At 35.6% G+C, this 72,089-nt stretch overlaps 2 protein-coding genes and 1 non-coding gene across 3 annotated transcripts; 2 read left to right on the top strand and 1 right to left on the bottom strand.

Annotated features, from left to right (window-relative positions):
- Positions 1–24,603: 24,603 nt before the first annotated feature.
- Positions 24,604–24,710, top strand: LOC121212021 (small nucleolar RNA R71). Its single transcript, XR_005907233.1, has one exon. It is a non-coding gene; the product is annotated as a small nucleolar RNA R71 (small nucleolar RNA).
- Positions 24,711–28,131: 3,421 nt separating this feature from the next.
- LOC107921644 (uncharacterized) lies at positions 28,132–29,229 on the top strand. Its single transcript, XM_016851475.1, has 2 exons — positions 28,132–28,479; positions 29,107–29,229. The coding sequence occupies exons 1-2, from the start codon at positions 28,132–28,134 to the stop codon at positions 29,227–29,229; spliced, it is 471 nt and encodes a 156-aa protein (XP_016706964.1).
- Positions 29,230–68,026: 38,797 nt separating this feature from the next.
- Positions 68,027–69,751, bottom strand: LOC107933328 (cyclin-dependent kinase inhibitor 7). Its single transcript, XM_016865517.2, has 4 exons — positions 69,125–69,751; positions 68,948–68,997; positions 68,549–68,725; positions 68,027–68,420 (listed from the first exon to the last, which is right to left on the bottom strand). The coding sequence occupies exons 1-4, from the start codon at positions 69,626–69,628 to the stop codon at positions 68,351–68,353; spliced, it is 801 nt and encodes a 266-aa protein (XP_016721006.1). The 5' UTR covers positions 69,629–69,751; the 3' UTR covers positions 68,027–68,350.
- Positions 69,752–72,089: the final 2,338 nt, after the last annotated feature.

Below are 72,089 nucleotides of genomic sequence, written 5' to 3'. Positions count from 1 at the left end.
CACCGATCGTGTTTATGGATCTAATGAATAGGATCTTTCAGCCATATTTGGATAAGTTTGTCGTTGTGTTCATTGACGACATCTTGATTTACGCCAAAGATGAGACAGAGCATGCAAAGCACCTGAGAATTGTGTTGCAGACTTTGCAGGAAAAAACAACTTTATGCTAATTTTAGCAAGAGTGAGTTCTGGCTTTAGGAAGTTAGATTTTTGGGTCATATTGTTTCGGGTGAAGGCATCCGAGTCGATCCAAGTAAGATCTCCACCATTGTCGAATGGAAACCACCTAAAAATGTAACCGAGGTTAGGAGTTTTTGGGCTTAGCAGGTTACTATCGAAGGTTTGTGAAAGGATTCTCTATGATAGCGACTCTGATGACGAAGTTACTACAGAAAGACGTTAAGTTTGTAAGGATGGAGAAGTGTCAGTAAAGTTTTGAGAAGTTGAAGAAATTGCTGACCGAAGGCCTTGTTTTAGTATTGCCTGAGTCGGGAAAAGAATTTGTGGTCTACAGTGAATTGGGTTGTGTACTTATGCAAGATGGCAAGGTGATAGCCTATGTTTCACGAAAGTTGAAATCACACGAGAAGAACTATTCGACACATGATCTAAAGCTTGCCGCCATTATTTTTGCCTTGAAAATTTAGAGGCACTATTTATATGGTGAGACTTGCTGTATATTCACAGACCACAAGAGTTTGAAGTATTTGATGATTCAAAAAGAATTAAATCTTAGACAGCGGAGAAGGTTAGAATTAATTAAGGATTATGATATGATCATTTACTACCACCCGGGAAAGGCGAATGTGGTCGCCGACGCGTTAAGCAGAAAGTCTTTGTTTGCACTGAAAGCCATTGATGCACGATTAGCATTACTTGATGATGGTTCAGTCTTGACAGAGCTTGAAGCTAGGCCAACATTTCTGCACAAAACCTATGATGCTCAATCTAAAGACAGTAACCTTCAAGCTAAAAGAACTCAATGTGAGTCAGGTATTGAATCAGATTTTCGGATTGGTTCTGATGGATGTTTGATGTTCAGAGATAGGGTTTGTGTACCCAAAAACAATGAACTCATTCGGATAATTTTGCAAGAAGCACATCACAGCCGTTTGCCAATTCACCCTGGAAGTACCAAGATGTACAATGATTTGAAGAAAATGTACTGGTGAAACAGCATGAAAAGAGATATTTCTGAATTTGTGTTGAAATTTCTAGTATGTTAGCAAGTTAAAGTTGAACATCAAGTGCCTTCAGGTTTGTTACAGCCTGTAATGGTCCCCGAATGGAAGTGGGACAGAGTTACTATGGATTTCGTGACAGGATTGCCATTGATCCTGAAAAAGAAAGATGTTATAAGGGTTGTAGTGGATAAGTTGATGAAGTCAGCTCATATCGTTCCTGTAAGAATAGATTGCTCTCTTGATAAGTTGGTCAACTTGTGCATGACAGAGATTGCGAGATTACATAGGGTACTACTGTTAATTATTTCAGATAGAGACCCGAGGTTCACTTCAAGATTCTGGAAGAAATTATAAGAAGCCTTGGGTACTAAATTGAGCTTTAGTACAATTTTTCACCCTTAGATAGATGGTCAGTCTGAGCGGATGATTCAGATTCTTGAGGATATGTTGCGATGTTGCATCCTCAAATTTCAGGGTAGCTGGGAAAAGTACTTGCCTTTGGTAGAATTTGCTTACAACAACAGTTTTCAAACCAGTTTGAAGATGGCACCTTATGAGGCCTTATATGGCAGGAAATGTTGAACCCCATTATACTAGACAGAGCTTAAGGAGAGTCAAATTCACGGGGTTGATCTGATTAAGGAAACTGAAGAAAAAGTAAAAGTGATACGAGATTGTTTAAAAATGGCATCGGATAGGCAAAAATCATATACTAATCTGAAAAGAAAAGAAATTGAGTTCCAAGTCAGGGATAGAGTATTCTTGAAAGTATCTCCATGGAAAAAAGTGTTAAGATTTGGCCGGAAAGGCAAACTGAATCCGCAATTTATCAAACCGTACGAGATCATTGAAAGAGTTGGACCGTTAGTCTATCGCTTGGCATTGCCACCTGAACTGGAAAAGATTCACGATGTGTTCCACGTATCTATGTTAAGGCGATACCGATCAGACCCCTCTCATGTGATTTCGCCGACTGAGATTGAAATTCGACCGGAAATGACCCATGGAGAGGAACCAATTAAGATATTGGCTCATGAGTTTAAACAGGTGAAGAATAAAGATGTGGCCTTAGTAAAAGTTTTATGGCATCGATATGGTGTAGAAGAGGCTACATGAGAACTAGAAGAAACCATGAGAAGCCAATATCCAAATTTGTTCATTGGTAAGACTTTTGAGGATGAAAGTCCCTGAGGGGGAGAAATGTAACACCCCAAAATAGGGCCTAGTCGGAATAGTGGTTTCGGACCACAAATTTGACATCAAAATATTTATTTTATGATTATTACGAGGCTTAGAATATGAGAATATGCATGTGTTAAAGTTTCATGAAGGAATTCTTTGAGTAAGTGCCTAATTGGAAAATTAGGGACTAAATTGAATAAATTGCAAAACTTGGATTCTAGAAGCAATTTGCTTGAAATTGCTTTAGATTATAAAATAGAATGTCTTGAGAAGTAATTTTCCCAATCTCTAAGTTTTTGGACAAAAATGGACTTGCATGGATGAAATTTCAAAAAAAGGGCTTAAGGGCATTTTGGTCATTTGGCATTTAAATGAAATAAAATGGGAAAAATGAACCAAAATCAGCCATTCTTCTTCTCCATGCTACCAAAATTTCTAGGGTTTCTAAGCTTTCTAAGCTCAATGTAAGTGCTCCCAAGCTCTGTTTTTAATACTCTTCGTATTTTTGAAATCCCGGTAGCTTACTCTCTTTATTTCTACCCATATTTCATGCTAGGGTTCATGCTTAAAAATTTACCCATGCATGATTTATTTATATTTTGATGGATTATGAAGGAATATGAAAGTTGAATGTGTGTTAAACATCTTTTCCTAGATGATTTTCATGAAAAACCCCTAAAGAGACCTTTGTGCAAAATTTGTTAAATGTGTGGTAGAAATGTGAAAATAATGGAAACTGTGGGCTACCATAAGAGAGAAAAGTGTTCGACTAGGCTTGGGTAAGATAGAAATTGTATGTGTTTCGTTATACGAGCCTAAGGACTAAATCATAAAAATATGTAAGGTTGGGACAAAACGATCAGTTGAACCAGGGTTGGAATTTAGACTTGAAATGAATAATTTGAAGTGTTAATGATCTATTTTTATTGTTATAGATCCCGAGGAACAAATTCAGGAGGTCAGCCAAGGAAATCAAAAGGTTTCAGAATAATTGAAACCCGACACCGAAACGAATACCAGGTAAGTTCGGATAACTTAAAGTAAACTTGTAATGTGTCTAATTATATGCATTTATGAATGCATGATGAGTGCATTTATTGATAACATGAAATTTCATGAATTGCATGCTTGATAATGATTTGTTGAAAAATGTCTCGGTTGAGGTTAAAAGGGAATTGATGGATAAACCATGATTCACATGTGTAATGAGATCCTACATGTGTTGCTGAAAGGATTTAGCCCGGACGGGTAATTCGTTGATCTCAATTATGAAAAAGATCTAGCTCAGACGGGTGTTCCTTTGGATGATTGAGCCTCTTGAAGAATACATGTCCATTATGGACTTAGCCCGGACGGGTAATCCGATTAGGGTCTGAATTTAGCCTGGACTGGTAATTCAGATTCGAGCTCCAGCAAGGTGTTTGTCATTATAAGGGATTTAGTCTAAACTGGTAATCCTGACATCTTTATGAGTTCATGAAATGGGGGATTTAGCGTAGACTGGTAATCTCGCCATAAGATGTGAGGTTCGCGGGAGTGCATATCTGAAATGATCATTGTACGAATTGACGGTAAATGGATATTCCATCGAGATTTCCTAGAAACTCAACGAGATTAATGTGACATATATATACAAATGAGATGTTGAATGATGAGCTCATCTAAGATAACTTTCATAGTGTATTGTTATGTGACAAACTCATTGATTGGGTGTAAGTGATAGGGAAGCCATCCTATGCTCATTGAATTTATTGCCCAATTTGATTGTATGCTAATTACTTGGTAAGTTTACTTTCCTATTGTAATGGGCCAATTTAGCCCGGGCCCAAGACAAAGCAAAATAAACAGAAAATAACTAAACAAAAAACCAAACCAAATTAAAACAGTCCATTAACAGTTCAGTCCATTTACATCAGCCCATTAATTAAACCCAAACCCAATACAAGCCCAAATAAAATAAACCTAGACCCAAAATTGCATCGGCCCAAACGGCCCAAAATATTTTAGAAACAGAAACCCTAGGGTTTCTGCCTCTTGCGCCGTAGCCAAGCCCCAACCCTCAGCACTGTACGACTGCAATGAGCGACCTCCGTACGCCCTACGCCGAGCGCCGCGTACCACCACCCCAACTGGCCTCCATACCTGCAAATAAACAAGAGGATAATAGTAAATACGAAAAAAAGAAGAAAAATTGTATTTTTATTTTTAGATTTCAGCTATAAAGCCATAAACAATGTATTGTTTCTTTTTTTACGCATACAGAATAGAAGAAAAGCAATCAAAAAATAGCAAAGGTGACTTCAAGCTTTTTTCCTTCTCTTTCAATTTGTTTTCTTTTCGGTTGGCTCAATTTTTTAGTATGTGAATCGACGCCGATGAGAGCCGAAATACCTCGGAGATGTGGAGGTAAGGGCGAGGGGTCGAACAGTGATGAAAGCTTCTTTGTTCTATGAATCTCTCTTCGTTTTTTTAAAAAAATAACATGAGATTTGAAGATTTTTCAAATAAAAAAAAAGGAGAAAGAATACACTTACTAAATCCCTTTAGCCGTGGTCGAGCACCTTCAATAGTAGGATCGGGGTACTGTTTACGTGCTGTTGGTCACCAAATGTGATGATGGTTCGGCGGCTACGGCAAAATGAACCCTAGCAAAGTGGTGCCCTTGTTTTTAAATCAAAGGACTGGTTATGTTTTAAAAGAAAATGAGTAAAAATAAGGGTTTAAGGGTTGAATTAAAAACGGTGCCATTCAAACAGGGTAAAGATCCGCGCGTTGACCCGATTAGCGGACAGGATCCGAGGTTTCTTTGCTTAAATTGGGCAATTTGCGCGTATGACCCTTCTCCTTCACGCTGATTTTGGATTAGGCCCTATTTACACTTTATTTGTTTTTTAAATTTCACCTGGAATTAGGGTATCATATCAATTCAGCCCACGCCTAAACCCTGCGTTTTGAGACCAGGATTATTTACAGCTTCAGTCCCTGAGCATTTGTGCGCATTGCATATTGGTCTTTTTTTTTGGTTATTTTTTTGTAAATTATCCCTTTTGTTTTAATTTAATTTTAATTAAGTTTTTTTTCTTTTATAGTCATTTTTTAATCTTGATTACTTATTTGTATATTTTGAACTACCTTGGTAATTGTTTCTTTATTATTGTAAATTTATTTTTGTCATATCATCATCACATTTTGTATATTTTTTTATATAAATGTTTTTTCACATTGTTGTGTATATAATATTCATAATAAAGATAATTTTAGTCTATTTATACTATAAATGTTATGTTATTTCATACATATAATAGTTCTTGACTCAATCCATATATTTTAACATATATTTTTGTTATTCTAATATGTTTTGTATACATGTTTTATATATTATTTAAATTATTCTTATACATATATATATAAATATTCGATCTATAGACATCACCAAATCCATGTATTTTATACATATAGTTTTCTTCGTATACATAATTATGTTTTAAAATCTGTTACATCTATAATTTATGATAGAATTAATTTAATCTTATAATTCATATTTTAATTTCATGTTATTTTTGCATACAATTGCTTCTAACATTTATTCGCATGTACATATATTTAGTTTCATATTTCATACCCATGTTATCTTTTCACATTTCATGTTTTTTAAAAATTATCTTTATTGTATAGATATTGTCAATTTTAAATAAATGTTTTATTTCTAAATATTTGGCACCTTATTTGATTCAAATGTTTTTGCAACGTCTTTTTTTTTTAAAATTATATATTTAAATTCTTAGTTTTTCCTTTATAAATTATTTCAAGTTCTAGCATATGTTATTTGCTCGTTAGTCCATCATTTTTAGAAATTATTTTAGTATCATATTGGTTTTATATTGTTTAGTATTTCATGTGTTAATTGTCCTCACGTTATTTCATGTATATTTGCTACATCGCGTTTACTAGTTTTTATGTACTATTAAATCAATTGTTGTTCACCCATGCTTGTGAATTTTGTTATATTTTGAGTTAATTGTTTGTTTGATTTGATTGGTTAAATAAGGTTATGTTATCTGCACTTATCAAGTATTGTACGTTATGCATGCATATTATCCCATGTTTTCATTTTTTCCTTTGGTTTATAAATGTTGCTTTATAATTTCCAACTCTTTAAAATCAACTATTCCATTGTATTTCAAATAAAATTAATATGTTTTGAGTTTACAAATTTTTTAAAAAAATCCTAAAATGAGGTAATGTTCAGTATTTAGAAATTCAAGAAATCGTGCCCTACCGTGCTGGGTTTCGATTTTTCATTGGACTAAATATTTGGACACCCTTTTGTAATTTTTGACCTAAGAGCTTTTAGAAGTCAAAACTCAATCGTGTTCTCAAAAAGTATAAAGTATCATGTCCTATCGTGCTGGATGTGATGTTTTATACCTTTGAAACAAGAAAGTTTTGACGACCAGCTTAAACCACTCAAATGTTTTAAAAGGAACCATATTTCAATTTTTTTTGAAAAAATCCTAGACATAGGGAAAGCATGTAATCAATATGGTACCAATCTTTAGGCATAGTGAGGGTGCTAACCCTTCTTCATACGTAACCGGCTGCCGAACCCATTTTTTAATTTACGTAGACCAAAATGGATTTAAATGAAATAAAATGTTTTCTTAGGTGATCCAGTGGCACCGAAACAAAAAAAGGGTTGGTGGAGACTCCACACTTTGTTTTAAAAGTCGATTCCTGTTTTTTTCCTCAAAATAAAAATGGTTTCGACAGCTTGGCTACTCCAGTGGGGATTGAACAAGAGAGTCAAGCCATAAAATTGATTATTTGTTTTCCTTCTGTCAAAGAATTGAAAATTTATTTTGAAAATCATGATTCTTTTGATTGCATTTGTTTGTATGATTGTTATGGTTCGTGCCTTGTAGAATAATATTGCATTGCATTGCATGATTGTTGTGGTTGTACCTTTAAGTGGGAGTAAGAAACTATGCTTTCGTGAGGTTTTCACCTCCGTATGGGCTAGTGGATTGCTTCCGGGATACATCTGTACCTATGATTTCATGAGATTTTCATCTCCGTATGGTCATAGGGAAATGTATTCCCCTGAACCGAACTCGATCCATATGAGCCTATAATGGGTGAGGATTGAGGAATCTGCTGGTTCAAGTACCTTCTCTTTAGAACCAGCCACAGATAGTGAACCTTAAGAGCTATCCTTAGGTAGAGCTGTGTTAAGCCTTAGCAGTTGCCCATATCTGTGTTCTGATTATTTTTGGTTTTTGCTTGTATTTTATTATTAATATTTGATACTGACTTGTTGTGTTTTGTTTTGATTGTGTTTTGCATAACATTGCATACTAAAGGAGGTGTTGATTCGTATTCGATTACTAAGTTAGAAGATTTAACGTGGAGAATGATTTTCTTGATAAAGTTGAGGATAATATGGCCGTCCGTGCATGGTCAGAGAAGTTACAATCAGAGAAAGGGGATAGCCTGGCAGAAGGATATACATCAGAGTAGCAGAAATTCACTAGCGTCAATGTAATGCAGAATGAGTTGCAAGAGTTGGGAGATATATGGGCTCGTTGGGATGAGGGAACCAAACAGTTGTTCTATCAAAGCTATGGTGATATAACCTACTTGCTCGATATGAAGGTAGACAAGCATCTGTTCCGAGTTATGGCTCAGTTTTGGAATTCTGCTTACAATTGTTTCACTTTTAGGGAAGTGGATTTGGTGCCTATCGTGGTGGAATATACTTCCCTCCTGAGGTGTCCAAAAGTTCAAGTCAGAAAAGCTTATGCTAAGGTTTTTAATGGTCCAACTTTTTCGAAGAAATTGATAAATATTTCAGGGATGAGTAAGCCTTGGGTCACTGCTCGAATTCAACAAAAGGGAGATAGTAAATGTATTCCTTGGGAGAATTTGAGAGATTTGGTCTTAACTCATCCGGATGAAAGGAAGAGGGTCGATATCTTCGCCTTAAGCATCTATGGATTGGTGATTTTTCCTAAGGCTTTAAGGCATGAGGATAAGGCAGTCACTGAATTATTCGATCGTCTTGAGAAGGGGATCACACTTGTACCTACAATACTGGCTGAGACGTTCAGATCCTTGAGCAGGTGTCAGAAGGCAGGCGAAGGGAGATTTATTGAATGTGTACAGTTGTTGTTGGTGTGGTTTCATGGTCACTTTTGGAAGGTGAACAAGGTTTCTTATTGGGTCTTCTCTGAAAGTTACTCCCCATTAAAGGAGGAGGCAGCTATGTAAAGGAGAGATGATATCTCAAAGGAGAAGTGGATGAAAATTCTTCCAAACATCAAGGAGGGGCATATAGAGTGGAGAACTTTTTGGATGGTTCCTGATGAGATACTGTATCGATGTGGTAATTTTGATTAGATACCATTGTCAGGAATTTGGGGAGCCACTGGATATACTTTTCTGCTACCATTAAGACAGTATAAATCAAGGTAGTTTGTACCCATGACTTACGGGCTTGCTTAGTATGAATTCTTATATAAAGGTTACCACTATAAGAAGAAGGTTCAGGAACTGTCTGATGCTTGGAAGCGAACTCACTGGATGAAGAGGATGGCTGTCAGTTCCATGGTGACACCTGAATACAATGGATGGTTTAGGAAGAGGGACAATGATAATATTCTTAGGCCAAGTTTAGAAGATACTCAACCTGCGGAGGAACAATTACAAGTTGCCCCGTCAGAGTTGGAAATTATAAAACAAGATTTTGAGAAAAAGAGTTTTGAGCTTGGAAAAAAGATCGAGCAATTGGAGGAAGAAAAAATGCACCTAAAATTAGATGTGGAGGTTCAGAAGTCAGAGGCCGAAAAGGTACGAAAAAGGAATAATGAAGTTGAGGAAAATTTGGAAAGTTTGAAGACAGATTATAAGAAGTTACGCCTGTCTATGAGGACTGTTGGGTTAGGTAAAACTTTAGAACAATGGCGTTAGGAAATTTGAGAGGAAAAGAACAAAGCCGACTTTTGGGAAAGGAAATTCCGAGAGGCTCAGGCACGCAATGAGGACCTAGAGAAGAGTCTGTCAGAAAGAAGAAATGAACGAGGTGAATTAAGGGCTAGAGTGGCGGAACTTGAGAAATCTCTTCATCAGTACCGAAGCTGTAATACCGCAATGGAGTTGAGAGCAAGCTTGAGTAAGGTAGAAGAAATAAAAGGAAAAATAGAAGAATTAAAAGCGCCATTATAAAGCTGTGAGATGCGGATTGAGTTTTGCGAAGCAAGTGAGGAGCGTTGGAAGGAACAGTTTTACCTTTCGCAAGACCAAGTCAGAAACAAGGATTACATACTGAGCGTAAAGTACGAATTGGAGTTAGATCGAGGGCAGGAGCTAGCCTGATTGCTTGGGAAAATTAAGGCTCTGAACATTAGGGCGAAGTCTTATTTGTAACTCAGTTTTATGTAAAGAAATTGATTTTCTAGTAAGGTTTTCTAAATGGAATTGAATCAAAATTGATGCCTCCTTTGCATTCATGCATTTGCATTACATTAAATCATATACATTAAAGGCCATAAAAATATTCTAATTAATTAAAAAATTATTTCAGTAATCTGGAAACCAACAAAAACCAACCAAATACACACCCCTATGGCATAAGGAAAAAAACCAAGTCAATGGAAAAAAGACTAGGAAAATTGGAGCAAATGTAAACGTATATGCAGGAGCAAATGCAGACGCAGATACAAGAGCAGCTAGCTAAGATCCAGCAAGAGATGATGGATCAAATGATGGAGTCCCAAAGAAACATTATTTCTCAATTGTCCCAACTGCTAGTGGGGAAGATGGACAAAGGGAAAGGCCCCATGGAAAATGTTAGGGAAAATAACAAAGACCTTCAATATCCTCCTGGTTTTTCTCCAACATATGCACAGACACAACCTGAGATAGACCCACAGAGACCATTTGTTACGATTAGGCCTCAACAAATTTAGGTCGGAGCTTCGATACAAATGAATTTCCAAGTTGGCTCAGGCTCTAACCCTACTAATAACTCAAATTATCCACTTGTTCCTAATTTGGATGAAGTTGCGGAAAAGGAAAAGGCAAGGATAGAATCAAAAAAGCAATTAGAAGAATGGTGTAAATGGCTGGAGGAAAAGTTTAGAGTAATGAAAAGCGCTGATAGTCATCATGGAATTGACACTAAGGATCTGAGTTTGGTCCCAAACTTAGTCTTTCCCCCTAAGTTCAAAATGCCAGAATTTGAGAAGTACAATGGACGAGCTACCCTGAAGCTCATATTACCATGTTTTGCAGAAGAATGACTGGGTATGTTAACAACGATCAACTACTGATCCATTGCTTCCAAGACAATTTAGTGGGGGCAGCATCTAAGTGGTATAATCAGCTGAGTCGTACCAGGATTAGTTCATGGAAAGATTTGGAGCAAGCGTTCATGAAGCAGTATAGCCATGCGACGGATATGACTCCTGACAGAATTACTCTACTGAATATGGAGAAGAAACCAAATGAAAATTTCAGACAATATGCACAAATATGGAGAACAGTTTCCATACAAGTTCAGCAGCCGCTTTTAGAAAAAGAAACCATGATGTTCTTTATCAACACTTTAAAGGCCCCGTTCATTACACACATGCTGGGAAGCGCCACAAAAAGCTTCTTAGACGTGGTAATAACTGGAGAAATGATGGAGAATGCAATAAGAAGTGGAAGGATAGAGGTAGGGGAAAATATCAAAAGGTCAGCCCCGTGGAAAAAAGAAAACGAGGTGAACAATACGAACACGGCGTACTCAAAATAATTTACCGTTAATCAACTGAGAGCAGTGACTACTGGGAGTCAAGGTTCGTTAAGACAAGAGTCCGGCACAAATAAAAATACTGAGAAGCTTCAATTTACGCCTATCCCAATGTCATATAGGGAGTTGTATCAAAGTTTATTCGATGCACATGTGGTGGCCCCTTTTTACTTAAAGCCATTACAACCCTCACACCCCAAATGGTATGACGCAAACGCTCAATGTGACTACCATGCAGGAATTCCGGGGCATTCAATAGAAAACTGCACTGCCTTTAAGAAAGTAGTTGAAAGACTTATTAAAGTGGGCATTGTGAAGTTTGATGATGCACCCAGTGCAGAAAATCCATTACCTAATCACACTGATGGTGGGGTAAATGCGATAAGTGAAAATATTGTGACAGCCTTAATTTGACCCTAGTCGGGAAGTGGTTTCGGGACCACAAAATCGAGTCACGAAAATAATTAAATGTTATATTCTGTGTTTATTATATGTGGAAGTGCATGTGTGAAAGTATCGTGTCTTAATTTTGTCATTTGAATGTGGAATTAGCTAAAAAGGACTTGTTTGAGAAACTTTGAATATGTGGTAGGCGAATGTGCAAGTGATTAATTTTGTAAATTACTAAAGTAGAGGATTTGCATGTTTATTTTACCACTTTATTTAAGTGTACAGTAGTGGGGTTGGTTTAATGCATCACGTGCTTAATAATAATAATAAATTATAAACTTAAATTATGGTATAAAATAATATATGTTATTTTATAACATAAAATAAGGTGATAAAAACAAAGTTAAGCTTTATTTTTTTTTCATCGCTTGGCCGAAACTAAAGAAAACAAAAAGAAGAAGAGAAGCTCTTGAATATTCGGTCATTTGGGGGAGATAAATTCAAGGTAAGTTCATGGTAGTTTGGTTGAAATTTTATGTTTTTGAGTTACTTTCTTGGTTCTACTTTAAACACATGAATTAATTTGTTAAATGTTGGTCAATTGTGCATTCGGTCATGATAGGAAATTGCAAAAATTTTGTATTTGATGATAGAAATTGATGAATGAAAGTTTGATGGACTATAATGTTAAAATCCATGTGATTGTAAGTTTATAAGTTTAAATTTTGAAATTTGAATTATGTTTGGCTAAATTGTTTGGAATGGGCTTTCGGCTATAGTATGAAATGCAAAGAAAATTTGGTGTTGGATGTTTTAAATGATTTAGACAGTTATAAATTAAGTTTGAGGCTTGGTTCTTATGTATAGATGGTCCATTTAGATAACTTGGTTTGTAAGTTTAATGGTGAAATTTATGCTTTGTGAGGATAAATGGTTTAAAAAGGATCATTCAGCCATGATGTAAAATTTTGATGAAGTGATGTTAAATGCTTTGAATATTGAGTATATATTGTTATAAGTTGAATTTAAGGTTTGTTAATTTGTCTTTGTCATTGCCGAATGTGTGTTTAGTTAAAGAAAATTTGTTAAAGTGCTTAGTTAATTGATATTAGGTTAATGGTATGTGTATAAATTATTTAAAATATAAACTTTGTATGAGCATTAAAGGTTATATATGAATTCGGCCTTGGGAGGAATTTTAGTATAAAATGCTTGAACGTTAAATAGGTTATTACTTTAATGACAGAATGTGCCAAAGGCTAATGCATGGTCTAGTTGATCAATATGTGATATGGGAACGAGAATAAATATCTATTTGATGAACTATATATTCGGCTATATGGTTGAGATATGTATATGAAAATATGATAAGCCATATGAGTTTTGTGTTTGTGTATGTGAACTAGGTATACAATGAATATTCGACTATGAAGGTTAAAGGTTAAGTCATAGGAATTTTGGTGATATACATATTCGGTCATTAGGGTTATATGTACTTTGGCTATGTGGGTTATGTGTTAAGGTAAGTTACTTATTTGATATGTGTATTCGGTCATAAAGGTGTACATGAGGAAATATTAAATAAATTGTATTAAATTGCTTAATGTGATTAAAAATGTGTATGACCATTTTGTATTTGAGCTAAAAGTAACTATATGACCTATTAAATTTCTTGTCATATTCGGCCATAAGCTAGCATGATGGGACGTTAATAAGTTAAATTTGTTTGAATTAGCTCAAAAGCATAGAGAACCAAGGTTGGACAGGGAAAAAAAGAAAGTAGTTGAATAGCCGATCCGAGACTGTTCGAAAATATTCGAGGTAAGTTTTAAGTAGTTAAACATAAATAATATTCAATAATGACATGACATATTATGAGAATTAAGTATTACTTGTAATGTATGTATATGGCCGAATGACAAATATAATATGGAAATAAAATGTGATATGCTTTTATGATCAAATGATAAGTGCTAGATGAATATGAGTGAAATGTTATGTGTAAACTATCAAATGATAAGTATGAATGATGAAATGAAATAAAAGTGAATAAAATGTAGGATGATATATTCGAATGATGCTAGTACCTAATTTGGTGTGATTGTGTTATATGAAACTTGTTGATTTGAATATCGTACGGTACTAATCGGGCCTTTGAGCCTAGCATGTTATAATGCTGGTGAAATGATATCGGGCCTTCAAGCCTAGTAGGCTATAATGCCAGTGAAATGATATCGGGCTTCGAGCCTAGCAGGTGAAATGCCAGTGGATGAATTTGGGTTTAAAACCTAGCAGGCTAAATGCTGGTGATTTGATAAAAGTCTAAGACTAAGATACCTCGTGTTAGAACGATAAATGAATACATTCAATATGTTAAGTTGTCCAGGTACGTATTATGTATTTATTTGTGAGTTTTATTTGAATTGAATTATAAGTGTATAATGTGATACATATGTGAATAAATGTTATAACTATATCTATGATCATGATACATTCAGTCAAAATGTGAAAGTATGTGAAAGTATTTGATTTTTTTATGTTATATGAATTTAGATTAAGTGAAATAAGAATGCTAAATATGCATGATGTGCTGTGTATATTCAGCCAAATGGCAATATACCTAGAAAATGGTCTCTTGAGAAATTGAATGATCAAAGTATGATTGAGTTTATTTGTTTGCATTGCTTAAAATTTACTAAGCTTATGAAAGCTTACTCCGTTTGTTACATTTCTCTGTTTTATAGATTGTTGACTCCAGTCACCTGCTCGGGAGGGGATCGTCAGCAACTCGTCACACTATCTATCATTTTGGTACTATTATGTTTTGGAGCTACTATGGCCTCTATTGAATAGACTTAAGTGAATGATATTTTGAATTTCGGTATAAGTCTGAATTTTGATCTTTGATTGTGTTTGGCTATGCATATAATTGCTAATGAACTTATGTAAATGTGAATGTGCAAATGTAGTGTTTTAAATTGGTAACACTTTATAACCCACTCCGGCGACGGATACGAGTTATAAGGGTGTTACAAATATGGGGAGAAAGATCAAGGCAGACATTACAGAAGTAAAAACTCCTTTAGAATGGGTCTGGAAGGAGATGGCAAAAAGAGGATTAGTTATTTCGGATCCAGAAAGGAGCGGCAGAGGGATAGAAAGCTACTGCGAATTCCATCATGAAGAGGGACACGGAATTCAAGAATGTGAATAGTTTAGAGCTTTGATTCAGGGCCTAATGGACAACAAGGAGATAGAATTTTATGAAGAGGTTAAATAGGAGGGGTGTATATGCACGTCAGAATCAACGTCGAAGGGCCCAAAGGTCAATTATCCTGTGGTCATCATTTCACGTTCGAAAAATGAAGCGGGAATTCAAATGGCACCGAAGGTTATAATCCAGAAACCAGCAGTTTTCTCTTACGAGGACAACAAAAAGGTCTTATGGAATTATGATTGTAATGTGACAATCTCGGGGAAGGAGAGTTCAGCTAAGGAGGATCAAGATATAGGTTCTCATACGCGTAGTGGAAGACGCTATGATTTGGTGGATGCCCGAACAGAACCTGTAAAAGGAAAAGCTCCAATAGCAAAACAAAAGAAAGGAAAAGTTGTTGAGTCTGAGTTGCCTGTTAATGAACCAGTGAATGAGGAGGAAGCTAAGGAATTCCTGAAATTTTTGAAACATAGTGAATATAGTATGGTGGAACAGTTGCATAAACAACCAGCTCGCATATCTATACTAGCTTTGCTCCTAAGTTTAGAGGTCCACTGAAATGCATTGATGAAAGTGCTAAATGAGACATACGTGACTAATGATATCTCTGTCAATAAGTTAGATTGGCTAGTTAATAACATAAGTGCTGATAATTTCATCTTTTTCAACGATGACAAAATACCACCAGGAGGTATGGGGTCCACTAAAGCTCTACACATCACTACCAGATGCAAAGGATTCACATTGCCGGGAGTTATGATAGAAAATGGGTCAGTGTTGAATGTATTGCCCTTGTCTACATTAAATAGATTACCTGTGGATAGCTCGCACATGAAGGGGTGTCAGAATATAGTGCGGGCATTCGATGGCATAAAAAGAAGAGTCGTGGGGAGAATAGAAATACCTTTGTTGATTGGCCCAACTACATATAAGGTGGACTTTTTAGTGATGGATATCAAACCCTCATACAACTGCTTGTTATGAAGACCTTGGATACATTCAGCAGGGACAGTGCCTTCATCGTTGCATCAGAAGTTGAAGTTAGTATCATAGGGTCGGTTGATAACGATAAATGCTGAAGAGGATATCATTACAGTTGTAAGCAGTGATGCACCATATTTGGAGATAGATGATGAAGCAATCGAATGTTCTTTTCAGTCCTTGGAGTTTGTAAATGCAACATTTATCACTGAAGGGAGCAAGATTCCAGCACAGAAAATATCCAAAACTATGAGGATGGGTCTACAGTTGATGGTAGGAAAAGGAGCTTTACCAGGAAAGGGGCTTGGAAGACATCTCCAGAGAAGAATTGAAGTTCTGATGTTGAAAGACAAATGTGACCGTTTTGGTTTAAGGTTCAGGCCAGATGCAAGAAAAAGGAAGAAAGAATTAGAAAAAAGAAAGGAGAGAAGAAAGGCAGGATTGAGTGGTGAAGAAATCAATTGGGAACCCATGGTAATCCCTCACATATCGAAGACTTTTGTATCGGGAGGGATTATTCATCCCGAACGAAGGACGTCGGAGAAAAATGACATCGAAGAAATGTTGAAAGATATGCACTTCAATGCCATACTCGAAGAAGCAACTAAAGAGGGGACTTTGTCAGATATTCGTCCTTATGAACCTGGGAGTGTTCTAGGCAACTAGACTGCAGAAGACATTCCTGTAGTATTTAGAGCTTACTCAGAGTAATGTTCAAAACAATCTTGTGGCTTTAAGCCTAGAGGCAATAAGAATTTCTTTGTGAAATAGGCTCATGTTCAAACATCATTATTTCAATGGCTTACATTTTCGCTATCATTTTGAGCAAATATTCTTTCATTCTTTCCACAAGTAATTGTTTTATTCTTTCCTTCGGAGTAATTATCTTGGTCCTTTTAGACTTTCTTCAATCGTTCTTTTATAATCATACCATGCAAATAATAATTCTTAAATTCATTCATTCTTTGTATATTTTTGTACCTATAATAGGTCCGTGGATATTAATGTCATGAGTGACACTGCTACTGACTCAGAATCACTTTTTGAGCAAGACATGTGTTTAGAGGGATCTCAAGACTTTGAAGATGACAAAGATTGTGACCTATCTCGGGACTTGTTAAGGATGGTAGAACAAGAGGAAAAGTGAATTCTGCCGCATAAAGAGACAGTGGAGGTGGTGACATTAGAAGAAGGAAAAGCTGTAAGAATTGGAACGTGTATAACCAAAGAAACAAAGCGATACCTTGTTGGGTTGCTTCAAGAATTTAAAGATGTCGTTGCATGGTCCTGCTAGGATATGCTCGGGTTGAGCACCGATATTGTAGTACATCGCCTTCCCATAAAAGAAGATTGCAAGCCAATTCAGCAGAAACTTCGAAGGATGAGGTCAGACATTGTGCTAAAAATAAAGGAGGAAGTCAAGAAACAATTTGATGCTGGATTCCTGCGGGTGGCCAAATACTCGGAATGGGTAGCCAACATTGTACCTGTTCCTAAAAAAGATGGGAAAGTACGAATGTGTGATGATTATAGAGACTTAAATCAGGCTAGCCCAAAAGACAACTTCCCCTTACCTCACATTGATACTCTAGTAGATAACACGGCGGGCTAGTGATCGCGTTATTTCGTGATAGGTTTTAAATATTTATAATTACTCGTTCTTGAACTAACTATTATCGCGATGTAGCCAAGTGTACCTATCGAACAGTAGTATAGTTTTAGCAAGACCGGATTGTCGAACCCAAAGGAACTAAAAGTACTAGTTTTGACTGTCTTTTTATTATCTAGCCTAAGAATAATATGGTGTTGTTTTAATTAACTAATTACCTAAACTAAGAACACACAGAGAAAAGAATTGGGGAATTGCTTTTTGAAAAATTGATTGACTTAAGACAATACCTAAGGAAAAATCCACCTAGACTTTACTTGTTATTCTGGCTCCAAATTGGACGATTTATTCATTCAACTTGTTCCGTAGAGATCCTTAAGTTATGTTATTATCCCTATTCGAGACTAATAACATCTAATCCCTATATTGAATAACAAAGACTTTTCTCTAATTAACACTCTAGGGTTGCATTAACTCGATCTATGGATCCCCTTATTAGGTTTCACCCTAATCCGGCAAGATCTTGTCACCCTATGTCTAGACGCGCAATCAACTCCACTTAATTATGACAATTGTACTCTTAGACAGGGTCTATTCCTCCTCTGAATAAGAGCTTGTCTTGAATCAGTATCCTGGGATATCAAAACAAGAATTAAGAACACATAATTAAGAACAAGTAAAACATTTAACATACGATTTAGAAAATAATAACAAGATTCGTCTTAGGTTTCATTCCCCTTAGGTATATAGGGGGTTTAGTTCATAACTAAATAAGAAAACATCTCAAAAAATAAAGAATACAAAACATAAAGAAAACCCAAAACTCCTGAAGAGGAATTGAGGAGAAATCTTCAGTCTTGATGATGAATCCGGCTTCTGAGATGAATCAATCGGCTTTCTTGGAGTAATTCCTTACTCCTTATTCTGTGTCTCCCTTTTCTCCTCTTCTAAGGTGTATTTATAGGCTTTGGAATGCCTATGAGCCCTCAAAAGTGGCCTTTTCTAAATTGGACTCAACTTGGGCTCGACGGGGACACGCCCGTGGCACACGCCCGTGTGTGATTACTTCAAGCCGTGTTCGAGCCTGCCAAATTGACACGATCGTGTGCTCTGCCTGCGTGAGGAGATCCAGGTTGTGTTGATTTCGTACTTTGGCCCATTTTCTTCGTTTTTGGCCCGTTTCTCATTCCTTTAGCTCTCCTATGCTCTCCTAAGTATAAAACATGAAATTAAAGCATTAGGAGCATCGAATTCACCAATTCTAATGAGAAATCATCCATAAAATGCATTAAACTTGGGGTAAAAATATGTATAATTTACATTTTATCAAATACCCCCACACTTAAGCATTTGCTTGTCCTCAAGCAAAATTCTCAACTCATAATCAAAATAAATTCTTCTCAACTTATAATTTCTATCGATAATATCTCAAAATAATCCATAAGTAATCATACATTGAGAATTCAACTAAAAGAACACAAAAGTTTCAAACATTCCAAGTTGAGTATTTAATCATGCAAACATAGGTGTCTCTCAAAATATCACAGAGTTTCACATCCTCACTAAAGATTCACTCAAATCACTCGAGATGTTTAAGGATAATAAATAAAGCACTCAATAGTCAATAATGAAAGGTCATTACCATAGGCTTGCATGAAAATCAAATCTCCACCACTATAATTTAAGATGATACATCAATCAAAAGGTCTTTAGAGAGGTTTAATGAGTCTTGGTTAGGGGGGTGTGGTCACAAGCTGAAAGAAAGGGTTAGAATCGAGATTGAGTTGAAAAATTCCCTAACTAGAAAAAGAGTTAATCTTCACTTGCGTACAACAAAGCTTCTTCTCAGAATATGAAATTACAGATATGTATACATAGTTTTTTTTTTAAGAACAAGTTAAATTAATATAGACTAACTATTAAGAACAAAACATAGTTAAGCAATCCATTCAACTCAAATCTCGACAAAAAAATATAGGGATTAATTTAGGGGATTTCAACAATAATGGGTTAAAGGTTAATATTAAGGGTAATACAAAAAATGGCTTGTTAGGCTCAAGGGGGTTTACTAGGGGTTAATCGTAAAGGTAGGCTTTTCATGGCATGAGTGGGTTAATCCTAAGTGCCATAATCATTTTGACATATCAAATTAAATGGTGTGGTCTCGACCTGCATAATCAAGCAAGTTCTAGAATAACAGTTCAATACTGACGCACTCAAAGCAATAATAAAAGTGATTATGAAAGGATTAATAGATGCTCAAAAGGCTCAAAAATCTTAAAAAAATTATGGCTTTTTGATGTTTAGACTCGTGAATTCGAATTCAAAGTAATACCTAGACTTGGGGAAACAACCTATAATTTTAAATTCTTAAAAATCAACTTATCATGCTTGATTCTCTAATGTCTTAAAGTTTAAATAATCAATGTATAAATCGCTATGTATTAATTCAAGATATATCAATCAAAATCATAAATGAATTAAAATTTATCCTAAATATGATATGAAAGCTTTTTAAGAGAACAAAGCAATCATTCAGGGATTTTTCTGATAATGAAATAAATACCCCCCCACACTTAAGATGTACATTGCCCTTAATGTACAAAGATAGATATTAGAGTATAAAAATAAGATAGGGAGAGAAGTGAAACTTCCTGTATGATGAATTCCTCGAACTTGAGTTTTGGAGAGGAATCGGTTCGAGAGTGGAGGAGGATACTCTGGCAGTCGTAGAGGTTTATTAGGCCATAAGTCCTACACCAAAAGGATATTATCTCTAGTGGTAGCTATGGTCATGGGCGAGCAGGACATGGCAGTCGTGGAGAACCTTTCCCGGTGGAGTTTTAGTTCCTATGTGATGATGAGCTTAAGAGCTCTATATAACTGTGATAAAATCAAGAACTTTTTAGGGGATATTAGGAATAATAATTACTCATTAAGAAAAACCGAAATTGATAATTAAAAATAAAATTCTAAAATCTGCTAAAAAATAAAAATAAAAGTAGTTTTAATAAAAATTAAAAATATAAAATAATAAATAAATGTTTTTAAGCATCTTCATCGTTGGAGGGTTCGCGAGGTGGGACTGGCGATGAGATGTGGAGGTGCTGACAAATCTGCTGTAGAGTAACATCATCAGGAATGTCCTCATAAGCCTCCTCCTCGGTAGATTGGGCGAGATGATCCTGGGGAGGGTAGGTTCCTCGGCGCCTCTCGATCATCCTCATGCTAAGCATCCTTGAGATGCCTTGTGGAGACATCTGGCTGATGAGGGTGAGGGATGATTCTTGGACCGCGGTGTTGAGGAGCCCGAAGTATCATGCCAGCCAGGTCACGTATGGGCCAATAGAGATGACCCCCTTCTGATGCCACTCCGTCTGGTGCTAAATCGCAAGTGCGATAGAATAGGCAAGGTCGATGATGTGCCCTTACGACTTACACCATAAGAAGTAGACGTCGTGGGTGTTGGCGACGCCAGTGCTCTCTTTCCTCCCTATAATCGTGTGAGCTAAAATAGCGTGTAAGTACCTCAGGGATGGTGGGAGAACTGATGCCTTGGAGCGACTAGGATTGTAGGAGGCCGTGCTAGGGGCCAACGTGTGCCAACATTTCGAGGGAGAGAAATGCATGTGGCGACTGAGAGCATGTAGTTCATTCTCCTCCTTGAACTCCTCCGTATATAGGCCTAATGCAGCACCAAACTCTGGGACGCTTAGCTGGCGGATTAACCCACCTAAGCGAAACTAGACCGTGTCGGGATCATCGTACCTTGTCATTACGGTCTGAAGATGGAACGTTGAGCAGAGTTACATTATGAGCTCCAGGTATGTCGGCTCAATAATCCTCAAGAACAGCTCTCAAGGGTCGATGGTTAAGAGAGCCTGAATCGCATCAGCCATCTGAACTTGTTCTATGGTAGCCCAGTCGATGCAGCAGCCCGCAATTAAGGGCCGGGCCCGAAGAATTTGAAAAAGCTCTTCTTAGGGCCCCCGGGGGAACGGTAGGAGAGGGTGACGAATTTTTGCGATTAGACTGCGAAAGATGACGCTCCCTTCCTCTTCTTCGAGGCTGGTGCGACAATTTTCTTTCCTCTTGAAGATGACATTATGTACCTGCAAGTGGAAATATCAATTCGTCTTTTTGATGAGTGGACAATTTATAATATATAAAAGGAATGCGACTTAATTCAAAAAGGAAAATGCATGAATATATTCAGCCACAATTACTAAATTAAAACAATAAGTTTAATGGCCCATTTTGATGTGGCATGAGCATGATGATATAAGTAAAAAAAAATGGCAAGGAATGGAATGCAAAATACTATATGAATGAAAAGAGACGTCAACACAATATGCATGATTATTTCAACTATCCTAGCCATGAACATTTACTTCTAACTAATTGCATGAAGTGTAGGAATCATGTAATGAGGAAGATTTTAAACATGAGAAAGATGATAACTTGTTTGATAAATGAAATTTATGTGATTATCAATATGGAAATAACATGAAAAACATAGATTAATATGATAAATAGTATTACAAATCAGTGAAATAAAAAGAAAAATGATTAAACAAACGCTAAGGGAAGAGGGTGGGCGTCGACAATGGAGTTCTAGGCGGCGCACGGGCGTGGCAGGGGGCCGTGTAGAGTTGCAGCGGCTAGGGTTAGGGTTTTTGAATGGAAAGAAAGTGAATAGTGCAGGGTATTTATAGATTTTGGGGCACACGGCCATGGCACACGCTCGTGTTCCCCAATTTCAGCCCGTGTGATTCGCGAATTTCAAATTTGGGCGCGTCTGACATTTAGTACACGCCCGTGTTCCTCGGGTATGTGAGTTCACACAGTCGTGCCGCACGGCCGTGTCTAGCTTCTTTCACTTCTCCCACGCCCGTGTGTTCAATCTCTACGCCTGTGTTAATTTGACAGGTTCGACCACAGGTGTTAGAGACGGGCGTGTCGCACGCTCTTCTTGTTTTAACAAGTTCACCCAGGGTTCTTCCACACGAGCGTGTGGTATGCCCGTGTTGTTTTAGCAGGCGTGACCACGGCCGTGGCATTTAATCGTAGCCCGTGTTGGGGAAATCTTTTGCCCTATTTTCACATGGCCTTAAGCACGCCCATGTGCTTGGTCGTGTCTCTGTGAAAACACCTGTATTCAAGATTTCTATTAGTAAGTTAGGAGTTAAATACCAAAATTTAAAGAAATTAATATTGTTAGTGCTCGGGTTGCCTCCTGAGAAGCGCTTACTTATAGTCTAAGCTCGACTTACTTCTCCAATGTATGATCATGGTGGTTCGAGGAGTTTATACTCCTCATTCCTGTTGTCAATCTCATCAAAATAAGGTTTTAATCGGGTGTTGTTTACCTTAAAAGTGCCAAACTTGGGATGACTCACCTCCACCGTACCGAATGGAAAAATACTGAGTACCATAAGAGGGATTTCCTCATTCGGTGTGGTAGTGACAATGTGGGGATCTGCGGCATCTAATAGGACCTTATCACCAACCTTAGGTTGATTTTGAGAGGTATCGAGCTTGTTTTGGCGTAGTTTTGGTTTGTCGGGTGTTCTTGGTTGGTGCATCTTCCATTCATCAAGTTCCTCGATTTGTAGTCTTCGATCTTCATGAACAGGTCCTTTACTTGAGAATGACTCGTGTACTTCCTTCAGACTTATCTCCTGCAAAGTGGGTTGTATCATGTGGTTAGTTTTAGTAGAATGATTTAAATGATCACCTTCAATTCCTGATGTGTTGCCAGAATTGCGAGCTTGAAGGGCGATTGTTTCGTCTCCCACTCGGAGTGTAGGTTCACCTGTGCCAACATCAATGACAGTTTTAGCAGTTGCTAAAAAAGGCCTTCCTAGAATTAAGGGAGTGTTGCTATCCTCTTCTATGTCTTGAACAATAAAATCAACGGGAAATATAAATTTATCGATTTTAACTAGCACATCTTCAATAATACCTCTAGGGAATCTTATAGTTTTATCTGCTAATTGAATGCTCATCCTAGTCTGTTTGGTTTCCTGAGACCTAATTACTTAGACATTTTGTAAGGCATGACGTTGATACTAACCCTTAAATCAGCTAATGCATGATTAACATCTAAACTACCAATTAAGCAAGGAGTAGTAAAGCTCCCTGGGCTTTTTAGTTTGTTGGGTAGTTTATTTTGGAGAATGGCCGAGCAAACTGCGTTCAGCTCCACATGCGACGCCTCGTCCAACTTCCGCTTATTTGCTAAAAGCTCCTTTAAAAATTTCATTGCGTTTGGCATCTGCGACAGAGCTTCAATAAATGGTAAGTTAATATGTAATTTTTTTAAGAGTTTAAGGAATTTACCAAATTGTTCATCTGAGAGGTCTTTCCTTGTTACGTTGGGGTGTGGCACACCAGGTTTATATTCGACAGTCACTGTTTGTTTGTATTTTGATCTACCTCACCTTGACTCTTGCTTATCACAGTTTCTTGCCTCGGTTTTGGTTCAGGCTCAACGACTCCTTCGTCATCTTGAATATTAATTGCGTTGATTTGTTCCCTTGGGTTAGGTTCGGTATTACTTGGCAAACTACCCTGTGGTCGTTCAGAGATCAGTTTAGAGAGCTAGCCTATCTGGGTTTCGAGCCCTTGGATCGACGCTTGTTGATTTTTAAGTGCTGTCTCAGTGTTTTGAAAATTAGTTTCCGACATCGAAATAAACTTTGAGAGCATCTCTTCAAGGTTTGTCTTCTTTTACTGTTGGTAGGGTGGTTGTCGGTAGCCCGGAGGATGTTGTGGTATTTGATTTCCTTGACCGCCCCACGAGAATTTCCTCCAACCTGTATTATAAGTGTTACTATATGGATTGTTTTGACGTCGAGGATTATTACCCATGTAATTTAATTGCTCGTTATCCATGTTGTGGCCATAAAGTTTGTATTCCGAATGGTTTGTTCCACTTCCACTTGCTTCGCACTGCATTACTGGGTGAACCTGTGAAGAACTAAGAAAACCATCAATTTTCTTATTCAAAATTTCTACCTGATTAGAGAGCATGGAGACTGAATCGACATTATAAACGCTAGCTGTTTTCGTTGGCTTTTTCCTCATGACTTGCCATTAATAGTTATTCAGCGACATCTCCTCTATAAACTCATAGGCATCTTCCAGTGTTTTATTGTTGATGGTTCCACTAGCAGCTGCGTCAACCATTTGCCGAGTCGAAGGATTTAGACCATTGTGAAATGTTTGTACTTGAAGCCAAAGCGGTAACCCATGGTGAGGGCACCTTCTCAAAAGGTCCTTGTATCTCTGCCATGCATCGTAGAGTGTTTCTAAATCCATCTGCACAAAAGAAGAGATATCATTACGTAATTTAGCCGTTTTAGCCGGCGAAAAATATTTTAGTAAAAATTTTTCGGTCATTTGTTCCTAAGTAGTAATTGACCCTCGTGGTAATAAGTTCAACTATTGTTTAGCTTTATTCCTCAATGAAAAGGGAAACAACCGAAGACGAATGGCATCATCAGAAATGACATTGATTTTAAATGTATCACATAGTTCTAAAAAGTTGGCTAAATGAGCGTTGGGATCCTCATCCTACAAACCATCAAACTGAACAAATTGATGTATCATCTGAATAGTGTTAGGTTTTAATTTAAAAGTATTTGCAGCTACAACAGGTCTAACTATGCTAGATTCAGTTTTTGTTAAAGAAGGTTTAGCATAATCATACATAGTGCGTGGAGTAGGATTTTCATTAACCGTAATTGCAGGAGGTAGCTGATTGCCTTGGTTTTCAGCCATCTCTTCAATTGGGGGTTGAGTATCGTCTTCTTGCTCGTTTTCCGTGTATCTTAAGCTTCGCCTTTTTTCTCTTTGGTTTCTACGTACTGTGCGATCGATTTCTTGTCAAAAAGTAATGGTCTCGACGGGTTTCTTTTAGTCATAAACTATGAAAACCTGCCAAGAAAAGGAAAAAGTAAGTTAATAAATAATAATTAAATTAAATTAAATTGCAAGAAAAATAAATGGCTAAAGTAAAAAAAAATTAAGCATTCCTAAAGTAAAATAAATGGCACCAAAAAACTTGATCGCGTTATTTCGTGATAGGTTTTAAATATTTATAATTACTCGTTCTTGAACTAACTATTATCGTGATGTAGACAAGTGTACCTATCGAACAGTAGTATAGTTTTAGCAAGATCGGATTGTCGAACCCAAAGGAACTAAAAGTACTAGTATTGATTGTCTTTTTATTATCTAGCCTAAGAAAAATGGGGTGTTGTTTTAATTAACTAATTATCTAAACTAAGAACGCACAGAAAAAATAATTGGGGAATTGCTTTTGGAAAAATTGATTGACTTAAGACAACACCTAAGGAAAAATCCACTTAGACTTTACTTGTTATTCTGGCTCCAAATCGGACGATTTATTCATTCAACTTGTTCCGTAGAGATCCCTAAGTTATGTTATTATCCCTATTCAAGACTAATAACGTTTAATCCCTAGATTGAATAATCGAGACTTTTTTCTAATTAACGCTCTAGGGTTGCATTAACTCGATCTATGGATCGCCTTATTAGGTTTCACCCTAATCCGGAAAAATCTTGTCACCCTATGTCTAGCCGCGCAATCAACTTCGCTTAATTATGACAATTGTACTCTTAGACAAGGTCTATTCCTCCTCTGAGTAAGAGCTTGTCTTGAATCAGTATCCTGGGATATCAAAACAAGAATCAAGAACACATAATTAAGAACAAGTTAAATATTTATCATATGATTCAGAAAATAATAATAAGATTCATCTTAGGTTTCATTCCCCTTAGGTAATTAGGGGATTTAGTTCATAACTAAATAAGAAAACATCTCAGAAAAATAAAGAATACAAAACATAAAGAAAACCCAAAACTCCTGAAGGGGAATTGAGGAGAGATCTTCAGTCTTGATGATGAATCTGGCTTCTAAGATGAATCAATCGGCTTCCTTGGAGTAATTCCTTACTCCCTATTCCGTGTCTCCTTTTTCTCCTCTTCTAGGGTGTATTTATAGGCTTTAGAATACCTATGAGCCCTCACAAGTAGCCTTTTTTGAATTGGACTCAACTTGGGCTTGGTAGGGACATGCCCGTGGTACACGCCCGTGTTCGATTACTTCAGGCCATATTCGAGCCTGCCAAATTGACACGGCCATGTGGTCTGCCCGTGTGAGGAGGTCCAGGCCGTGTTGATTTTGTACTTTGGCCCATTTTCTCTGTTTTTGGCCCATTTCTCGTTCCTTTCGCTCTCCTATGCTCTCCTAAGTATAAAACATGAAATTAAAGCATTAGGAGCAAATAATTCACCAATTCTAATGAGAAATCATCCATAAAATACATTAAACATGGGGTAAAAATATGTATAATTTATGGTTTATCAGCTAGTCATTGTTTTCCTTCATGGATGGCTTATTGGGATACAATCAGATAAAGATGCATCCTGAGGACATGGGAAAGACTACCTTCATAACCTTGTGGGGAACGTTCTGTTATAAGGTGATGCCGTTTGGGCTGAAGAATGTTGGAGCGACATATCAAAGAGCCATGGTGACCTTATTTCATGATATGATACATAAAGAGATTGAAGTTTATGTAGACGATATGATTGCCAAATCTTAAACTGAAGAGGAGCATATCAAAGTGTTGAGAAAGCTATTCTTGAGATTAAGAAAACTTCAGCTAAAGCTTAATCCAGCGAAATGTACTTTTGGAGTTAGATCAGGAAAGCTACTAGGCTTTGTAGTCAGTGAAAGGGGAATTGAGATTGACTTAGAAAAATTTCGGGCTATACAAGAATTGCCTCCACCACGTACTCAAAAACAAGTTCGAGGCTTCTTAGGAAGACTAAATTATATTGCTCGGTTCATTTCACAATTAACTGAGAAATGCGATCCCATATTTCATCTTCTTAAAAAGCACAACCTAGGAGAATGGGATGATGAATGCCAAATAGCTTTTGATAAGGTTAAAAAGTACTTGTCAAGTTCTCCAGTGCTGTCACCTCCAAGCTCAGATAGGCCGTTAATACTATATTTAGCAGTGTTTGATAACTCTATGAGATGTATGCTTGGTCAGCATGATAAGTCGGGAAGAAAAGAAAAGGTGATATATTACCTCAATAAGAAATTCACCGAATGTGAATTGAGATATTCGTCAATCGAGAAATTGTGTTGTGCTTTGATCTAGACAGCTCGGAGGTTGAGGCAATACATGTTGTACTATAGGACCTGGTTAATCTCGAAGTTGGACCCTTTAAAATATATGATGGATTCAAACGCCTTGAACAGAAGGATGGCTAGGTGGCAAATTCTACTTTCTGAATTTGACATAGTCTACATGAGTCAAAAGGCCATGAAAGGGAGCGCAATAGCAGGATTTCTGGCCAGTAGAGCTCTAGAAGATTATGGGCCCTTGAATTTGATTTCCCCAATGAAGAATTAATGTATGTAGTGGCTACTGAAGAGGACGTTACAAAAGGTCACCCATGGAAATTTAACTTTGATGGAGCCTCAAATGTTGTGGGTAATGGAATCGGGGCAGTTTTGGTATCCCCAAATGGAGATCATTATCCATTCACATGTAAATTGGATTTTGATTGCACAAATAATATGGTAGAATATGAAGCATGCATCATGGGACTCCGGGCAGCCATAGAACGCAAGATCAAGGTGTTGGAAGTATATAGAGATTTCGCACTAGTGATCTACCAGCTTAAAGGTGAATGGGAGACAAGGGACTCCAAATTGATTAATTATCGAAGTATGGTACTGGGGTTAATTGAGGAGTTTGATGATATTACTTTCAATTATCTCCCGCGAGATGAGAACCAGATGGCAAATGCTTTGGCTACTTTGGCTTCCATGATCAATGTGAGCAAACAAGAAGATGCAAAACCCATTCAGATGAGTATTTGTGAAGCCCCATCTTATTGTTACAACATGGAGGAAGAGGAGAGAGATGACCACCCTTGGTATCAAGATATATTGCGATACGTGAGAAATCGTGAGTACCCTAATCAAGCAACTGAGAATGACAAAAGCACGTTGAGAAGACTAGCTTGTGATTATGTCTTACATGGGGAAATACTGAATAAAAGAAGAAAGGATCAAGTACTATTGAGATGTGTAGATGCTGCGGAAGCCAAGAAAATTTTGGAAGAAGTTCACAAAGGTGTTTGTGGAACACATGCTAATGGCTTCACAATGGCTAGACAAATTATGAGATTTGGATATTATTGGTCTACAATGGAAGGAGACTGCATTAATTATGCCAAGAAGTGTCACAAATGTCAAATCTATAGTGATAAAATTCATGTACCTCATTCGTCTTTGCAAGTTATGACTTCCGCATGGCCGTTTTCTATGTGGGGCATGGATGTCATAGGGCCAATCTCACTGAAGGCTTTAAATGGGCATCGGTTCATCTTTATGGTCATTGACTATTTCACCAAGTGGGTAGAGGCGACCTCATATGCCAATGTTACAAAATCAGCTGTGAGTAAATTCCTGAAAAAGGAGATCATATGTCAATATGGGATGCCTGAAAGGATCATATCTGACAATACATTGAATTTGAACAATAGCACAATAGTAGAGGTCTACAGTCAGTTTAAGATTAGACACCATAATTTATCACCATATCGCCCAAAAATGAATGGGGTAATAGAAGCAACCAATAAAAATATCAAGAGGATTGTGGGAAAAATGACTGAAACTTATAAAAATTGGCATGAGAAGTTTTCATTCGCTCTTCATGCTTATCGAACATCTACCAGAACTTTTACTGGGGCAATGCTTTTCTCATTGGTCTATGGAATGGAAGCAGTTCTATCCATTAAGGTGGAGATACCTTCTCTTTGAGTTTAGTCAGAGTTGAAGTTAGATGAAGCAGAATAGATACAGTCTCGATATGATCAGTTGAATTTGATTGAGGAGAAGAGGCTAAGAGCTATTCAGCATGGTCAGATGTATCAAAAAAAATGATGCGAGCTTATGACAAAAAGGTTCACCGAGGAGAGTTCCATGAGGGAGATCTAGTCCTGAAAAAGATTCTTCCTATACAAAAGGATTTTAGAGGAAAATGGATGCCCAATTGGGAGGGGCCTTATGTGGTGAAGAAAACTTTCTCCGGATGAGCATTAATCCTAGCCGAAATGGATGGAAAAAATTTGTCTAATCTAGTGAATTCGGATTCAATCAAAAAGTATTACACTTAAAGAGGGAAAGAGGCCAATGTGAAAACCCGCAAAGGGCACTTTGAGACCTTCCTTAAAAAAAGGAAAGGCCAAGGTGAAAACCCGCAAAGGGCGCCTTGAGACCAAAGGGGATTTAAGTTGAAAACTTGAAAAGGGCAGCTCAGATGTTGATCAAATATGGGGAAAGCGATGATCATGCTATACCTGAATTGACAAGGGAAAGGGTATGCCACATCTTGGGGCATTGACAAAGTGCTTCTGATCTCCTAAACACATAATAAGTCTAATTTGGTCTTCAGGAAGTTCGTACAGAGAAATTCAGGCTGCAATATCAGGGGCACCTAATCTTCACCTTATTCATAATAAATCAGCTACCTTTGACATATTTTTCTTTTCAAGATATGCATCCCCAATAGACTTTCATTTTTATCTTCGATAATTTATTTATTTCAAGTTATGCCATAATTAAATTCGTTTCTTATCCATTGCTATGATTTTTTGCAAGCATGTCGCATTGAAATAATGATTAATGAACTAATAATACTTTCACAAAAAGAGTTTCGCATATTACTTTGGAAATCTTCTAAATAATACAAGAATTTGAAATAGGGCTGTTATTTAGAACTCACCAAGGTTAAGGAAATATCTGAGTGAGAATGGTTTAAGTAGAGACCATCTATTTGGATTTTTGGTTCAAAATAGTGATTGAACAAAAAGACGAGATATAGCGTCAATGATACAATTTCGATGAAATATGATCAATGTAAAAGGAGGTCACTCTCGAAAAAAGAAAAATGATACTTTACATTCATGAAAATATCAGGCATACACGTCTGGTCGTGAAACCCGAGGAATGGTGTAGTAGACCGAATTGATGAGGGAAAATTCAAATACTATACCCTTGGGTTGTAGTGGGATGGATAGAAAAAACCACAGATCCTGTCTCCCTAAGGATGAAGTAGAGCGAACTAGCTGAGCAAATAGTGATTATTTTTGGATTTTTCTGCCAAAGATACCAGTCGAGAAAAGGAGACAGGATAAAACTTCAGTGATAGAACCCTGATGAACAACGAGCAATAACAACCCAAATATTGAAAGGGATCATTCTCATGACATTCTGCATTCATGCAAACATCATACACACCTAGTTAGGAGCATTCAATTCATTCTGATCAAAGCATCCTAATCATTCAGCATAAGCATAGGCCCATAAAATTGATTCTACAGGTCATGTCCCCCAGAGAGCGGCATAACAAACTAGTGAAACCACAAATCCTTTTCTCTCTAAAGTTGCAGTAAAGCAGGATAAAAATACGCAAACCTTATCTCTCGAAAGTTGCAGTAGAGCGTGTTGAAGTAACAAGTCTTATCTCCCTGAAGTTGTAGTGGAGCAGACTGAAGATAGCAGATCTTGCCTCCCTGAAGTTGCAGTGAAGTAGATCGAAGCCACAAACCTTATCTCTCTGAAATTGTAGCCCTGAAGTTGCAGTGGAGCAGACTGAAGATAGCAGATCTTGTCTCCCTGAAGTTGCAGTGGAGCAGATCAAAGCCACAATCCTTATCTCTCTGAAGTTGCAGTTGAGGAGGATAAAAATACGTAAACCTTATCTCCCTGAAGTTGCAGTGGAGTAGTTGCAGTAGAGAAAATTAAGAGCTACAAGGCTAGTCTCTCTAGAGTTACAGTGGAGTAGATTGGGGCAACAATTCCTATACCCCTGAAGTTGTAGAGGATTGGAACAAGGCTACCTCGAAGAAGAAGAACACCAAAGAAGTCATGATTCGGCGAAACCAGGCAAATTTGGCCCCCTTTGAAGTCTTTGCTCTATTCTAGTTACACGACAATGAGCAAAGAGGGGCAGTTGTAATAGGCCAATTTTGCCAGAGCCCAAGACAAAGCAAAATAAACAAAAAATAACTAAACAAAAAAACCAAACCAAATTAAAACAGTCCATTAACAGTTCAGTCCATTTACATCAGCCCATTAATTAAACCCAAACCCAATACAAGCCCAAATAAAATAAACCTAGACCCAAAATTGTATCGGCCCAAATGGCCCAAAATATTTTAGAAACAGAAACCCTAAGGTTTCTGCCTCTTGCACCACAGCTAAACCCCAACCCTCAGCACCGTACGACCACCACGAGCCACCTCCGTACACCCTACGCCGAGTGCCACGTACCGCCACGCCAACTAGCCTCCATACCTATGAATAAACAAGAGGACAACAGCAAATACGAAACAAAGAAGAAAATTTGTATTTTTATTTTTGGATTTCGGCTATAAAGCCATAAACAATGTACTGTTTCTTTTTTTACGCATACAGAATAGAAGAAAAGAAATCAAAAAATAGCAAAGGTGACTTCAAGCTTTTTTCCTTCTCTTTCGATTTGTTTTCTTTTTGGTTGGCTTGATTTCTTAGTATGTGAACCGATGCCGATGAGAGCCCAAATACCTCGGAGATGCGGAGGTAAGGGCGAGGGGTCGAACAGTGATGAAAGCTTTTTTGTTCTATAAATCTCTCTTCCTTTTTTTTAAAAAAATAACATGAGATTTGAAGTTTTTGCAAATAAAAAAGAAAAGGAGAAAGAATACACTTACTAAATCCCTTTAGGTGTGGTCGAGCCCTTCAATGGCAGGATCGAGGTACTGTTTGCGCGCTGTTGATCACCAAATGTGATGGTGGTTCGTCGGCTGCGGCAAAATGAACCCTAGCAGAGTAGTGCCCTTGTTTTTAACTCAAAGGACTGCTTATGTTTTAAAAGAAAATGAGTAAAAATGATATTTTAAGGGCTGAATTAAAAACGGCGCCGTTCAAAAAGGGTAAAGGTCCGCGCGTTGACCCGATCAGCGGGCAGGATCAGCGTTCCTTTACTTAAATTGGGGAATTTGTGCACATGGCCCTTCTCCTTCGTGCTGATTTTGGATTAGGCCCTATTTACACTTTATTTGTTTTTTAAATTTCACCTGGAATTAGGGTATCATATCAGTTCAGCCCGCGCCTAAACCCTGCGTTTTGAGACCAAGATTATTTACAACTTCAGTCACTGAGCATTTGTGCGCGTTGCATATTGGTATTTTTTTTTTGTTATTTTATTTGTAAATTATCCCTTTTGTTTTCATTTAATTTTAATTAAGTTTTTTATTTTATAGTCATTTTTTAATCTTGATTACTTATTTGTATATTTTGAACTACCTTGGTAATTGTTTCTTTATTATTGTAAATTTGTTTTTGTCATATCATCATCACATTTTGTATATTTTATTTATATAAATGTTTTTTCACATTGTTGTGTATATAATATTCATAATAAAGATAATTTTAGTCTATGTATACTATTAATGTTATGTTATTTCATACATATAATGGGTCTTGACTCAATCCATATATTTTAACAGATATTTTGGTTATTCTAATATGTTTTGTATACATGTTTTATATATTATTTAAATTATTCTTATAGATATATATATAAATATTCGATCTATAGACATCACCAAATCCATGTATTTTATACATATAGTTTTCTTCGTATACATAATTATGTTTTAAAATCTGTTACATCTATAATTTATGATAGAATTAATTTAATCTTATAATTCATATTTTAATTCCATGTTATTTTTGCATACAATTGCTTCTAAAATTTATTCCTATTTAGTTTCATATTTCATACCCATGTTATCTTTTCACATTTCATGTTTTTTAAAAATTATCTTTATTGTATAGATATTGTCAATTTTAAATAAATGTTTTATTTCTAAATATTTGGCACCTTATTTGAGTCAAATGTTTTTGCAATGTCTTTTTTTTTTAAATTATATATTTAAATTCTTAGTTTTTCCTTTATAAATTATTTCAAGTTCTAGCATATGTTATTTGCTCGTTAGTCCATCATTTTTAGAAATTATTTTAGTATCATATTGGTTTTATATTGTTTAGTATTTCATGTGTTAATTGTCCTCACGTTATTTCATGTATATTTGCTACATCGCGTTTACTAGTTTTTATGTACTATTAAATCAATTGTTGTTCACCCATGCTAGTGAATTTTGTTATATTTTGAGTTAATTGTTTGTTTGATTTGATTGGTTAAATAAGGTTATGTTATCTGCACTTATCAAGTATTGTACGTTATGCATGCATATTATCCCATGTTTTCATTTTTTCCTTTGGTTTATAAATGTTGCTTTATAATTTCCAACTCTTTAAAATCAACTATTCCATTGTATTTCAAATAAAATTAATATGTTTTGAGTTTACAAATCTTTTTAAAAAATCCTAAAATAAGGCAATGTTCAGTATTTAGAAATTCGAGAAATCGTGCCCTACCGTGCTGGGTTTTGATTTTTCGTTGGACTAAATATTTGGACACCCTTTTGTAATTTTTGACCTAAGAGCTTTTGGAAGTCAACCCAATCGTGTTCTCAAAAGTATAAAGTCTCATGTCCTATCGTGCTAGATGTGATGCTTTATACCTTTGAAACGAGAAAGTTTTGATGACCAGCTTAAACCACTCAAATGTTTTAAAAGGAATCAAATTTCAATTTTTTTTTTGAAAAAACCCTAGACATAAGGAAAGCATGTAATCAATATGGTACCAATCTTTGGGCGTAGTGAGGGTGCTAACCCTTCCTCATACGTAACCAACTCCCGAACCCATTTTTAAATTTACGTAGACCAAAATGGATTTAAATGAAATAAAATGTTTTATTAGGTGATCCAATCGCACCAAAATAAAAAAGGTTGGTGGCGACTCCACACTTTGTTTTATTAGTCGATTCCCGTTTTTTCCTCAAAATAAAAATGGTTTCGACACCGGTCATTTGAGCTTACTAAGCATGTAAATGCTTACCCCCTCTCTTTTCCCTGTCTCTCACAAAGCTCGAGGACTTGTAAAGATTGGAAAACGGTTGGAGAGTCAGCATACTATCAAGTAGAGCAGCTTTGGTATAAAGACATTTCTAAATTTTTCAATGGCATGTATAGGTCTTTTGAGTATTTTGTTATATGTGTCATTTGATTCGCCAAATGAGGGCTTGTAAAGATAAATCTATCTTTTTGTTTATGGCCATAGAGATCGGCTTGTTTTGAAGTAGGCTATGACCTACAAAATTTCCATGCAAGTTTATAATCATGTTCGATGGTTGAATTCCAATTGGTAATGAGTCATAAGAACGAGCCAATCTTGAATGTATTAAAGTGGTATGACAACACATAAATACAAGATGGGAAATAACCTAACATGTACGAAACCAATGATATGGGGCTTCCATGCAATAAGTTTTTGCAAAGATCATTTATGAGAGCATAATTATGTTTTACTTTGTTTTTAATATTCATTAAGTATAAGTGTTAAAAGGGGGTGACCATAGGCTTGGAAAATAGCCTAATAGGGTCTACACAGTTGGGTACACGGGCGTGTACCAAGGCCGTGTGACACAAAGGGCCACACCCGTGGGCGTTTGGCATGGTCGTGTGTCCACTGCATCTAAAGTGGTAGTTCTGTTAAATGAACCCGGGCTAGACACACGGGCGTGTGTCTTGGTCGTGCGAATTTGACAGAATGCTCAAGTCTTGGACACAGGGTGATTGCACGGGCGTGTCCCAAGTCACACGAGCGTGTGACACTTCAAGTTAAAAGAAATTTTCCAAGGTGCCCAAAGTTTATCAAACATTCTCGATTTTGTCCCGCACCGCCTCTAGGCATGTTTTAGGTCTCGAAGGCCTATTTAAAGGAAATGATATACAAAATTTGAAAAGTTTTAAATTGAAGCGCAACTTAGTGACTTGATTTAATATGTTTATGAACGTGAAATCCTGGTAACGCCTCGAGCCCTATCCCGGCGTCGAATACGGGTGAGGGGTGTTACATTCGAGGTGGCACCTCAAAAAGGTTTAAAGTGTAAGATCATAGCTTGACTATGAAAACTAATACAGTCCGTCGAGACAGATAACACTGGGTAGTCTGCCAGGACATTAAACATGGGAATTACAAGTGTAAGACAATGGATAGACTATAACAACCAATAGAGTCTGCCAAGATAATAAATATGGGAAATAATGTGTAAAACCATGACTAGGCCATGGCAACGTACAGTATCCGTCGGCAATTAAATTATTTTCTCAACCCATTTTTTATTTTGTTAAAGTCATGGCAAATGTACAGTAATAGAATCCATGAGGAAAACATATTTAATTATCTTATTAAACAAATCCTTAATGACTAATTAATTTAATTCTCACTTTGATCTTCAATTATTTAGTTAAAAATTGATTAAATAATAATTTGAAGAACTTAAATTAATTTCTAAGTCATCTTTTGTACTTAGTGAGAAAAAACATTCACTACAGATAGTGATACATGCAATTTCTCTTACTTCATCCTTTTCGTTCATTTTTTATTATTGGTTCTACATGAAATTTGTTTCTAGTTATCTCGAGCTACCAGAGAGACTTATTGGATATATTTAATTAAGGCTTAAATAATTTTTAATTAAGTTTCAACTTTTCACCTATTAATTACAACTTTATTTAGTCAAGACGTCAATCCACTAAAGTATTATGACTGAGCTCTCCTTTTTTATATATCATTACAAAAGATACTTTTCAAGTGCCCGTCCAATTACCTTGTCATAAGTGTGTTACCCTCATAAGGCATCCTTAATCTCTTTGGGATAAATTTTTTCTCTCAGTGTGATCGTATTTTATCTCATGGTGGCATTAAATCTTTCTTCATGAAAAGTCAATAACTATCAAATAGTAATTTAATCATTTATCCTAAGACAAAAAACTGGTGGCCACATTACTTTTCATCTATCATGTCATGCTAATGGGAGGATATCATTTACCATTTGTTTGGATTGTAAATTTCACTATTGTGGAATAATGCTACATAATGCAAAAGTCGTATACCCAACAAACCAACATTCGATTCTTTATCTATTTGAACTCAGGCTTTCATTTATATCAAAGTATACAATTCACACATACATAATCCATCATACACTCAAAATTAAGGTATGTCACATGACTGCCTATAAACATGTGAACATTAATAGTAAAAATAGAACATCAAAAATATATTAAATTAAATTGGCAGTGTCTGCAATCGTACAGGTCAAATTATAATATATTATTGTATTACAATGGAACACCAAAAAGTATTTCGAGAATCATACCCAAGGGACTGCAAATTGGAGAAATTACTATTAAATTAATTATAGAAAATAATTACTAATCTAATTAAGTCATGAATTAGTAGTGTAAGTCCAAATTAATATATTTATTAAAATAATTAAATTATTAAACCTAAATTAACTTAAGGGACTTTCCTACTTCTAGTGTCGACAACACGAGCCTCTAGTCTATGATCTATTAAATCCCTAACTAATAAACAGAAGATTAACTAATTTCAAAATTCAGGTTTTAATATGGATTATCTATTAATTAACTAGTATTACCTCTCAACTCTACTAATTAATTAATCGATGAATACTCACTTGTCTTCCAACCTTACTTTCTTTGCTCGATAACTACGATTTACTCAGTTGGACTTCTCTCCCGATCTCGTCTCCCTTATGATTACTTATTAAGGTTATCAATTCTAACAGATTAAGAACACATAAGTTATACCAATTAATCCTATTATGAACCCTTATTCTTTTGTTAGTTAATCGACTTGATTAATTAATTAGTTAAATAATCGAAACATGCAAGATATAAAATAAACACAATAAATTATTCCAACATTCATACTATAGTTAATTGATCAAGTTAACAAAGCATAAATAAAATAATAAAGAAAGAGATAGGAGAATGCTCATTGATAATTATATTTAAGCACGGATCCGGAGTAATCTTTCCTTGAAATTTTCTTCACATCAAAATAAAAAGGTTCCGACTACACGAACATAAAAAGAAAAGAAAACTAAAATTGAATAGAAAAATGTCTAAGTCTAAAACTGTTTACAATCCCAGGACCCTAAGGTTGCTTATATAGAGAACAGCCTACTTGGTGATCAAGTACCCCGAGATACACATAAAACCACCGAATAGTATATTATGCTAAAAGCTAGGGTCCAAATATGGAAATTTCCCAATTATGTCAACTAAAGAAATCAACCATTTTCTTCCATGCCAAGTTACGTCACCAAGACATGGGAATGTTTCTCGCCCCAATGTCAACGTTGTGCTATATCTTCTTAATACTATCGCGTCGGTGTGACAAGAGGTAGTTCCTTGTGATAACGTCGAGTGCTTTCCTAGTCCTTGGCAGCATCGATCACATATTGGGCCCCTTGTCTCATGGCCCGATCATTATTCCTTGTATTCTTGGACCTCAAATGGTATCCTACACACTTAAATAGCTCGTTTGTCACTCATGAGGCTCGAATTGGATTTGTGAGTCATCGAAATAGTAGAAAATGTGTAAAAACACTTATTTTTATTACCTTTTAATCCTAACCTACTACTACCGCCAGATGCGATATTTAATTATAGAAGTGCTAGAAAACAAACTCTTTAAGTGCAAAAATGACCTAGAATAACTGCTACAAGTGATGCCAAGTCATCACACTATGAATGTCACAAGTGAATAAATCTATAAACAAATCTAGGATCTATTCTACTTGGGTCCTATCCGATGTATTGTCAATCTAGTCAATCACATCTATGTCTCTATCTTTTAGGAGTCCTCAGCTTCGTTACCCAAGAAAAGGTATCTCTTCAAATAGATTTTGATAAATGAAATATTAGTTTGCCAATCGATTTTTTTCAATTTTGATTAGACATGTTTAGGTTATCTACTAATATTAGTCAATATTTTCTTCATTTGATTTGTATGAAAAAACCATTGAGGACAATATACGAAGATATCAGTGATACAAATGGATATTTTATTAAACCAATTTGTTTGAAAAATTAAAAGTACATATAGAAAAAATCATTACACTAGGGGCACTAGATTCCAACAAAAAACTTTACTATAGTTTCTTGTATATTTACAACTTATTTTTGAAACACTCCTATAAACATCATCATTCTAAAAAAATCTAGCATTACCAGTTTCTACAATTCTTAAAATATGGTTAGCTTTCTCTAGATAACTGATAAAGTATTCACTTATTGTATGAGAATCTAATTTCTTTCATGTGGATTATACGTTGTTGCTTCCACTTAGAAATCCCAAACTGATAAATCGTAATTTAAACATATTTTTATCCCATGCTTAGCGTATTAATAGATGGTTTCTCCTTAGATTTGGTGAATTCGATGCTCCTAATCCTTTAATTTCATGTTCTACACTTAGGTAAGCATAGGAGAGTACAAAGAGCGAGAAACAAGTCGAAAACAGAGAAAATGGACCCACGTGGGAAATAAACATGGCCTGGACTTCCTCACACAGGCATGTCACACGGTCGTGTCACACGGTCGGGTCCCTTTGGTCGGATCGAAGCACGACTTACACAGGTAGACTACACGCTCGTGCCTGTCCAACAGCCTTGACCACGGGTTGGAGTTATCGCGCACGGGTGTGTCCCTATCGAGCCCAAGTATAACCCTATTCAGAAAAGGCCAATTTTGAGGGCTCTTAGGCATTCTAAAGCCTATTTAAACACTTGAGGAGACACTTAGGAAGGGGACACAGAGTAGGAGGCAATGAATTACTCAACTGAAGCCGATTGGTCCATCTCAGAAGCCGGATTCAATATCAAGACTGAAGATCTCCCTTCAATTTCCATTCAGGGGTTTTGGGTTTTCTTTATGTTTTGTATTCATTATTCTTATAAGATGTTTTCTTCTATAATTATGAACTAAACCCCCTAAATACCTAAGGGGAATGAAACCTAAGACGGATCTTGTTATTATTATCTGAATTGTATGATAAATATTTGACTTGTTCTTAATTATATGTTCTTAATTCTTGTTTTAATATTCCAGGATATTGATTCAAGTTAATGCTCTTATTCAGAGGAGGAATAGACCCTGTCTAAGAGTAAATTTGTCATAATTAAGCGGAGTTGATTGCATGCCTAACGATAGGGTGATAAGATTTTGCTGGATTAGGGTGAAACCTAATAAGGGGATCCATAGATCGAGTTAATGCAACACTAGGTGTTAATTAGAAAGAGATTTCAATTAATCAACCTAGGGTTAGATGTTATTAGTCTCGAGAGAGATAATAATATAACATAGGAATTTCTACGGATCAAGTCAAATGAATAAATCGTCTGATTCAGAGTCAAATAACAAGTAAAGTCTAGGTGGATTTTCCTTAGGTATTGTTTTAATCAATCGAATTTTCTAAAAGCTTTTCCCCAATTTCTCTCTGTGCACTCTTAGTTTAGTTAATTAATTTAGATAAGCAAATCTCTTAATTTTTAGGCTAGATAATAAAAAGCAAGTAATTACTAGTACTTTTGGTTCCTTTGGGTTCGACAATCCGGTCTTGCTAAAGCTATACTACTGTTCGATAGGTACACTTGCCTTCATCGTGATAATAGTTAGTCTCAAGAATGATTAATTATAAATATTTAAAACCTGTCGCGAATATCACGTATCAAGTTTTTGGCACCTTTGCTAGGGAACTAGGATATTAGGAACACTAAATTTTTATTACTTTAACCATTTTACTTTTATTGTAATTTAAATTTTTATTTTTCTTCTCCAATTCTTCATTTATTTTCTTCTGACAGGTTTTTCTAGTTTATGACTAGAAGAAACTCGTCAGGACCATTACTGTTCGATAGTGAGATCGATCGCACAGTTCACAGAAACCGATGAGAAATAAAGCGAAATTTAGATGCACAGAGAAAGAGCAAGAGGACGATACTTCAACCACAACCGAGGAGATGGTTGAAAACCAAGAAAATCCACTACCTCCTGCGATTGATACTAATCAGAATCTTGCTCCACGCACTGATCGTGTGATTTCGTGATAGGTTTTAAATATTTATAATTAATCGTTCTTGAAACTAACTATTATCGCGATGTAGGAAAGTGTACCTATCGAACAGTAGTATAGTTTTAGCAAGACCGGATTGTCGAACCCAAAGGAACTAAAAGTACTAGTAATGACTGTCTTTTTATTATCTAGCCTAAGAATAAAGAGGTTTTGTTTTAACTAACTAGTTATCTAAACTAAAAACTCACAGAAAGTAGAATTGGGAGATTACTTTTGGAAAACGGTTGAATTAAGACAATACCAAAGGAAAAATCCACCTAGACTGTACTTGTTATTCTGGCTCCGAATCGGACGATCTATTCATTTAACTTGTTCCGTAGAGATCCCTAAGTTATGTTATTATCCCTATTCAAGAGTAATAATGTCTAATCCCTAGGTTGAATAACGATCTATTCTGGGATTTTTCTGATAATGAAATAAATACCCCCCACACTTAAAATGTACATTTCCCTCAATGTACAAAGATAGATAGGAAAAATAAATTTGTAATCGTAAGATAGGGGGAGAAGTGAAACTTCCTGTATGATGAATTCCTCGACCTGGAGTTTTGGAGAGTAATCGGTGCGAGAGTGGAGAAGGATACTCCGGCGGTGGTAGAGGTTCATTAGTCCATAAGTCCTGCGCTAAAAGAATATTATATCTGGTGGTAGCTATGGTCGTGGGCGATCAGGACATGGTAGTCGTGCAGAACCTTCCCCGGTGGAGTTTTTAGTTCCTATGCGATGATGAGCTTAGGAGCTCTATATAATTGTGATAAAATAAGGAACTCTTTTAAGGGATATTAGGAAGAATAATTACTCATAAAGAAATAACCGAAATTGATGATTAAAAAAATAAAATTCTAAAGTTTAATAAAAAATAAAACGTAGTTTTAAGAAAAATTAAAAACATAAAATAATAAATAAATATTTTTAAACATCTTCATCGCTGGATGGTTCGCGAGGTGGGACTGGCGATAAGATGTGGAGGTGCTGACAAATCTGCTGTAGAGTAGCATCAATGTTGTCAAATCATTGAAAACATTGCTGCTTGAATCGAGTGAGGCGCTCAGAGATGTCAGCATATGAAGTCGCCGCATGAACTAGACGAGAGGGTGGTGGCGGTTGAGTCTGTGGATCCTCGTGTTGTAGAGGGACATCATCAGGAATGTCCTCGTAGGCCTCCTCCTTGGTAGATTAGGCGAGACAATATTAAGGAGGGTAGGTTCCTTAATGCTTTTCGATCATCCTCATGCTAAGCATGCTCGAGATGCCTTGTGGAGACATTTGGCTAATGAGGGTTAAGGATGATTCTTAGGCTGCGGTGCTGAGGAGCTCGAAGTGTCGAGCCAACTGAGTAACGTAGGGGCCAATGGAGATGACCCCTTCCTATGCCACTCTGTCTGGTGCTGAATCCAAGGGCGATGAAATAGGCAAGGTAGATGATGTGCCCGTGTGACATATACCATAAAAAGTAGGCATCGTGAGTGTTGTCGACGCCAGTGCTCTCTCACCTTTCTATAATCGTGTGAGCCAAAATGGCGTGTAGGTACCTCAGAGATGAAGGGAGAGCCGATGCCTTGGAGCGGCTAGGATTGTAGGTGGCCCCACCTCGTACTAGTGCGTCCCAGCACCATGAAGGAGAACGATGGATGTGGCAGTTGAGAGCATGTAAGTCATTCTTCTCCTTAAATTCCTCCGTATATAAACCCAGCACCGTACTGAATTCTGGGACGCTGAGCTGGCGGACTAACCTGCCTAGGAAAAATTGGACCATGCCGGGATCATCGTAGTTTGTCATTACGGTCTGAAAATGGAACGTTGAGCATAATTCTATCATGATCTCGAGGTATGTTGGCTCGATGATCCGAAAGAACAACTCCCAAGGGTTAGTGGATAGGAAGGTTCGAATCGCTTCAGCCAACTGAACTTGTTCTACCGCAGCCTAGTTGATGCAGCGACCTGCAATTAAAGGTCGGGCCCGGAGTATTTGGAATAGTTCTTCTTGGGGCCCGATGGGGAACATCAAAAAAGGGTGACGAACTTCCGTGGTAGGACCCAAGGAAGATAACGTTCCCTTCCTTTTGTTTGAAGCAGAGACAGCGGCCTTTTTACCACGTGAAGATGACATGGTACCTGCAAATAGAATCATCAAGTCATCTTGATGAGTGGTCAAAGTAAAACGAATACAAATTTTAAATAAAAATCATAATTTCAGCCACAACTATCAACAGTTAACAATTTTTATTAAACTAATCCATACTTTTGTGTCATTACATAATAGTAGCATGAATAACTAAAAAAAAAGTTGCAAAGAATATTGTATGGATGAACAAAAATGTCAACACAAAAGGCATGAGAAATCATGAATATTTACGTAAAACTAGTCAAATGGAGTGGAGAAATCACGTAATGAGTAAGAATTTTAACATGAGAAAGATAATAACTATTCTAGATATAACATTTTTATGATAAAAATAAGAAAGGAACATGAAAATTTTCATATTATTATGATAAATAGCCCTAGAAATCAGTAAGAATAAACGAGAAAAGAGTGAACAAACCCTAGAAAGAGGAGAATAGGCGTCAAAAATGGAGTTGAAGGCGGCGTACTGGCGTGGCAGGGAGGCCGTGTGGAATTGGAGCGGCTAGGGTTAGGGTTTTTGATTGGGGAAGACAATGAATAGTGTAGGGTATTTATAGATTTTGGGGCACACGGCCAGTTAACATGCCCGTGTTCCCCAATTTCAGCCCGTGTGATTCACAAATTTTGAATTTGGGTGCGTCTGGCATTTAGTACACGCCCATGTTCCTTGGACATGTGGGTGCACACGGCCGTGCCTGGCGTTGTTCGCTTCTCCCACGCCCGTGTATGAAGACCCACGCCCGTGTCAATCTAACAGGTTTGACCACGGGTACTAGACACGGGCGTGTCGCACGCCTGTGTTGTTTTAACAGGTTCACCCACGGATCTTCCACACGGGCGTGTCGTACGCCCGTGTTATTTTGGCAAGTTTGACCACGGCCATGTCGCACGGCCGTGTCGTTTTATCGTAGCCCGTGTTTGGGGAAATCTTTGCCCTATTTTCACACAGCCCTAAGCACGCCTGTGTGCTTTGCCGTGTCTCTATAGAAAACCTATATTCAAGAGCTCTGTTAGTAAGTTAAGTGTTGAAGACTAAATTTTAAAGAAGTTAATATAGTTAGTGCTCGGGTTGCCTCCCAAGAAGCGCTTATTTATAGTCTAAGGTCGACTTACCTCTCCGTTGAATGATCATGGTGGTTTGAGGAATTTATACTCCTCATTCCTGCTATCAATCTCATCAAAATAAGGTTTTAAACGGGTGTTGTTTACCTTAAAAGTGCCGAACTTGGGATGACTCACCTCGACTGTACCGCATGGGAGAATGCTGATTATTGTAAGAGGGATTTCTTCATTCGATGTGGTAGTGACAATGTGAGGATCTGCGGCATCTAGTAAGACTTTATCTCCAACCTTAAGCTGATTTGGAGAGGTATCGAGCTTGTTCTAGCGTAGTTTTGGTTTATCATGTGTTCTCGGTTTATGCGTTCGCCATTCATCTAGCTCCTCTATTTGTAGCCTTCGTTCTTCATGAGTAGGTCCTCTACTAATGCTTGAGAATGACTCATGTGCTTCCATCAGACTCATTTCCTGCAAATTAGGTTGTATCATATTGTCAGTTTTAGTAGAATGGGGTAGACGATCACCTCTAATTTTCGATGTGTTGCCAAAATTGCGAGCTTGAATAGTGATTGTTTCTTCTTCCACACGGAGTGTGAGTTCACCTGTGCCAACATCAATAATTGTTTTAGCAGTTGCTAAAAAGGGCCTTCCTAGAATTAAAGGAGTGTTGCTATCCTCCTCTATGTCTAGAACAATAAAGTCAACAGGAAATATAAATTTATCGATTTTAACTGGCACATCTTCAATAATACAGCTAGGGAATCTTATAGTTTTATCTGCTAATTGAATGCTCATCCTAGTTTGTTTGGGTTTCCCAAGACCTAATTGTTTAAACATTTTATAGGGCATGACGTTAATACTAGCCCCTAAATCAGCTAATGCATTATTAACATCTAAACTACCAATTAAGCAAGGAATTGTAAAACTCTCTGGATCTTTAAGTTTGTTGGGTAGTTTATTCTGGAGAATAGCTGAGCAAACTGCGTTTAGCCCCACATGTGATGCCTCATCCAATTTCTGCTTATTTCCTAAAAGCTCCTTTAAAAATTTCATTGCCTTTGGCGTCTGTGATAGAGCTTCAATAAACGGTAAGTTAATCTGAATTTTTTTTTAAGAGTTTAAGGAATTTACCAAATTGTTCATCTAAGCGGTCTTTCCTTATCGCGTTGGGGTATGGCACACAAGGTTTATATTTGACATTCACTGATTTGTTTTTATTACGACCTACCTCACCTTGGCCTCTGCTTACCATAGTTTCTTACCTCGGTTCTGGCTCAAGCTCAAAAACTCATTCGTCATCTTGAATATTAATTTCGTTGAGTTGTTCCCTTGGGTTGGATTCAGTATTACTTGGCAAGCTACATTGTGGTCGTTCGGAGATTAGTTTGGAAAGTTGGCCTATCTGAGTTTCGAGCCCTTGGATCGACACTTGTTGATTTTTAAGTGTTCTCTCGGTGTTCTGGAAATGGGTTTCTGACACCGAGATAAACTTTGTAAGCATCTCTTCAAGGTTCGGTTTCTTTTCTTGTTGGTAGGGTGGTTGTTGGTAGCCTAAAGGTGGTCTCTGATTTCCTTGGCCTCCCCATGAGAAATTTGGCTGGTTCCTCCAACCTACATTGTAAGTGTTACTATATGGATTGTTTTGAGATCAAGAATTATTACCCATGTAATTTTTCAATCATTTGTTCCCAAGTAGTGATTGACCTCGTGGTAATGAGTTCAACCACTGTTTAGCTTTGTTCCTCAATGAAAAAGGGAATAACCAAAGAGGAATGGCATCATCAGAAACACCATTAATTTTAAATATATCGCATAGTTCCAAAAAGTTTGCTAAGTGAGCGTTGGGATCCTCATCCTGCAAACCATCAAACTGAACAAATTGCTGTATCATTTGAATAGTGTTAGGTTTTAGTTCAAAAGTATTTGCAACTATAGCAAGTCTAACTGTGCTTGATTCAGTTCCTATTAAAGAAGGTTTAGCATAATCATACATAGTGCGTGGAGTAGGATTTTGATTAACTGCAATTGCAGGAGGTAGCTGATTGTCTTGGTTTTCAGCCATCTCTGTGGTTGGGGTTGAGTATCGTCCTCTTGCTTGTTCTTTGTGTATCTTAAGCTTTGCCTTATTTCTCTTTGGTTTCTGCGAACTATGTGATCGATTTCTTCGTCAAAAAGTAGTGGTCCTGATGGGTTCCTTCTAGTTATAAACTATAAAAACCTACCAAGAGAGAAAAAGTAAATTAATAAATAATAAAAATTAAATTAAATTAAATTGCAAGAAAAATAAATGGCTAAAGTAATAAAAATTGAGCGTTCCTAATATCTTAGTTCCCCGGCAACGGCGCCAAAACTTGATCGCGTGATTTCGTGATAGGTTTTAAATATTTATAATTAATCATTCTTGAAACTAACTATTATCACGATGTAGGCAAGTGTACCTATCGAATAGTAGTATAGTTTTAGCAAGACCGGATTGTCGAACCCAAAGGAACTAAAAGTACTAGTAATGACTGTCTTTTTATTATCTAGCCTAAGAATAAAGAGGTTTTGTTTTAACTAACTAATTATCTAAACTAAGAACTCACAGAAAGTAGAATTGGGAGATTACTTTTGGAAAACGATTGAATTAAGACAATACCTAAGGAAAAATCCACCTAGACTGTACTTGTTATTCTGGCTTCGAATCGGACGATCTATTCATTTAACTTGTTCCGTAGAGATCCCTAAGTTATGTTATTATCCCTATTCAAGACTAATAACGTCTAATCCCTAGGTTGAATAATTGAGACCTTTCTCTAATTAACACCCTAAGGTTCCATTAACTCAATCTATGGATCCCCTTATTAGGTTTCAACCTAATTCGGCAAAATCTTGTCACCCTATGTCTAGGCGCGCAAACAACTCCGCTTAATTATGACAAATGTACTTTTAGACAGGGTCTATTCCTCCTCTGAATGGGAGCTTATCTTGAATCAATATCTTGGGATATCAAAACAAGAATTAAGAACACATAATTAAGAACAAGTTAAATATTTATCATACAATTCAGAAAATAATAACAAGATTCGTCTTAGGTTTCATTCCCCATAGGTATTTAGGGGTTTTAGTTCATAACTAAATAAGAAAACATCTTAGAATAATAAAGAATACAAAACATAAAGAAAACCCAAAACTCCTAAAGGGGACATTGAGGAGAGGTCTTCAGTCTTGATGATGAATCCGGCTGCTGAGATGGATCAATCGGCTTTCTTGGAGTAATTTCTTACTGCCTCCATGTGTGCCCCATTTTTTTCCTCCTCCAGGGTGTATTTATAGGCTTTGGAATGCCTAAGTGCCCTTAAAATTAGCCTTTTCCAAATTAGACTAAACTTGGGCTCGGCAAGGACACGCCCGTGTGAGTCGTGCTTCGAATCTGCCAAATTGACACGACCGTGTGGTCTACCCGTGTGAGAAGGTCCAGGCCATGTTGATTTCGTACTTTGGCCCGTTTCTCATTCCTTTCGCTCTCCTATGCTCCCCTAAGTATAAAACATGAAATTAAAGCATTAGGAGCATCGAATTCACCAATTCTAATGGGAAATCATCCATAAAATACGTTAAACATGGGTAAAAATATGTATAAATTACGGTTTATCACGCACTATGTATGATTATGCTAAACCTTCTTTAACAGGAACTAAATCGAGCATGGTTAGACCTGCTGTAGCTGCAAATACTTTTGAACTAAAACCTAACACAATTCAAATGATACAACAATTTGTTCAATTTGATGGTTTGCAGGCCGAAGATCCCAATGCTTACTTGGCAAACTTTTTGGAACTATGTGATACTTTTAAAATCAATGGCGTTTCTGATGACGCCATTCGCCTTCGGTTGTTTCTCTTTTCATTGAGGAATAAGGCTAAACAATGGTTGAATTGGTTACCACAAGGGTCAATCACTAGTTGGGAACAAATGACCGAAAATTTTTTACTAAAACATTTGTGCAAATGGATTTAGAAACACTCTATGATACGTGGGAGAGATACAAGGACCTCTTGAGAAGATGCCCTCGCCATGGGTTACCACTCTGGCTACAGGTGCAAACATTTCATAATAGCCTAAATCTTTCGACTCGACAGATGATCGACGCAGCCACTGGCAGAACTCTCAATAATAGGAAACCTAAAGATGCTTATGAATTTATAGAAGAGATGTCACTGAATAATTATCAGTGGCAAGTTATGAGGACAAAGCCAAAAAAAGTAGCCGATGTTTATAACATCGATTCAGTCACCATGCTCTCTAATCAAGTAGAACTCTTGAATAAGAAAATTGACGGTTTTCTTAGTTCTTCACAGGTTCACCCAGTAATGCAGTGCGAAGCAAGTGAAGGTGGATCGAGCAATTCAAATTACCCACCCTATAGCCACAACATGGAGAACGAGCAGTTAAATTACATGGGTAATAATCCTCGATCTCAAAATAATCTTTATAGTAATACTTACAATGCAAATTGGAGGAACCACCCAAATTTCTCATGGGGAGGCCAAAAGAATCAGCGACCACCACCTTCAGGCTTCCAACAACCACCCTACCAACAAAAGAAAAAGCTGAACCTTGAGGAGATGCTAACAAAATTCATCTCAGTGTCAGAAACTCGTTTCCAGAATACCGAGACAGCACTTAAAAATCAACAAGTGTCAATCCAAGGGCTCGAAACTCAGATAGGTTAGCTCACTAAATTGATATCCGAACGACCACAAGGTAGCCTGCCGAGTAACACAGAATCTAACCCAAGGGAACAACTTAATGCGATTACCACTCAAGACAAGGAAGGGTTAGTTAAGCCTGCATCAGAACCGAGGCAAGGCATTATGGTAAGTCAAGATAAAGGTGAGGTGGACCACAGTGAGCAAAAAATGGTAAGTAAAGTGTAAAAACCACGGGTGACATACCCCAATGCAACAAGGAAAGACAGTACAGATGAACAATTCGGTAAATTCCTTAAACTATTAAAGAAATTACATATTAACTTACTGTTTATCGAAGCTCTCTCGCAGATGCCAAACGCAGTCAAATTTTTAAGGGAGTTTCTAGCAAACAAACGAAAGTTGGATGAGGCATCACATGTGGAGTTGAATGCAATTTGCTCAGCTATGTTTCAGAATAAGCTACCCAACAAATTGAAAGATCCAAGGAGTTTTACGATTCCTTGTTTAATTGGTAGTTTAGATGCTCATAATACATTGGCTGACTTAAGGGCAAGCATTAATGTTATGCCTTATAAAATGTTTAAACAGCTAGGTCTTGGGAAACCCAAACAAACTAGGATGAGCATTCAATTGGTTGATAAAACCATTAGATTTCCTAGGGGTATCATTGAAGATGTTCTTGCTAAGATAGATAAATTTATATACCCAATAGACTTTGCTGTTCTAAACATGGAAGAGGATAGTAATGCACCTTTGATTTTAGGACGACCCTTTTTAGCGACTACTAGAACCATTATTGATGCTGGTACAGGTGAACTCACACTTCGTGTGGGAGATGAAACAATCACCCTTCAAGCTCGTAATTCGAGTAACACATCAAAAATTGAAGGTGGTGGTATAAATCATTCTACTAGTACTAATCATGTGGTGAAACCCTCTGTGTAGGAAACAGTTTCGAAGAACACATATGAGCCATGTTCAAACAACAACAAAGGACCTATCCATGAAGAACGAAGGCTATAAATCGAGAAACTAGATGAATGGCGGACACATAGACCGAGGACACGCGATAAACCAAAACCACGCCATGACGAGCTCAAAGACGTACCAAATCAACTTAAGGTTGGAGACAAAGTACTACTAGATATAGCAGACCCTCGCATTGCCACTTCTGAACCTAATGAAGAAATTCCTCTCACGATACTCAATATTTTTCCATATGTTATACTCGAGGTAATTCATCCCAAATTCGGCACTTTTAAGATAAACAATACTCGTCATAACCCTTATATTGATGAAGTTAATAGCAGGGATGAGGAGTGTAAACTCCTCGAGCCACCATGATCACACACCAAAGAGGTAAGTCAAGCTTAGACTATAAATAAGTGCTTCTCGGGAGGTAACCCGAGCACTAACAGTAATGATTTATTTGAATTCTAGTTTTTCAAATCTAACCTACTAACTGAGTCCTGAAACACAAGGTTTTCCCATCCACACGGCCAGGCACACGGGCGTGCCCACGGCCGTGTGAAAATAGGGAAAAAGTTTTTCTCCAACACAGGATGCGATAAGTTGCCACGGCCGTGCGACATGGCCGTGGGCGAAACTTCCAAAATAATACGGGCGTGAGACACGCCCGTGGCTTGAAATTTTGGTTGAAACTGAGAATTTAACACGGGCGTGCGACACGCCCGTGTCATGCACCCGTGGTTGACACTGTCAAAAAGAACACAGGCGTAGGCTATCATACACAGGCGTGGGAGAAGCGAACGAAGTAAGACACAGCCATGTGACACGGCCGGGTGTACCCACACGTCCAAGGAACACGGGCGTGGGGCAAATGTCAGACGCGCCTAATTTTAAAATTCGCGAAACACACGGGCAAAAATTAGGGCACACGGGCACGCCTACGGCTATGTGCCCCAAAATCTATATAAACCCCTCACTATTCATCATCTCCCTCCCCAAAAATCCCTAACCCTAGCCGCTGCAACTCCACACGCCCTACCTGCCACGCCCGTGCGCCACCTAAAACACTATTTTCGACGACTCAAGCTCCCATTTTACGTTTGTTTACTCTTTTCTCTCAATTATCTTTAAATATTTTTCCTATTTCATGTTTTCTCTGGTCCATTTGACTATTTTAAGTGAATATTAATAGTAGAATAATGGAAATACTCATGCTTGTTGATAAATCGTAAATTATACATATTTTTACCCCATGTTTAATGCATTTTATGGATCAATTCTCATTAGAATTGGTGAATTCAATGCTCCTAATGCTTTAATTTCATGTTTTATACTTAGGAGAGCATAGGAGAGCGAAAGGAGCCAAAAAGACAAAACGGACCAAATTGAGAAGATGACACGGCCTAAGCCTTGCCACACGGGTAGCTCACACGCCCGTGTCTTTCAAGGGTGTCGACCAAGGCTTTCACAATTCACATGGCCTGGCCATTGACCCACACGGTTGTGTACAATTTAATGGATCAAACACGGCCTGGAAATCACGTCACACGGCTGTGGCACACGGGCGTGTCTCTGCCGAGCCCAAGTTAAGTCCAATTCGGAAAAGGCCACTTTTGAGGGCTTCTAGGCATTCCAAAACCTATAAATACACCCTAGAAGAGGAGAAAAAAGAGGACGGAGAAGGGGGTAAGGAATTACCCCGAGGAAGCCGATTGATCTATCTTAGAAGCTGGACTCATCATCAAGACTGAAGATCTCTCCTCAATTTCCCTTCAGGAGTTTTGGTTTTTCTTTATGTTTTGTATTCTTTATTCTTCGGAGATGTTTTCTTATTTAGTTATGAACTAAATCCCCTAAATACCTAAGGGGAATGAAACCTAAGATAAATCTTGTTATTATTTTTTGAATCGTATGATAAATATTTAACTTATTCTTAATTATGTGTTCTTAATTCTTGTTTTGATATCCCAGGATACTGATTCAAGACATGCTCTTATTAAGAGGAATAGACCCTATCTAAGAGTACTTTTGTCATAATTAAGCAGAGTTGATTGCGCGCCTAGAAATAAGGTGACAAGATTTTGCCGGATTAGGGTGAAACCTAATAAGGGGATCCATAGATCGAGTTAATGCAACCCTAGAGTGTTAATTAGAGAAAAGTCTTGGTTATTCAATCTAGGGATTAGACGTTATTAGTCTTGAATAGGGATAATAACATAACTTAGGGATCTCTATGGAACAAGTTGAATGAATAAATCATCCGATTCGGAGCCAGAATAACAAGTAAAGTCTAGGTGGATTTTTCCTTAGGTATTGTCTCAAGTCAATCGATTTTCCCAAAAGTAATTCTTCAACTCTTTTCTCTATGCGTTCTTAGTTTAGATAATTAGTTAAATTAGAACAAAACCCCATTATTCTTAGGCTAGATAATAAAAAGACAGTCATTACTAGTACTTTTGGTTCCCTTGGGTACGATATCCCGGTCTTGCCATTACTATACTATTATTCGATAGGTGTGCTTGCCTTTTCGTCGTGATAATAGTTAGTCTAGGTTTGATCTTCATTATAAATATTTATTACTTATTACGAACCACGCGATCACTTGTCATTAAAGAATATTGCCATTTTTATACTATATTCATCTATTTTTCTTGTTTCCATGGATTTTATGTTTACCCACATCCATTCATGCATTCGATTTTCCCGTCGTATTATTCTCATAGTCCTATTTTAATAACTTGATATAATTGTTTTAGTTATTTTAGTTTTGTTATCTTCATTTAGTACGCGAGTCTCATGAAATATTCCTAAGTAGTTTTATTTTTCCATGCTATCTTTGGGACGTATTGGTTGAGCTTCAACTTTTTAATACAGGTACAATGTCATCCTCACGTGGTAAGAAAATCGATGTTCCCACCTCAAAGAAGAGGAAAGGAGTAGCGTCATCCTCGGGTCCTACCGCGAAGATTAGGCACCCGTTCCTCCAGGTTCCCTTGGGACCTAAGAGGAATTATATCAGATATTACGGGTCCGACCCCTAGGTGTGGGCCGCTACATTGACTAGGCCACACTTGAACAGATTCAATTGGCTGACGCTATACAAGCCTTTTTGACGACTGACCCGTGAGGGCTCTTCTTTGAGAACGTCGAGCCAACGTATCTCGAGTTCATATTGGAACTCTACTCGACGTTCCATCTTTAGACTGTCATGGAAAACTTTGACGATCCTGGAATGATCCAGTTCCGCCTTGGTGGTCTAGCACGCCAGTTGGGCGTACCCGAGTTCGGGATTGCACTAGGGCTATACATGAAGGAGTTCATGGACGACAATGAACTCCACGCCCTACACCGCCATATCTACTACTCTCCCTCAAAATACTGGAGGGACCTCGTCCCTGCCTCGGCCACCTATGATCCTAGCCGCTCTAAGGCATCGGCCCTCGCCCCATCCCTGCGATACCTACATGCCATCTTGGCTCACACTTTGACGGGACGAGAGAGAGCACCGGCATTGTCACCACCCACGATGCCTACTTCTTATAGAGCATGGCAAACGGGCACGTCCTCGACCTCGCCTACTTCATAGCCCTCGCCATCCGCCATCAGACGGAGCGACATTGGATGGGGGGTCATCTCTATTGGGCCCTATGTGACTCGACTGGCTCGGTACTTCAGGCTCCTCAACACAGCAGCACAATCATCCTCCCTCACTCTCATCGGCCAGATGTCCCCACAGGGCATCTCAAGCTTGCTAAGTATGAGGATGATCGAGAAATGACGTGCCACCTACCCTCCTCAGTACCACCTCATCTAGTCCACCGAGGAGGAGGACCAAGAAGACATTACTGATGATGTCCCTCCACGTCATGAGGACCCACCATCTCAGCCACCACCCATCCGTTGTCTAGTTCATGCGGCAGCTTCATACTCTGACATTTCTGAGCACCTTACACGATTTGAGTAGTAATGTTTTCAGTGTTTTGATCACATTGATGCGACTCTACATCAAATTTGTCAGCAGTTCCACATCTCATCGCCACCACTACCTCTCGAACCATCTGGCGATGACGATGTTTAAAAAAATTTTATTTTTTTATTTTTATTTTCACTTTTATCTTTATTTATCTTAATTAAGTACTTTTTATTTCATTTTCCTTTAATATTATTTTAATTTTAGCTTTTATAATTTTTATTGAATAATTTATAGTATTGGCTATTTCATTACGAGTAATTATGCTTTATTATATTCCCTAAAAAGTTTCTGATTCTATCATAGTTATAAAGAGCTCCAAAGCTCATCACTGCATAGGAACCAAAACCTCCACTAGGAAAGGCTCTCCACAACTGCCATGTCCTGCTCGACCACGACCATAGCTACCACCAGATATAATATTCTTTTGGCATAGGACTTATGGACTAATGAACCTCTAACACCACCGTAGTATCCTCCTCCACTCTCATCATTGCCTTGGCCGATTATTCTCCATAACTCTAATTCAAGGAGTTCATTCATCATTCAGGAAGTTTCACTTCTCTCCCTATCTTATGATTATAAATTTATCTTTTTCAATATATCTATCTTTGTACATTGAGGGCAATGTACATCTTAAGTGTGGGGGGTCTTTCATATCATCATTAAAAATCCCTGAATTTTGTCTTATTCTCACTTAAATCACTCATATCATTACTAGAATGAATTTTAATTAATTTATGATCTTTATTGATATATCTTGAATTAAAACATAGGTATTTATGCATTGATTGTTTAAACTTTAAGACATTAGGGAATCAAGCATGATAAGTTGATTTTTGAAGAATTATAAAATTTTAGGTTGTTTCCCTCAGTTTAAGTATTATCGTGAGTTGAAATTCACAAGTTTAATTATCAAAAAGCCATAATTTTTTTGAGATCTTGAGCCTTTAGAGCATCTATTATTTCTTTCATGCTCACTTTTATTGTTGCTTTCAATGTGTCAATATTGAATTGTTATTATAGAACTTGCTTGATTATGCTTGTCAAGACGATACCATTTGATTTGATATGTCAAGATGGTAAAGGCACTTAGGTTTAACCCACTTACTCCATAAAAGCCTACCTTCATAATTAACCCTTAGTGAACCCCTTTGATCCTAACAAACCATTAATTGATTTACCCTCAATATTAACCCATAACCCATTATTGTTGAAATCCCCTAATTTGATCCCTATTTTTGTTGAGATTGGATTTGAACTAATTGCTTAGCTATGTTTTGCTCTTCTATGTATTTGACTTGTTCTAAAACAAAAAAAAAACAATACTTACATACATATTAGTAGTAATTCGTCATTTTTGAGCTTTGAGTGTTAATTCCATATTTTGAGAAGAAGCTCACTTGTATTCAACTGATGACTAGTTATTTTTCTAGCTAGGTAATTTTTCAATTCAATCTCGATTCTAACCTTTTCTTTCAGCTTGTGACCACACCCCCTAACCAAAGCCACATTACAACCTTCTAAAAGACCTTTTTGATTGATGTATCAGCTCAATTTATAGTGGTGGAAATCTGATTTTCAAGAAATCCTATGGCAATAGCTTTTCATATTGACTAATGAGTGCTTTAATTGATGTCTTTAAACACCTTGAGTGATTTGATTGAATCAAACTCTGTGATATTTTGATCAAAGGTAATCACTTAGATAAAGGGAGACACCTATGTTTTCGAGATAAAATACTCAACTTGGAATGTTTGAAACTTTGATGTACTTTTAAGTTGAATTTTCAATGTATGAATACTATTGGATTATTTTGAGATTTATTAATAGGGATTATAAATTGAGAAGAATTTATTTTGATTGTCAGTTAAGGATTTTGCTTGAGGACAAGCAAATGCTTAAGTGTGGGGGTATTTGATAAATCATAATTTATACATATTTTTATCCCATGCTTAGCGCATTAATGGATGGTTTCTCCTTAGATTTGGTGAATTCGATGCTCCTAATCGTTTAATTTCATGTTCTATACTTAGGTAAGCATAGGAGAGTAAAAAGACCGAGAAATGGGCCGAAAACGGAGAAAATGGACTCACGTGGGAAATCAACACGGCCTGGACTTCCTCACACGGGCGTGTCACACGACCGTGTCCTTTTGGCAGGATCAAAGCACGACTGACATGGGTAGACTACACGCCCATGCCTATTCAACAGCCTTGACCACAGGCGGGAGTTATCACACACGGGACTGAGCCCAAGTATAACCCTATTCAGAAAAGGCCAATTTTGAGGGCTCTTAGGCATTCTAAAGCCTATTTAAACACTTGATGAGGCACTTAGGAAGGGGACGCAGAGTAGGAGGCAAGGAATTACTCAAGGGAAGCCGATTGGTCCATCTCAGAAGCCGGATTCATCATCAAGACTGAAGATCTCCCTTCAATTTCCATTTAGGGGTTTTGGGTTTTCTTTATGTTTTGTATTCATTATTCTTATAAGATGTTTTCTTCTATAATTATTAACTAAACCCCCTAAATACCTAAGGGGAATGAAACCTAAGACGGATCTTATTATTATTATCTGAATTGTATGATAAATATTTGACTTGTTCTTAATTATGTGTTCTTAATTCTTGTTTTAATATTCTAGGATATTGATTCAAGTTAATGCTCTTATTCAGAGGAGGAATAGACCCTGTCTAAGAGTAAATTGGTCATAATTAAGCGGAGTTGATTGCACACCTAGAGATAGAGTGATAAGATTTTACCGGATTAGGGTGAAACCTAATAAGGGGATCCATGGATCGAGGTAATGCAACACTAAGTGTTAATTAGAAAGAGATTTCAATTAATCAACCTAGGGTTAGACGTTATTAGTCTCGAGAGAGATAATAATATAACTTATGGATTTCTATGGATCAAGTCAACTGAATAAACCGTCTGATTCAGAGTCAAATAACAAGTGAAGTCTAGGTGGATTTTTCCTTAGTATTGTCTTTAATCAATCGAATTTTCTAAAAAGATTTTCCCTAATTTCTCTTTGTGCACTCTTAGTTTAGTTAATTAATTTAGATAAACAAATCCCTTAATTTTTAGGCTAGATAATAAAAAGCAAGTAATTACTAGTACTCTTGGTTCCTTTCGATTTGACAATCCGGTCTTGCTAAAGCTATACTACTGTTCGATAGGTACACTTGCTTTCATCGTGATAATAGTTAGTTTCAAGAACGATTAATTATAAATATTTAAAACCTGTCGCGAATATCATGTATCACAAACACATAGGTGCGTTAGACTTAGTATTCTTCCAATCCATAACTTGAAAGGAGATTTTGGCAATTCCTTACTAAGAACCCTATTTTATGTATTTACAATAGTTTCGAGTACATGTATGAACAATGTCATAGGTAAAAAGGAGTTTCTCATCATACTCCTAACCATATCCCTTAAAGTTTGATTATGTCTTTTTGTCACATCATTTTATTGAGGTGTTTTCGTAGCATAGTATAATGCACATATGCCATAAATTTTTAGGAATTGTGTAAATGGACCTAAAAATTATCTCGATTCAATGTATTTCCCATAATATTTACCATCAAAAGATGAACATCAAAATGTCCACATATATAAATGTGTATTGTCTCAAGAACTTGAGTGCTTCGTATGGAACCATTCTTAATATGTTTGGCTTGTTTACCCTTAATGTAGTTCACATATAGACCAAGATTAGTAAAATCTATATTCAATATAATCTCATTCTTTACTAATCTTTATAGCTTTTTTTTTTTATACATGATCCAAACATTTATGTCACAAGTAAGCAGAATTTTCATTTAGCATATTATTTTTGGTTCTAACATTAATACAATCAATAAATAAGGATTCAATAAAAACATCATTAAGTTTCATTTTATATAAGTCATCAATAATGTTTCCAAATCCAATAATAGTGTTATTCTTAAATGAAATGAAACAACCATATCTAAACTATTAAGTTTTGAAGTAGCAATAAAGTCCCTAGAAACTGAAGATACTTAAAGAGTCTAAAATTGATCTAAGTGATAGCCAATATCCATGAATAAATAATAAGTCCTCATACCTTCAATCAAAACCTACATATGATTCTTATATATGTATATATTGAAATCCTCATTTGGGATTGTGGTTTGGATTAAAAGGAATCCCTGTATCATGCTGAATGCATAAGTAGTGGCACTAGAATCAAACTACTAATTATTATTAGGAACTTTAATAAAGTTTAATTCAAAACATATAGAAACATAATAAATACTTTTCTTTTTGAACCAAGCTTTGCGTTTTGGCAACTTTTTTAATTGTGTCCTTATTTCTTATCAAAATGAAACTATTTTCCATTCATTTTTTTCTCTCCTTTAGATACATTAACAGACATGTTTTTCTTCCTCTTAAACTTGTTAATTTTCACCTTAAGCCCTTTGCAAGTTCCTCAACCCATAAGGTTCAAGGAATAACTTCCTTGACTCTTTAATCTTATTTCCACTTAAACGAGCTTACTAATCGTAACGAGGAATATACGCAAGTGTACACAGTCGTTTAAGTAATAAGTAAAATGAGTTATAGTCTTCGCAGGGACTATATAAGCTTAATTGATTAATTGCAAAATTATAAATAACAATTTGATGTAAAAACTCAATAATTTTGGATAGTGATGATTAAATTAAATAAATGCAAAGAGTGATCCCTAATGCAATTTTAATCTAGATGCGATTTACCTAAATGTATGAATGAATGGCTTTAGCAAAAAAAATAATGAACATTAAATAGGCTAGGATAATTATATTAATCAATTCAATTTACTTTATCATGTTTAATAATGTTCGAAAATACTTCCATGGCAAATCGACCTTTCATGAGTTTGGAAACCAAATTAAGTCCTTTCAGAGTCTTAGTATTTATGTGAGGTTACAGGGACATTTACATTTGCAACAGTTTAATCACATAAACCTAAAAACTATGCAGGACAGAGCTAACTAAAGTTATTATGAACCTCAACTTAGTCGGATTTAATGATCTAAATTGAGCATTGAACTTTTCAATTATGTGTCTATTAGCCGTTGTCTAGTTAGGATCGCTCAGCTAATCTAAGTGCACCTAATCATGTATGAATGAAATGCATCATGATTTTAATTGAAAACATGATCGATTGAGGCACAAACACGTTAAACATGAATCAAATAAATCTTATTGAATTAACATAATCATCCTAGAAAATATGATTTAAAACATCATCATTGATGTCAAAAACAATCAACCATAGCAAACATAAGTAAATTAAATAATAAAAGGAAAGAGTAAACTCGATTTTAGTTTAGCAGCCTTTCAGATCTATTCTGACAAATGCGCTCCTTCGTTCAACTTAATGCTTCTTTGGCTAAGGAGTTCCTAATGTGGTCGACCAAAGAATGCTTTTGACAAAGCTTATGTTAGTTAAAGGATGGAAAGGGAAATGGACGACTATGCAAGGGGAAGGAAAAGGGAAACAGAATATAGAGAAAATGCTAATGAGAGAAGATAAATGAGTTATGAAAGATCAGGGATGATTTGAGAAGTGATAGGTGCTTGGTATTTATAAGTGAAGGTAAGGGGTAGAGTTTGGTAAAAATAGAATTTAAATTCCTTCCTTTTCTCTCACATATAGCTGGCGACAATTCATGGAAAAGGGGATAACTTAGTCTCCTCATTTTGAATTCAAACCAAGGCTATTAATAGCTATAGGGTGGACAATTTCAATAGCAAAGTTGTTTGGCTGATTTCTGATTATTTTCCAACTATAAGGACCTTCAATTAAATACCCCAAAGCTTGCTTTTGGGCAGCCATCTACTTGTATCGAAACTAGGCCTTAATTCTCCCTTGTTGGACAATTTCTCAATCCAATAATTTAGCAGCCATATCCATCTTTTAGCACATCTTTTACTGGGTCAAATTATCAACCTCATGACCCAAGTTACATGGTCTTGCCGTCTACATAAATTTATTTGTGCATGTCCATGTTTCATTCACATTAATCACATCTTCAATGGTCTTCCTACATGTGAAAATTCATTTATTAATAAATTAACATGAAATAATATAAAATATGTACAAAAATCATGTAATTAAGCAAAATTTCACATATGTTATAAATTCATTCCCAATATTACTAATTAAGTAAAATTCACTTATTTTAATAACAATTACTCAAGATGAACATATTTATTAAGTAGAAAGGTGATAAAAATATATAGAAAAACCCTATATAATTTTGAGTTTACACTAACCTAATCATTAACATCCCACTTATCTTTAATATTATTATAGTTTATTTGAAATGATCCATAATTCAGAGACTATAAGTTCAAAATGAACTACGTTAAAAAAGAGTCATCCACCATCATCCCCAAGGTCTTTAGCCTTGCTGTAATATTAGTCATCTAAATGATATGCTCTTGTATTCCTCTTAACCATCGAACTTCATGGTTTTTCTATAAATGCTCAACCAATGTGTTCATCCAAGTGAACCTTGCCTAGTCATTGTTGATATCATCTTTATTGACTAGATTATGCTCGATTAACCTCATCATTTCTAGATTAAGATAAAATTGAGCAATACCAATTATAAGAACTCCTTCAATTGAAATGCCCCTGATTAGGGTTACATTTTCTAAGGTGGTTGTTTTTTCACAATAGGAAAAGAAAAATGAAAGAATCTTTAGTCTCTACCTTTCCACCATAGCTAAAAGAAACAGTAAACGCATAGGAATATGAGGTATTTGGAGTGTGCCTCTCATTTTCGGACACTTTTAGGCCCTTATTGCTGCCCGTATCGCAGCATAAGAATTTTAGTATCGCAACACCAAAGTTAGCTGGCAACGTCATGATGAGAAGCTTTCCGACGTTGTGACAACGGATGATGTTGTGTTTCCCACAAACACTGAGTTTCTTCTCCTAGTTAAACTCTACTCTTTTCCTAGTCGAAATCTAATTAGTCTAAGGATATTTTAGTCATTTTAGACCACGAATTTAAACATATAAAAGGGGAGAATTTATCATTCTTTATATCTTCATCACATTAAATTTGGAGAGAAGATCAAGAGAGAGTTTTGAGAGAGTTTTAAAGGATTTTCGTGTTTTAGCTAGAGTTCTTTGTTTTCAGGATTAGGGTTTGTTTTTTGTTATCTCTATCTTGTACTCTTTGATTATTTGCTCATTAATGAAGTCTTCTTTTTCCCGTGGTTTTTTATCCTCTTCATTGGAGAGGAATTTTTCCATGTAAATTTTGTGTGTTTGATCTTCTCTGTAATAGCCCAAAATTGGGTCTAGTTGGAACAGAGATTTCAGGACCACAAAATTCGAGATAGAAATAATTATTTTATGATTATTTTGAGGTCTATGATATGATTTCATGATTGTGTGAAAATTTCGTGAAGAAATTCTATGCATAAAGTGCTCAATTTGAAGTTAGGGACTAAATTGAATAAGTTGCAAAACTTGCATTCTAGAAGTTTTTAGTATGAAATTGCTTTGAAATATTAATTAGGAGGTCTTAAATAGAAATTTGACCAATTTCTAAGTGATGGACAAAAATTGGACATAGATGGAATTTTTGAAAGTTTAGTAAGGAAGGGCATTTTGGTCATTTGGTAATTAAAAGAAATAAAAAGGAAAATAAAGCCAAAATTGACTCATCTTTCTCATGGAGGCCGAAATTAGCATGGTGGAAGCCATGGCTAGGGTTTTCAAGCTTTCCAAGCTCAATAGTAAGTCCGTTATAACCCCGTTTTTCAAGTTCTTTACATTTTTGGAATCCCGGTAATTTGATTAAGCTTATTCTAGCAATAATTTAAGCTAGGGTTCATATTTTGAAAAATAACCATAGGTGAAATGTGTTTATTTTGTTGTTTTATAATAGAATAAGAGGTTTTAAATTATGTTAGACTACTTGTGCTACTCGGTTTTGAGTGAAAACGAGTAAAAGAGCTTAATCGGTAAAAATACCTAATAGTCATAAGTATATGTTAGAGTGAGAATTTGATGCTGCCATAGAAGGGAAAAGTGATCAGCATGTCATTAAACATAAGAATAAGGGATGAAGTTTAATTCCCGAGCCTGGGGGCAAAGTGTAAATATGCAAAAGTTTAAGGCAAAATTGTAATTTTTCCAAAGTTTGAGTTAAGGACTATTTTGAATAGTACATTAATTAAATAAGTAAAATATGATGTTTTAGATCCCGAAAAATGAGATTTGAACCTAGAATGAGAGAAAAATTGAAAATTAGGAAAGTTGGTAAAATGGCCGTTTTAGTATCAAGGTAAGTTTATATGTATAATAAGCATTAATTTATGCATGTTTCAATGTAAAATTGATATATTCATTATGATTTCCGAGGTGTTGAAAGTATGTAAGTTGGTATGATAATAATACAGCAATAATGCTGTAATTTATATTTGAAAGTTAAATTTAGTGAATTAATTGAATTATATTAAATTAAATGATTATGGTGCCAAGTTTATGAATTGATTTAAAAATATGTCTATGGTACATGAAGTGCATTGAATTATCATACATAAATGTGATTTCTATGATTATGGATATTATGGGAAATTGTAAGTTCATATGATTTTTAATAAGGCAATGTGTAATTTAATGTTATTGCCTTGATATTAAATGAGATGTAAGTTTATATGTAAGTAATACATCAATATTACTTGTATTATGATATTTTATAATAATATTGGAGATATGTTTGTGGATAATTACTTGATTGGTGAAATTGTTGGAAAAGAGAGAGAAATCCCGGTTGAACCTTCAGAAAGATTGGATGATACAAATAGTATGTAGCTGGGTCACATGTATGGTGCTGAGTGCACATCATGTGTACAAGAGAACTACAAGACATTATGATGTAGCTAGGTCGTATGGGTGATACTATGTGTACACCATGTAGACAAGAGAGCTACGGGATATATGTAGCTAGGTCGCATGCATAGTTCCAGGTGAAGGACACCATGTAGACAAGAGAGCTACGAGATAAATTGGCTAGGTCACATGGGTGCTACTGAGTGTTCACCATGTGTACAAGAGACCCGAACTATATGATGGGTGGAGCTATGTGCTGAAACCACCAAGTATCGAGGATTGATCCGAAGTGTTCAACGGTAGACTCTCTATGTATTGCTTTGTGAGTTTTGTGATGAATAAGTGCAGGAACTTGATTACGTGAATGATGTGTTCATTAAGTGACCAGGATTTGGTGAGGTTATAAACAAGTAAGTTATACATGAGGATGATTTTATGGTGACCTTGTGATCATGGGCCTATACTTGTGATGTATGAAATGTGGTGAAAATGATTTGTGATATGTATGTTAAAACGAGGTTAATACAAAGAAAGTGTGAAAGAGTGAATTAGCAATAAAACTGTTTTGGACAGTACCAGTGACTTGATTTTGAAAAATCACCAAAAATAGTATAAATTGAATCAGAGACTGAATGAGATATCAAATTAAATCTTAATGAGTCTATTTTCATATAAAGAAACAGAGAAAGAAATGGAATTCTATATTTTGAGATATTTATGTTTTTGTGAGACTGGTTCAGAATGATTACGTGATCCCCTGTTCTGACTTTAGAAAATCACAAAATTTTGGATAAAAATAATTAGAGGGTTAAACTTATATTTTTAAAATCCATAATGAGTCTATTTTCAAGATAAATCAACAAGAACATTATCCGAGTTCTGTACTATGAGATAATTAATTTTTAGTGAAGAGAGGTCAGAACTGTCAGAAAGTGAAATAAGGGAAATTTTAATGAATAAATTGTACTAATTGCCTAAACCAAAAATTATGAAAAATTTATGGTGGAAAGATATGTGAGTCTAGTTTTAGGAGAAATTTATGGATCTTAATTTGGAGCTCTGTAGCTCGAATTATAAATAAGTAAGTGACTATGACTCGTGTAGACAGTTTGATGTGAGCATTTATTAGTAAATTGTGAAATCGTACTTACAAGAATGCTATATACATTAAGGATGTGGAATGGAGAGGAGGAGGAGGAAAATAAATATATGTGGAATACATGGAAACTATGGTATATGAAATATTGATGTAATGAAACAAATGATATGTGTTTATAAGAAAACAGAAAGAGAATGATATGTATCATGACATGTATATATATATATGACTAGTCTCAATGTAATGTTTGTTGGGTATAGAGTTGAATTGAAATGTTTCAGGCAAACATGTTATTTTACGTATCTGAATTGTGGTATTTTATAAAGATATGATCTAGTTTTAAATATGAATGCTTGATGATTAAACTGAAGATATTTTGTAAGATGATAATCTTGGTATAAATGTATAAGTGGTACTATATTAAACAAGGTAAAATGAGTATGAGAGACACATGTATGATGACATACAAATGCTATGTTTGTGGTTTAATTGAGAATATTTAATCATTAAATGAATACCATGTTATATGCTTTTGATTTTGTATAAGTTTGTAAGAGATTAAGGTTGACCAAAGCTTGGAAAATAGCCTAGGTATATTCCACACAGGCAGAGACATGACCATGTGTCTCAGCCGTGTATGGAACACGACTTTGGGACACGGGTGTGTGGAGCCTTAAAGCATGAAATTTCCAAGATTTTCATAAGTTCTCGGTTTAGTTCCGAACCCTTTCTAAAGTATGTTTTGGGCTTCGTAGACTCAAATAAGGGACTATGTGTAAGTGAATGAATGTTTTGAAATATGAATGAAATTTTATGGCCCGTATTTTAGTTTAATGTTTGTATGTTTGTCCGGTAACGCCTCGTACCTTGTCCCGGCCTCGAGTACGGGTAAGGGGTGTTACATTCTCTATTTCTTCTTGTTCGTTGTTTATATGAATCAATCCTCAACCGATACTTTATCTACCTTAAAAAAACCCATAACCTCTAAATGCGATTTCAATCAACATTACTCCTCAGTCAATATCGAAAATGTGTCTTGTCCAATTCAAAGTGTTTGATCCTCAACGTAGTAAGTAAACAAAAAAATAATTAATAATTATGTTCAACAATATTTAAAATTGGCTTATAGGTACATGCAAAAGGCATTTAAGAAAAAATGAAAAATATCATTTGAGCCCTACACTAAATTGGCACCTAATTGAGCCATTATTGTTAATCAAAAAAATCAATTAAGCCCTTTGGTTAGTAATTTCCATCTTAGACCACATTAACCATTAAAATCAATTGATCGACCAATCAAATGGCGAACAGATGGCAGCTTATGATTTAATCTTATATTTTTCACATGAAAAATGGTAAACAAAAAATAAAAACATTATTAAAATTATTAAAATATTAAAATTTTATATAAACTTATAAAAATTATAAAAAAATTGAAAAATATAATAACTTATAAATATTATAAATACTTATAAAATTATAATAAACTATAAAAATAATAATAAAAGATAAAGATAATAAAAATAATTAAAAATTTCTTTAATTTTATAAATATTATAAAAAATGGATAAATATTATAAAAACTCTAAAAAATTATTAATAATTATAAAACTTATAAAAACAGCATAAAAACTTATTAAAAAATAAAAATTTCTAATAATTATAAAAAAATATAAAATCATAAAATATTAAAAAATATATATATAAAAATCCATTTATAGGTTCATCATTTTAGAAATTAAACCTCTAAATTCAAAATGAACACATGACATTAGACTAACCATTGGATAATAGGAATAATCGTCAGAATATTTCATGCTAACATATGTTAATATTTGCAATTGTCGGATGATAAAATTTTGATTTAAAAATATCTAATCGTATTAAAAATATTTTATATCATACAATACTTAGAAAACAAATTTCAACTATTTAAGGTCCAAACTACAGGGTTGTACTTAAAAAATTCAAGATAAAAATTTTAAAAGTAATAATAATTTATCAATAACAAATAAAGGGTCCCACAATTTTTGTTTTATTTTTGGAAGATTAAGAACATTTTATTCAACACAAAAATGACCCTAACAATTTGATGAGTATTTTCATTATCCAATAGTTGATTTGATATCATGTGCTCATTATGATTTTAAGAGTTTAAATACTTTATTTTCATAATATTTATTTTATTATTCTATAAATTTTTATAATTTATTAGATTTTTATGAAAATTTTTTATTATTTATAAGTTTTTTATGAATTTTATAAGTTTTTATAAAAGTTTTAAATATTTTAAGTATGTTTTATATGTTTTATTAATTTTATAATTTATTTAAAAATATTATAATTGTTTATCATATTTATAAGTTTTTATGAATTTTTTACAAGTCTTACAATTTTTATAAAATTATACCAATTTTAATGTTTTCTAAATGTTTTTTTAATTTTTAATAATTTTATTAATTTTATGATAAAATTATAATACTAAATCAGAAATTATCATGTGTCACCAACTATTTAGCTTGTTAATTAATTTTAAAGACCAAGGTCAAAAAAAAATCGTTAAAAGGGGACTTAATTAATTTTTTTCTTATTTTCTTATGAGCCTTTTATACCTAATGCCTTAAAGTTTTAATACTAAAATTAAATTAACAATAAATAAATGCTAGCTTAAGTAATAAGTCAAAAAATTCACTATATCCACATCTTCTAAAGCAGTATGATTCTCTTCCCTTGATAAAGTACAATAAAGTTTAAAATTTTAAATTTAAAATAAATAAATAAAAGATTGGGAAGATTTTTGCGATGAGAGGTAATTTTTTTGTTGAATTAAGAAAAAGAAATAAAGAGATAATGGTATTTGTAAGCTCAACAAAAGAATAATTATATAGGATGTCTTCCATTGAATGCATTTATTAGCATTAGTTCTTTTAGATGGTCAAAATTTTAATTAAAGGGGACTTGACATCTAAGGGTGTTAAGGTGTTACATTCATTAGGGTTAAAATTAAATAAAGATAATTTTATGTAACTTGATATTCATGGGTGTTAACCCCTTGAATCTATATTAGATGCGTTCTAAAAAAATGAGAGTTGCATTTCTCATAATCCAACTCAACAGTCATTAATTTCTTGATACACCTACAAAACTGTATTATAAGAAATAACTTTTAAACATAAAGTTAATTCTTTTAGGAGAAGTTTTTAAAATGTCGTTCGTAGATGTGTAAATTTTCAATATAATATCCAAACTCAGTTTGAACATGGTGAAAATTAAATTAACATGTTCACGAACGTTAAACGAACAATGTTCACAAACAATAAATCAAACAAACAATGAAGAATTAAATAAATAAACCAACTAAATTTAAATGTAAAAATAGAGAGAAAATATTATTAAATATTTTTCATAAAAAATATTATGTTTAAATAAATAAGTCTTATAAACAGTTAATAAATGAGCTTGTTCATGAATATAAACGAATAAAACACATCTCTATTTAAACTCGTCCATTTAATAAATGAGCATAAATTATTTGTTTGTTTCTCTTTGTAAACGAACATTATACGAATGATTCACAAGTAGTTCATTGAACGCTCTGTTCATTTACAATCCTAGTTGTCCCCCAAGCAACCGTTCGACCCCTCCACCAAAAATATGGTACCACTTAAGCTCCTTTTATTTTTTAGGGGACGCCTCCTTCAAGAGAATTCTTTGAAGTGTCATTTGTCATGTAGGCAACCAAGCCTCAACAATGGTTGGTATTGTCCTTGAGTCAAGGTTTTATCTCCCTCCTTTGCCTAGAGCCCTAACGGGTTCATAAAAGAGGAGTGTCTTAATTGGTGGAAATACAACAACCTATACAACTTATGGGAGAGGTGCCAATGTAGTGTATAACATAAATGATGTAAATCACTTGTGGTTCAAGTCTCCTCACACATGAGTGATTTACATAATTAATGTTACAGACTATTCTACCACCTCTCTCGTAAGCCTTGCAAGCTATATCTCCACTAATTGATGCGTTCCTCCTCCTTGAACCCTTTAAGACTCTCGACGAAGGAAGAAGACAAAATCCCAACACAGGAACAATATTTATCATTGTTAACTATTCAACCGATTACTCGATAAATGACACCTCCAAAATTTCTCTAAAAAAATAAACCTTCTCAACAATAAATATTTTAATAATTAATTTTCATTCTATTTAATCAAAAACCTCTTTTATCATCAATAATTTAGTAGACAAAATATATTATGATATAAAATGTTTGAAAACATTATTAATACTAATAAAATAAAATAAAACGAACAGAATGACATGCATGGAATTGAGGATTATATTTCATGCATCCATCAAGCCACATTGACCTACAACTTCTAAAGAAATGTTATGTTTACTTGGAAAAAATAGGGGAAGGAATTGCGGTCGTATATGGGGAATTTGAGATAAGATTTGCATAACTATCATGACTCCAATACAAAACACGTGTTCCTAACGTACTCAGCCTGGCGCGTGTAAAGTTGCCTCTCCTGTGCTCTACATCAGCATTCAGCACCATTATTCCCCTTTGCTCCATCTCATCTTAATTAACATATTTAACAATCTAGATCATTTATTTGATGATATTTCCAAAATATCCAAAGAAGAATTACTTACAATTTAAAAAAAAAAAGCTATAAACAAAACAAATAATAAGATTTTTCTATCATTGTTATAAATTTTATTAAATTAAATTAATGCATAAAAATAACTACAAAACATAAGAATTTCTACAACTGACGAAAGCAGTGGCGCCGTACCAGAGAAAGAATGAAGAGAGAAACAGCAGAATTTAGCAGAAGAAACAGACACGAATTTTAGGGGATTTCCTACAATTTTCTTTTATCGGAAAGAAGCTTCATTTTCTTCTTCTTCGTCATTCTGTAGTAAGAAGAAAACCCTAGAAATGTAAAAAGAACCTAAAATTTTAAATTAGTAACAGTACCTAAGACAAATCGCCTCGTCTAAATAAATTAGTAATTGGTTGACATTTTATTCATGGCTTTAATCGAATCCACTCGTAACGTCCTTCCAACGGTTCATCTTTGACAATATCGAAGTTATACCTAAAAACAGTGAACAAAAAAAGAAAAGAATTATTTTAGTTTCGAAATTGCCGTTTGGTTGCTAAGAAAATTTAACAATAGAAAAGAAAATCTAAAGCCCTTTTAAAAGTGCATGTGCATGAACATACTTATCTGCAAACTGTTTCTGAAGTTTTTCCTCGGCAGGAGCAAAGAATTCTTCGAGTTCAGCTTCGGTTGGCATTTTCTCCACCGTTGACCTATGGCGAGAATTCGTCTCTGATGGCCTCGACGTTGAATCCAGGTCTTCTGGTTCAGCTCGGAGCTCATTCAACGGTGTCGTTTCTCTAAAATTAGAATTAACCGAAGAGAGAAAGAAGAGCAAAAGAGTTTGAGCGGAGGTGTATATAAAGAAAAAAGAAAAGAGAATTTAAAACGAAAAAGAGAAAATGAACGACTGCTTTTGAAATTCGAATTCAAGAGATGTGACAAAGTAAGTAACAGTAACTTATATATTAAAATAAAAAATTAAATTAAACTTTACTACATAAAATTATTGTAAGCGCTACCTTTCGCTGCTGCTGAAATGCGTGGACGTTTCAACTTCAATACTCTCATCCTGCGAAAATTTAAAAAAATTCTCGAATTTAACAGCTGCAATTAAAGCAGGAGCAAAACGAAATAATCTGTAAAGACAAAGCCTAGTAATTTTTTTTTAAAAAAAAAAAGGAAGTTTCGAAATTCACCTCCAGATCTGGCAATTCCATAATCCTTTTATCACTCGATTCAATATTGCTTGAACAACACGACACGTCATCATCATGATCCGAGTTAAGGCTCAAACACCGATTGCCGTCACGACGATGGCGATCCGCCAGAATTGTCCGACTTCTTAACTGGATATAAGATGTAGTTGAGGTCGTAGAAGAAGTTACTTTTCTACATTCCTCTTCTTCGTTGCCGTCGTTTAATCTTCTGCGTTTCTTCTGAACACTTCCGGTTGTTGCCACGGCTCGCGTTTGATCTCTGACGTCAGCTAGTTCCATAACTGCAATTTCTCCAATTGTTCTACACTTTCTCCTCATAATTAAAATAGGAAAATAGAAACTCTTGATCTCTCTTTTTTTTTTCCCTTTCTTTGAGAGAGAGAGAGAGAGAGAGAATTTGTTTTTGTTGGTTTCGAGCGTTTGTTTTCTGGTTTTTGTTAGCTTTTGATGATGATGGTGATGGTGAGAGAGGGGAGGGTACATTGAACGGTGAGGATTTCTTTTGCGGTTTTAAAGGGGGTGTGGATTGTGGGTGGATGGTGGTCCATTTAACAGCGACGGGGAATCTGTAATGGGGGACTTTGACGGCGTCGTAAAGGGAACTGTGACGGAATACACCGAACTTTAAACTAATACACAACACGTAGTTTTATTATGCCTCGAAAGATGCTCCGGTACGGATTGATTAACAGAAGAGTAATGTTTGAAAAAGTCGGATCAAGTTCCGCTTATAATTATTATTAATTAAGAAATTATGGCTCGCTTAGACTATTAGTGAAAAAAATTATAGAATAAATATGTATATAAAAAATTGAAATAAAAATAATTGGTTAGTTGAAATTGTAATTTTAAATGTTTAAAATTTATTGTGTAACTGGTCCAAATTTTATTATGATTGGTTTTTTTATTAATTTTATATAAAAAATACAAAAACATTATCATAATGATATAATTTTGTGTATAAAAGGATATTTTAATGATTTCTTAATTTACTTGATGCTTAGTTGATTTGTGATATTATTGAGAAATTTAATATAAATATAGATAGATAATTTTTTAAGAATATTAAATATAAATTTAATTATTTGTATAATCATTTATACAATCAACTCTCTCGCTGCTAAAATTTTGAATGTTATAGAGATATAATTATTATACACTTATAATAATATTTTAGAACTAGATAAGATTTAATTTTTTTTTAAAAATCAAATTAAAAACTATAATATTAATTAATTAGATTTAGATAGTATCTATAATATCAGTATTAAATAAAATATTATTTTACTTGTGGATAGAATGATAAAACTCATCTTTATATTATAAATTCTCTCGAGAAATAATTTTATTTTCAGAAATTTCCATCCAAAGACAACCATATCGAAATCCATTAACATTTGGATTGAGAAGTGCTCGTACTTAAAAGCTCGTAAAATACTAAATCAATAAGATATCTTTATTACATGGAAAGAATATTGTACTCTTAATATATGGTTTAATAATTAAAATTTGGAATGATTTGTATAAAACGATGATTAAATTGTGCTATACTCTATTACACTAATATTGTATAAACAAATAATTAAAATTTAGAATGAAATTTTGTGAATGAAGTAATAAAATATAATTTATATAAAAATATTAGAAATATCAAAATGAAAAAAAAAAGCGGAGAGTGGCAACGACAATACCTTGAATGAGAATACAACACCAAGAAAGTTCGGTTTAAGGGTTTGGAAGAGGATATGAGCAAAGACATGGCCATGGATTTGTCTTCAGTGCCGGCGATGTCCTGGAAGGATAACGTGTTGGAAAGGGGTTCTTTTGATTCTATCTATGAAGAGGATTTTAGTTTCATGGAGGGAGATATCACAAGGTCCACTGTTAATGGGATACCTACGATAAACTTCTCCGAAAGGATACAACATATTCTATTAAGGGATATGGAGATCACAGTGGTGGTGAAATTGTTGGGACAAAATTTAGCATATACCACTCTGCATAATAGGATCTATAGTCTTTGGAAACTCTCACTTCTATTTCATCTCATATATGTTGAGAATGGATACTTTCTAGTCAAGTTTCAAACTAGGGAAGATTATGAGAAGGTGCTTACCAAGGGTCGTAGATTATTTTTGGGCAATACCTCACGATCCAGTCGTGGACTCTAGACTTTAATCCTTTTCAACCCTTCGCCAATAAGGTGAGAAACTGGGTCCAATAAGGGGGTTACCTTTTAGTTCATTTTCGCAGTTTGAAGATGGGGAGACTTAGTTCCTAAGCAAATTGGTTTTCGATGAAGAAATTAAGACAACGATGTTTGATATGAGCCCATTAAAGGCTCTGGGCAGCAATGGGTTTCTTGCCCTTTTCTTTCAGAGTCAGTGGGACCGAGTTGGTGCTTCTGTTTGTGTTTAGATTAAGAAGATTTTTGCAGGGGAGTGTATTGACTTGGAACTGAACAACACCTTAATTGTCATTGTAACACCCCTAGCCCGTAACCGTCGTCGGAATAGGTTAAGAGGCATTACCAGACCTGTAACTCAATTCAGAATATTCATTTAACAAATTTCATCACATTTTAGTAACCATCAATCATTCACATTCAAAATATATTTATATCATACATACAAAGTCTTAATTATGCAATTGGGACTAAATTGATAACATATAAAAATTTTAGAAACTTATAAAATTTTCAACATTTCAAAAACCATACACCCATGTGAACAGGCCGTGTGCTTCACACGGCATTAGACACGCCCGTGTGTCTAAGCCGTGGCAAAACGGGGTAAACATACTGACTTGCACCACATAGCCAGAGACATACCGTGTGCCTTGGCCGTAGTCGAAACTGACTTGGGTCACACGGCCGAGCACAAGCTCGTGTGCCAGCCCGTGTGCCATACACGACCGGTAGACACGCCCGTGTGTCTAGGCCGTG

Source organism: Gossypium hirsutum, chromosome A12 (genome assembly GCF_007990345.1).
Source record: "Gossypium hirsutum isolate 1008001.06 chromosome A12, Gossypium_hirsutum_v2.1, whole genome shotgun sequence".
NCBI classification, from domain to species: Eukaryota; Viridiplantae; Streptophyta; class Magnoliopsida; order Malvales; family Malvaceae; genus Gossypium; species Gossypium hirsutum.
The sequence above is the reverse complement of the archived record's forward strand: the minus strand, read 5'-3'. Positions and strand labels throughout refer to the sequence as shown.

Bases quoted from the DNA above. Each gene is read 5' to 3' on its own strand.
- LOC107933328 (XM_016865517.2), bottom strand. From the start codon at position 69,628: ATGTACCCTCCCCTCTCTCACCATCACCATCATCATCAAAAGCTAACA. The intron at 68,998-69,124 runs GTGAATTTCGAA...AAATTTTCGCAG, and splicing joins TGGAATTGCCAGATCTGGAG to GATGAGAGTATTGAAGTTGA. The intron at 68,421-68,548 runs GTATGTTCATGC...CACTGTTTTTAG, and splicing joins CAGAAACAGTTTGCAGATAA to GTATAACTTCGATATTGTCA.
- LOC107921644 (XM_016851475.1), top strand. From the start codon at position 28,132: ATGGTACTGGGGTTAATTGAGGAGTTTGATGATATTACTTTCAATTAT. The intron at 28,480-29,106 runs GTACTATTGAGA...TGGCATGAGAAG, and splicing joins ATAAAAGAAGAAAGGATCAA to TTTTCATTCGCTCTTCATGC.